The sequence below is a fragment of the Lepidochelys olivacea genome (genome assembly GCF_965140295.1).
Source record: "Lepidochelys olivacea isolate rLepOli2 genome assembly, chromosome: 4".
Classification (NCBI taxonomy): Eukaryota; Metazoa; Chordata; order Testudines; family Cheloniidae; genus Lepidochelys; species Lepidochelys olivacea.
The window spans coordinates 60,288,781-60,360,869 of record NC_140414.1 but is presented as its reverse complement, the minus strand read 5'-3'; the positions used below and the strand labels follow the sequence as shown (position 1 = coordinate 60,360,869).

The window sequence follows — 72,089 nt, the reverse complement described above, 5'->3', positions numbered from 1 at the left end:
CTTAGGGAACAGTGCAGAAAGCCTTAGCTTCTCTGTAGTGACTTCCGTAGGTGTCCCAATATCTGTTATTTCTGCTAAATACCACTGCTAGTTCCACAGTGGGGCAAACCCTGCTCTTCTAGCGGAATGATTCTGAGGAAACTCAGTGTAGATATCCATGAACGTTTGTAGCCAACTATGGGGAAAAAAAACTGTGTAAAGTCTTATGAAGGAGAGAGTGTAAAAGAGCACAGTTTGTATGACTCAATCTGTAATAGAAGCCATCTTAACCTGCCCCACTGGGAGTATTCTAGTGCAAAGGCAGTTGGCAGGGATGGGTGTGAGGGGCTCACTTTACTCTTAAAGATGTGGTACATAGAAATCCGTCTTACAATTACATAACTACATACAGTACAGTTTCAAAGTTGAATGGTTGACACTTTTCTCAGTAATAAATGTCTCATTACCAATCTGCCACTAGAGGTCATTCTCCAACTCCAAATCACATACAGTAACATAGGTGTAGCAATGCATGTGTGTTTTCCTTTGTATGCGTCCAAAAGGGGTTCACAGATCTGTCTGAACAATCTCATTTTGTTACAGAGCCAGGCAATCATTCTTCAGTTGTCATAAATTGCAATCACAAATTTTGCTAAAGGGGGCTAACTGGCTCACATGATTGATGATGTACTATTTTCTTCCCCCATTGTCACTGATGTATATCTAGTCCAGGTTGTTAGTGACTGAAAGTCTTTATATGATGACTGTTTGATGGAAATGATCTTGGAGGTGGCCCTCCACGGGTCACCTTTGAGGCAAGTTTTTGGAGCACCCTGGGGATACCTACCTGCTTTGTAGTTAAATAGACACATTTATTTTCAGGAGTTTGTTGCTAAGCAAAGGAGTTCCAGTATTAATCATTAATAGTAAATTCATTAACAAATTCAATAACAAATTCAGTTACTTATTGCACAGATTTCCCTTCACTATGGTCCAATTTCTGAAGATATTTCTTTCGAGTTAGAGAGGAGGAGGACTCAATTATTTGGTGTCTGCTTTATAACATCCTATTGTCCATACAATAACCACTGAACATTCAGCAGTATATCATATCCCACAACCTAAGGTACCCTGGCGGCACCACATCTCCCCAAACAAGATTACATTATATATTCATAGATTCCAAGGTCAAAAGAGACCATTGTGATCACCTAGTCAGACCTCCTGCATAATGCAGGCCAGAGAACTTCCCCCGAACAATTCCTAGAGCAGATCTTCTGGAAGAAGATCCAAACTCATAATTGTTTTCAGCTTTGTGAAATTGGCTCGATTAAAGTACCAGATATATATATTACTGGTCTGAACTTTATTCTGCTTGCATGTTATAAATGTGATCAAGATCATTTATACCTAAGCTACCATTTTTTTAGTTCAGTGATCAGTTCCTCTCTATCTGTTAGTACAGGACCTAATAAAGAATTCCCCTGTGTTGGCTGCAACACTTTTTTGAGTTAGGAAATTGTTATCTATAATGTTTAACAATTCCAAAAATGTTTTAGTACTGGCTGCATGAGACCTCTGAAGTTTTAGGAGCAAAGAAGGCTACTTGTAGGGACTGGGAACAAACCACACAGCAGGGACTGAATCCTATGGCCTAGGCTCCTTGTGGTTGGATGTTTTTCTTTGACTGGCTTGCACTGGCAGCTCAGGCTTCAGGGATGGACTCCTAGGATGAAATAGTGACATCATTGAAGTCCATAGCAAAATTCTTATTGATTTCAATACAGCCAGGTTTACACTCCTGGAGAGTGGGGCCTTTGACCTACTCCTCCGGCAACCAGTTTCCATCCAGTTCCCAGGCTCTGGATCTGGGCTTGTGGCCAAAATTACTTCTGAATCAAAACTAAGTTTAGGTCAGGTGATCTAAAAGCTACTGAGCTAGGCAGCTTTGTATTTACTTCTGGTTTGCAGTGTCTTAGGGTACGTCTCCACTATGAAATTAGGTCGAATTTATAGAAGTCAGTTTTTTAGAAACCAGTTTTATATATTCGAGTGTGTGTGTCCCCATAGAAAATGCTCTAAGTGCATTAAGTGAATTAACTCGGCGGAGCGCTTCCACAGTACCGAGCTAGAGTCGACTTCCGGAGTGCTGCACTGTGGGTAGCTATCCCACAGTTCCCGCAGTCTCCACCACCCATTGGAATTCTGGGTTGAGATCCCAATGCCTGATGGGGCTCTGGGTACATATCCTCAGGCCCCCGTTCCCTCCCTCCCTCCATGAAAGCAAGGGCAGACAATCATTTCGCGCCTTTTTTCCTGAGTTACCTGTGCAGACGCCATACCACGGCAAGTATGCAGCCCGCTCAGGTAACCGTCACTGTATGTCTCCTGGGTGCTGGCAGACGCGGTACTGCATTGCTACACAGTAGCAGCAACCCATTGCCTTGTGGCAGCAGATGGTGCAATAGGACTGGTAGCCGTCATCGTCATGTCCAAGGAGCTCCTGGCCGCGTCGGCCGGGAGCGCCTGGACAGACATGGGCACAGGGACTAAATTTGGAGTGACTTGATCAAGTCATTCTCTTTAGTCCTGCAGTCAGTCCTATTGAACCATCTTATGGTGAGCAGGCAGGCGATATGGATTGCTAGCAGTCGTATTGTACCATCTTCTGCCAGGCAGGCAAGAGATGAGGATGGCTAGCAGTCGTATTGTACCATCTTCTGCCAGGCAGGCAAGAGATGTGGATGGCATGCAGTCCTTCTGCACCATCTGCTGCCAGCCAAAGATGTAAAAGATAGATGGAGTGGATCAAAACAAGAAATAGACCAGATTTGTTTTGTACTCATTTGCTTCCCCCCCTTCCCCCATCTAGGGGACTCATTCCTCTAGGTCACACTGCAGTCACTCACAGGGAAGGTGCAGCGAGGTAAATCTAGCCACGTATCAATCAGAGGCCAGACTAACCTCCTTGTTCCAATAAGAACAATAACTTAGGTGCACCATTTCTTATTGGAACCCTCCGTGAAGTCCTGCCTGAAATACTCCTTGATGTAAAGCCACCTCCTTTGTTGATTTTAGCTCACTGAAGCCAACCCTGTAAGCCGTGTCGTCAGTCGCCCCTCCCTTCGTCAGAGCAACGGCAGACAATCGTTCCACGCCTTTTTTCTGAGCGGACGCCATACCAAGGCAAGCATGGAAGCCGCTCAGCTCACTTTGGCAATTAGGAGCACATTAAACACCACACGCATTATCCAGCAGTATATGCAGCACCAGAACCTGGCAGAGCGATACCGGGCAAGTAGGCGATGTCAGCGCGGTCACGTGAGTGATCAGGACATGAACACAGATTTCTCTGAAAGCATGGGCCCTGCCAGTGCATGCATCATGGTGCTAATGGGGCAGGTTCATGCTGTGGAACGCTGATTCTGGGCTCGGGAAACAAGCACAGACTGGTGGGACCGCATAGTGTTGCAGGTCTGGGACGATTCCCAGTGGCTGCAAAACTTTCGCATGCGTAAGGGCACTTTCATGGAACTTTGTGACTTGTTTTCCCCTGTCCTGAGGCGCATGAATACCAAGATGAGAGCAGTCCTCACAGTTGAGAAGTGAGTGGTGATAGCCCTGTGGAAGCTTGCAACGCCAGATAGCTACCGGTCAGTTGGGAATCAATTTGGAGTGGGCAAATCTACTGTGGGGGCTGCTGTGATGCAAGTAGCCCACGCAATCAAAGATCTGCTGATATCAAAGGTAGTGACCCTGGGAAATGTGCAGGTCATAGTGGATGGCTTTGCTGCAATGGGATTCCCTAACTCTGGTGGGGCCATAGACCGAACCCATATCCCTATCTTGGCACCAGAGCACCAAGCCAGCGAGTACATGAACCGCAAGGGGTACTTTTCAATAGTGCTGCAAGCTCTGGTGGATCACAAGGGACGTTTCACCAACATCAACGTGGGATGGCGGGGTACATGACGCTCGCATCTTCAGGAACTCTGGTCTGTTTCAAAAGCTGCAGGAAGGGACTTTATTCCCAGACCAGAAAATAACTGTTGGGGATTTTGAAATGCCTATAGTTATCCTTGGGGACCCAGCCCACCCCTTAATGCCATGGCTCATGAAGCCGTACACAGGCAGCCTGGACAGTAGTCAGGAGCTGTTCAACTACAGGCTGAGCAAGTGCAGAATGGTGGTAGAATGGTGCATTTGGACATTTAAAGGTGCGCTGGCGCAGTTTGCTGACTCGCTTAGACCTCAGCGAAACCAATATTCCCACTGTTATTACTGTTTGCTATGTGCTCCACAATATCTGTGAGAGTAAGGGGGAGACGTTTATGGCGGGATGGGAGGTTGAGGCAAATCGCCTGGCCGCTGGTTACATGCAGCCAGACACCAGGGCAGTTAGAAGAGCACAGGAGGACGTGGTACGCATCAGAGAAGCTTTGAAACCCAGTTTCATGACTGGCCAGGCTACGGTGTGAAAGTTCTCTTTGTTTCTCCTTGATGAAACCCCCCACCCCTTGGTTCACTCTACTTCCCTGTAAGCTAACCACCCTCCCCTCTTCCCTTCGATCACTGCTTGCAGAGGCAATAAAGTCATTGTTGCTTCACATTCATGCATTCTTTATTCATTCATCACACAAATAGGGGGATGACTACCAAGGTAGCCCAGGAGGGGTGGTGGAGGAGGAAAGGAAAATGCCACACAGCACTTTAAGCACAGCACTTTAAAAGTTTACAACTTTAAAATTTATTGAATGCCAGCCTTCTTTTTTTTGGGCAATCCTCTGTGGTGGAATGGCTGGTTGGCCGGTGGCCCCCCACCACGTTCTTGGGCGTCTGGGTGTGGAGGCTATGGAACTTGGGGAGGAGGGTGGTTGGTTACACAGGGGCTGTAGTGACAATCTGTGCTCCAGCTGCCTTTGCTGCAGCTCAGCCATACACTGGAGCATACTGGTTTGATCCTTCAGCAGCCTCAGCATTGAATCCTGCCTCCTCTCATCAAGCTGCCGCCACATTTGAGCTTCAGCCCTGTCTTCAGCCCGCCACTTACTCTCTTCAGCCTGCCACTTACTCTCTTCATCCCTCCACCTCTCCTCCCGGTCATTTTGTGCTTTCCTGCACTCTGACATTATTTGCGTCCACGCATTCGTCTGTGCTCTGTCAGTGTGGGAGGACAGCATGAGCTCAGAGAACATTTCATCACAAGTGCATTTTTTTTTCTTTCTAATCTTCACTAGCCTCTGGGAAGGAGAAGATCCTGTGATCATTGAAACACATGCAGCTGGTGGAGAAAAAAAAAGGGACAGCGGTATTTAAAAAGACACATTTTATAAAACAGTGGCTACAGTCTTTCAGGGTAAACCTTGCAATTAACATTACATACATAGCACATGTGCTTTCATTACAAGGTCGCATTTTGCCTCCCCCCACCGCGTGGCTACCCCCTCAAGTCTCCCCCCTCCCCGTGGCTAACAGCGGGGAACATTTCTGTTCAGCCGCAGGCAAACAGCCCAGCAGGAATGGGCTCCTCTGAGTGTCCCCTGAAGAAAAGCACCCTATTTCAACCAGGTGACCATGAATGATATCTCACTCTCCTGAGGATAACACAGAGAGATAAAGAACGGATGTTGTTTGAACGCCAGCAAACATACACTGCGATGCTTTGTTGTACAATGATTCCTGAGTATGTGTTACTGGCCTGGAGTGGTAAAGTGTCCTACCATGAAGGACGCAATAAGGCTGCCCTCTCCAGAAACCTTTTGCAAAGGCTTTGGGAGTACATCCAGGAGAGCCGCGAATGCCAGGGCAAAGTAATCCTTTCACATGATTGCTTTTAAACCATGTATAGTATTTTAAAAGGTACGCTCACCGGAAGTCCCTTCTCCGCCTGCCGGGTCCAGGAGGCAGCCTTGGGTGGGTTCGGGGGGTACTGGCTCCAGATCCAGGGTGAGAAACAGTTCCTGGCTGTCGGGAAAACCGGTTTCTCCGCTTGCTTGCTGTGAGCTATCTACAACCTCATCATCATCATCTTCTTCGTCCCCAAAACCTGCTTCCGTGTTCCCTCCATCTCCATTGAAGGAGTCAAACAACACGGCTGGGGTAGTGGTGGCTGAACCCCCTAAAATGGCATTGGTGTGCATTGTACACTTCAAATACGCGACTAGTATCACTGCAAGGGACTTTAAATATCAGTGAGAGATCCAACATAGAACTGGACTAGCTACTGCTGCTCTCGTGACATTCAGCCACATCTGGAGAAACAAAGGTATTACCATGTAGTGTAAACTGAAATTGCTGCAGTCTTTTGTTGTTAGCCTCTTGCTGTATGCATGGGAGACATGGAAGTTAAGCAAACAGGACATTAAGAGGCTTTCTGCCTTTGAATTGAAATGCTGCAGGCAATGCATGTTAGCTATATCTCCCACAGGACAAACGAAGAGATAATTGCCTGAATTTACAGCATAACTGGACACCTGACATCAAGATGATCAAACAAAGAAAACTTCAGTTTGTGGGACATGCGGGTTGAAGGAGCGGAGGAAGGTTGCCAAAGCAAGGGTTGTAGAGGCTGGTGCCAGCGGCAAGGGATACCTGAAGGGGGCACTCAGTGTGGCTGGATGTGGGATGGTGTGTTTCTCATAGCTGTGTGAAGTCTGCCAAACATGAAGGAAGACTTCTGGCCAGTGACTCTCACGTATTGTGTGTATTGCTCACTGCGATGTGAGTCTATGGTACTTTGCACTATGAGATAATGTGTTTGGATATGTGTTCCTTGAAGCAGGAGTGCTAGAAATACAGCAGTGTTCTATTCCTTTTAAATATATTGCTCCAAAATGGAGGAAAATTATGAGTAAACAAAACAAAATAAAAACCACTTTGTAAGAAAGGAGATGCAGAAGGGTCCTGCACATGTGGAGGAAGGTTTATACGTTAGCATCCCACGGCATAAGCACTAGCCCCACCCCTCTGTGGCTCCGACATGGAATCTGAGCTCCGCGGAACTAGGTGCTAGCTAAGTGGGTAGGGGGTGTAGTCACAAGACAGTTTCTATGGGTTTTTTCTGTTCTTGGGGCAGCTCCGAGCAGAGATAACACCATAGCTTGACAAACTATGCAGGAGGTATGGTGGGCAGCAGGTGAAAGAAAAACCAGTGGCAGCATGCCAGGGTAGACTGCTGTTCTATCTGTGTTGTAGGGGTAGTTTAGAGGAAACATATGCTGAGATCCACAAAAACTGAGATCCCCCTTTATTTTCCCTCATGGATCCTCAGCCTCTGCAAGAAGAGATGTCTATGCCCCTGTTGAGCATTCCATTCTGCCCCCAAACTTTCCTGGAGGGGATGATGTGACAAGCAATGACTCAAAAAAGACCATGCAGTGATATGGATCAGTGTTTCATTTCACGCAGGCCATCAGACCCACCAAGGAATCTGGCTCAAAAAAGGGAGCATATGTCCATTAATGTCTGCTCATGGCCATGGTGTCCAATTTTTGCGAGAAATTTTTGTTGTGGAACCGTGGGCATGAACATCTTACACTAGAGACTATCTCAACAAACAGGTTTGATCTTTGTGGATACCAGGGCTTTCGTAGCACTGTAACTGGGGATTCTATTGTATTTGAACTTGAGTGAACAGCCTACTTCTTTGTGTCTTCCTGCACTTTTTCTGTATTCCCCTGTGTTTGGATACCTATTTTATCCCTGTTTTTTCTTTCTTCATTTATATTTGGATGTTTTCTAAGTTCATAAAACAGAAATTGTTAAGATGTAATAAAGTTAAAAAACCCTAACTTGTTGAAGACTAATTAACTATACATTTAGTGCATACTGGAAATTTTCTGGATGATTTGCTTGCCATTTATTTTAATTATAGTAAAACCTTTTTAAGGGACCACTCAGGCAACAAGAAATAGCTTGTGGTGGTCTTCTAATAAAACCTGAGCAGCACGTATTCCATTATATCTGCAAACTCTTTGGAGCTGTCTCTTAAGACAGGAGGTTACCTAATAAGAGTGGTCTTGTGCACTGGCTTCCCAGTCATTATCTAGAATCAAGCATAAATAAATTATAAACTAAAATGAAAGTGGTTTCTAATTTATGTACTGAGTTATTTGTACATTCATGTCTTAGCTGTTGTCTTATGTCTAAACAGAAATTTTCAATGAAGGTATTTTAAAAATACTAACTAGATCCGTGTTATGTTAGCACTTAAAAATTTAACCTCAATATACTAAATTATGGCTGAAATTTTCAAACTTTGTTCCCAGTGTTACATTCCTTAGTCTGAAAAATCTGCTGCTGCTATTTAAAAGGAGATAATTACTTATAATGCTGTAGATGCAAGGACTCTGAAGGCAGGTAGTTGAGTTATTTTTTCCATTTTATTTTAAAAAATATAGACATGTGCCAGGATGTCTTACTGCAGAGTTGGTGTTCTGACCTGATAAAGAAGTGATCTTATCACAAAAAGAGCAGTTGAGCACCAATAGTTATTCTGGATGCTAGAGAAGCTTGTTCTCCCATTAAAAGGTTCTGATCATGTGTTAGTACTGGAATCACAAAGCCTTCTGGGATTCACAGACCTGCCCAGATTCATGTTACCTAGGTTTGTTCATGAACCAGAATTACACTGGAACAATGCAGACAAAGGTGACACTTTCCACTATTCAGTGGCATGGGTCCTTTGTGAGGAAAGAATAGGAATAAAGACATGAGGTGGATTTACGCATTAATGAACTCCTTATTTATCCCGTTTCTGCAAAGAGATTCATAGGAACACGGGGGTCTTTCCACATAGATTTCTTTTCAGGATCAGTGCCTGCTTTTAGCTTAGACAATACACTCATGTACAGGGGTCACGTGTTCTTTACATGGGACAACACTGGTGTCAGGATGAAGTCCACATTTCAGTCATGTGGTTTGCTTCCAGTTTTATGATTATTATAAACCAAGTCTCCTCCTGCTGAATCCCCTGCCCATCACAAATGCCCGGTGATGTCAGAGGGAGCTCTAAGGCCCTAAATTCTACAAATCACTTCAGCATGTGTTTAATTTTGGGCACACAGATCAATTTGTGACCCTGTTATTCCCACTGGTGAATATTTACTCTCATGAATAGTACCAGTGAAGACAATGGATGCTATTTGTGTGACTAACTTCTTACCAGTGGAAATAAGGGGCTTGCAGTCTGACCCATAATTAGCCCAGTTGATTACAATGGGACTGCTTATGTGCTTAAAGTTAAGCACATGCTCAAGTGCTTTACTGCATAGGGGCCTAAGTGTCAGGAATACAAGGTCAGACACACCCTCTAATTCATCTTGCACTGGTGACCAGTTATTTGCATAAGGATTTGTAACTGCTCAATAGAAGTTTATATATTTGAAAGTTTTATGAGTAAGAAATTTAATGAACATTAGCATTTTTTCACTGATTTTCCATATAACTCTGATACATGAATCTCTCATGAAATTGTAGATGTAAAGAATGAGATCCTGCAAAGTAATCTTGGGGAAGAGGAGACTCCTAGTTTGTGTTCTGACTTCAGCGGGACTTTGCACATTAGTAAGTGGTAATTATTACTTGAAGGCCCTTAAATAGTATCACATACTGTAGAGGTAGCATTTTATGAGACACCAAATAATCACTGAGACACAGTTGCTTTTCTATTCTGCATTTTGTAGCTGTTTGGTTTCATCCACTCTCACTTTATCAGTACAAAACAGGAGCTCACAAGTAAGAGTCTCCAGCACAGTTCACGTGCAATTTTCAGAAATGACGTGAAGGAACATTTCTTGGAACATCTAATCCTGCATCACACATTTTTACTCGTAGTTGTTCCTAATGGCACTGAATACTGGGAAGTTGCTCTTTTTTGTATCCTTTCCTCCAAGAGATCTTGGAGTTGTGGATAGTTCTGTGAAAACATCCACTCAATGTGCAGCAGCAGTGAAAAAGCGAACAGAATGCTGGGAATAATTAAGAAAGGGATAGATAATAGGACAGAAAATATCATGTTGCCTCTATATAAATCCATGGTACTCCCACATCTTGAACACTGTGTGCAGATGTGGTCGCCCCATCTCAAAAAAGATATATTGGAATTGGAAAAGGTTCAGAAAAGGGCAACAAAAATTATTAGAGGTATGGAACAGCTTCTGTATGAAGAGAGATTAATAAGACTGGACTTTTCAGCTTGGAAAAGAGACGGCTAAGGGGAGATATGATTGAGGTCTATAAGATCATGACTGGTGTAGAGAAAGTAGATAAGGAAGTGTTGTTTACTACTTCTCATAACACAAGAACTAGGGGTCACCAAATGAAATTAATAGGCAGCAGGTTTACAACAAATAAAAGGAAGTATTTCTTCACACAACACACAGTCAACCTGTGGAACTCCTTGCCAGAGGATGTTGTGAAGGCCAAGATCATAACAGAGTTCAAAAAAGAAGGAGATAAATTCATGAAGGATAAGTCCATCAATGGCTATTAGCCAGGATGGGCAGCAATGGTGTCCCTAGCCTCTGTTTGCCATAAGCTGGGAGTAAGCAACAGGCGATGGATCACTTGATGATTGCCCATTTTGTTCTCTCTGAGGCACCTGACACCAGCCACTATCGGAAGACAGGATACTGGGCTAGATGGATCTTTGGTCTGACCCAGTAGGGACATTCTTATGTTCTAATTCTAGTAAAATCATAGTGCTGTAAGTTTGGGTAGATGTGTGAACTCCCCCAGATGTTTTTTTCTGAACAACTATGTTGACTTGAACTATGTTCAATTCTGACATTTAAAAGATACAAACATAGAGCCCAGTGCAGTCCCAGAGCATGGCACTCCATGATGTGGCACTGCAGTCACCCCAATTCATTTGCTCCCATTCTTGGTTTCCTAGCCACCCATTCCTTCTCTTGTGGGCTGAATAATTGAGCCCTTACACAATAAATATAATTCCCCCAGCCTTCCCCTTCCCCTCCCCAACTTCAGTGCTTTCAATATACCCTGGCTTCAGGCTCTGGCTCTCTCTCAGCTCCCCGCTTCCTTCTGAGCAAGGGAGCTCTGATGGTCTCACTTGGAGAGGCCTACTCCTGGGATAATTCCTACCCCTTTCCCTGGGCTCAGACTGCTTCTCTTGGGACAAGGTCTCCACAGCCCTCCTTCTTGGGGCCGTGTTTGAATCCCAGCCATTGATCTTATCAGAAGAAGGCTTTTCTTCTGACTCTAGGTTTTCATTGACTGAGCTCAGAATACTTCTTTTTAATCCTTAATGGTAGTCAAATGATTCAGGCACCTGACCTTCCGCCCCATCCCATTTTAGTCAGGTGATCTTTACAAGATCTACATGTGCTTAAAGGGCACATGCTTTGGAATGGGACTGGTTTGTCCAATAGCCCATTACCCTTTTAGGATCTGTATATTTAATGGAGGTCATTGATGGTAGATTATTGTGAGATGCTGCTGGGAACAGTCCTCCAACAGAAGTATCCTGAATCATGAGAGATACTGTTCATCCCTTGAGTACCGGGATCAAATTTCCACACAAACAGTCATACAGCTGTGCACCAAGACAGCAGGATCTACATCTCCTGTACTGAGGTCTTGAGATTGCTCTTGCACGGCAAGCTCCCACCTTCGCCTACCTGGGCATGGCTGGTGAACATGTGGTGCATTTGAGCTCAAATTCAGAAGCAAGCAAGAGAAAGTGTGCTAATGGCCAAATTTCATATTCTCTGAATTTGCCTGCACTCCCCGATATGTACCCCAACTCACTGAAAATCAAATGGCATTCTGTACACGCAGCATATAGCTGGGCTAGAATTACTGCCTTGTCTTTGGGCCTATCATTAGTTTCTACAGCTACACTTTTTGGAAGAGGCAATTCCTGTTTTTCAAACATTTAGACCCTTCCAGTTTGTTCTGCACAGGATATCCATGCACCTAGGGAGTTCTACCTTGGGGGATATGAGTACACATGCATGTTTGCATTTTTTGAAAATTTAATCCCAAACATTTTTTGTTGTATTGTCAGCACATGCACACATCTCAATAAAAGGGTTTGCTTTACTCCCTGAGTTTATCGCAGTTTTATTTGAAGATACTGCATGGGCTGTTCTAACCCAGACTGAGTCCATGTCCCTAAATCAGCGCAGCTGGAAAACTGGGCCAAAATTCTGGGAGGCACTCAGGTCCCACCCACAGAAGGCCCTAGATAGTTAGATTAGAAAGATTAGTAATATCAACTGCTATACCTGAGCTGAACTTTCTAATGTGGATGCAGGAGGTATTTTTAAACCCTTTATAGATAAATATATTAATTATTTTCATGAAATGCAGAATATTTTGGAAGGGACTGTGGTCCAGTGATTAGCTCAAGGGACTGCAATTGTTTTGTTGTATGATCTTCAAAACATTTTACCTCCTTGGGCCCCAGTTTTCCCATCTGCAAAATGAGGCTAATGATACATATCCATAATTATAAAGTGCTTTGAGATCTATGGATAAACATCACTCAATAAGTGTTAAATATCATTATATGGTCCTTATAATTTAAGCATTACTAAATGACTACACAGATCAGAACCTGTTTTTACATGTGATTTTGCCATTCAGTCGGTAGTTTTATAACTTTCAAATGCTCTGCACAGTTCACTTTGAAATTCAGTGTATGAAATTGACTTCTGATAACACCTGAAGTTTCATATGCTGCATGATGTGTTAGCCATTTTCAGCAGATAATTTATTACTTGGCTTGCTTCTTATTGGCTGATTAGAACTTCAGGAAGACACAGGGGCAGAGAGATAGTGAGTTTAGTCTGTTGCCTGAGGGTATAGAAATCACACATAGCTTGCTGGTTGGAGGGAACAAAGCAAGGAGTTTTGGTTTGTTTTCTGGGTGTTTTTCTCTGTGGTTAGATATTACAGGAGAAATGAAGATGTGCAAAACTATACTTCCTTGTATTCTATTACTGTCCGGTGAGTGAACATTTTTGTTTGTTTTACTTCTTTTTTTGTCAGTTATAAATGGCTTTTGCTTCAACTCATCTCCTGATTTTATGTAGACATTCATCCGATGAAGTGAGCTGTAGCTCACGAAAGCTTATGCTCAAATAAATGGGTTAGTCTCTAAGGTGCCACAAGTCCTCCTTTCCTTTTTGCGAATACAGACTAACACGGCTGCTACTCTGAAACTAGATCCCTATTACATATGAGTTAAATATCAATAATATACTGATGTGTAACTGCTATGTATTAATATATTGTATTACTAGAACTATTGCTGCATTTATTACACCTCCATCATTATGGTTTTGTAATCCATATGATCCAACTCATGTAATGGCGTGGCAAAACAGACAGATATGTTGCAAATGTAATGTAAATGGCACCACTGTAGTTACTAATCTTAAAAATATATGTATATGGTCATGTTATTTAAAAAGAAATCTATTGAAGGTACAAGAGAACCAATCACCAACATCTTTTTGCAACTTTAAACATTTTATTTTCACTAGCATGTGTCAAAAGTAAATGTTTAACTGATTACTAAATTAAATCTTAATACGGTTAGCATTGTGATGACAAATATCAGCACTGTGTCGCAGAGCTACTACAAAACAGGAAGTAAGTGCAGGCTATTTAGATATGAAGCACTTGTCTTCATGTTCCAAGAGCTTTGTCCCCCACACCGGTATCCACTAAATTGTAAACCCCAAAGTACTGTTGATTGCAGTAGTGGGAGTTGTAGTCTCTTGCTGTGAGAAACCATGGTCTCTCCCTTTGTGAGCTTTCATGAGTTTTCCACCACCCTTACCACTGGTGTTATTAGGACTTGGTATTTGGGAGTTTGCAAGAAGTATTTGGTGGAGGAAGGAGGGGGGCAGTGGCCCTGCTCTAAGCCATGTCTAATGAAAGATTTTTAAATGTAGTGCTCGAAACGTGATTGCTTTTGGTGCAACTGAAAATTAATTACCCTTTATCCCCTGAATTTTGATCAAGTTTTTGCCTCCTTGATTACATAGGGCAAGATCCTTCCATATGCTGTATATGGTGTTGGTGCATATGAGGGGGAAAGGGAGCTTACTTTCCACCTCTTCCCTCACCCTACAAATGCAGTAGTATTGCAGGAACTCTACTTATCCCTCTGATGGGTGCTAGAAGGTGAGGGTGTCCGGACCATGCACCGGACTACCACATGGGAACATGGTCTCCTTTTTAGTGCACGTACTACACTCAAGCATGTGCTAGCTGAGAGTTCATGCTGTTCCTTTTCAAAGGAGTAAGCAGGTGTACCCAACTACATCTCCCTCAGGACTACCCCATGGAATTGTGCTCTGGCTAGCAGGATACTTGCGAAACAAGATGTGTGTGCCAGCACCCTTACCCTCCTTTGCAGCACTGACAGGACAAGATTTTGCTCTAACTACTGAACAACATCAACAGAGTGCAAATGGGTGCAGCATATTCTGAATCTGGAGATCCACAACTGTTATGTGATATCTCAGCTAGGGAGGTAGAGTCCTTGCATTACTTGAATTGCCTTCCCTTATTGCAATCTCACAGACATATCACTATGATCCCCTTTTGATTAACTCTGTGAGTTATGTGTGATATCTGAGGATCCTGAAATAGCCCAGGAAGAACTTTCAAATTGGAGGGCAAGGCAATAGAAGCTGATTAGCATGTACACTAGAGGATGCAATTTTTTTTACTTAGCTGTATATCCAAGAAACTTTGCTGCAAAACCTAGCCCCATAAGCCATTTCAGAATGTATAATTCATGTGTGGGACTTCACTCATTACCATAAAGCATGGTTTGGTTTGGTTTTAATATCATGACTTAAATATTTTTAAGATGCATCCACATAATGTTGCAGCAGTTTACAAAGTTCATTCCCTTCCATCACACTGGTATCCATTAAAAAGTCATATTAATGGGTTTGGGGCTTTTTGTTTTGTTTTTGTCATGACGTACTTATTGACAAAGGAGGACAGTTCTGAATGTAATAGTACATTTAAATAGTGCAGAAAGATTTGGGGTGTTGTACATTAACCAATGTTTCCTAATTATATTGTACGAATACTAACATAATTGTTCTCTATTCCACCAAATGGGTGAGAAATAAACTAAACTGTCTTCTGTGGCCCATGTATATTTCATCAGTCTCTTTATCTCAGAAGTTGAGTGCATTAATTGGAATCACTACCCTCTGTCAGATTCCCACACTGGAGTCAATGCTTCTGGTTTTGGAGGGTGACACTAAAATGGACACATTGACAAGATTTATGGAAAACCCCAGCACCACAAAAAGACTCTAATGTATTATCCAATAGGAATTTTTCCTTCTAGAAAACACTTCCATGTTGTTTTTCTTGTACATTTTCCCCAGTAGAGGTGAAAAGTATGTTACCTAACCTTATTCATGGAAATAACACTTTGGCTACACTCTAATAGTAATTTTGATGTCAGAATATTGAGAAGTAAACCTAAATGAGCCCACGATTTTATAAAAAAATGTATATTTGTTATTTCATTCTGTCACTGGCAGAGTTGCGTTCTGAACTTCTGCCACTGAATGACTTTGTTGCCTTGGACAAGTCATTTAAACGGTCTGTCTGGGCCTGATTATCAACTGCCTTACACCAGTTTAACTCCACTGACTCCAATGTAGATTTAAACTGGTGTAAATTAGAGAAAAATCAATCTCTCAGCTACCACAGTGATAAGCATGGCACATAGACCTTCTCCCTTAATTACACCATCATAAAATGGAGTAATGACGTTTGTCCAACTTTTTAAAAGTTCTAGCTAATCTGCTGTAACTGTCTCAAAGGTTTCTATAGTGCCTATGACTACAGTATTTAAGTAACTCTCCAGATGAAAAGTACTAGATGAATGTAAATTATTATTAAGTTGTGAGAAATATTTTGAGTACGTACTTAGCTTTAGAGTGACATGCACCAAAACAGGAATCTGATTGTGGTCTCTGAATTTCCCCAAACATGGCAATACTTTTCAATAGCTCCAATGTTTGCAATGTTTACAATAAAAGTGGAAAAGCATGTAATTTATTCTATAGAAAAAGTGGAAGTAAACTAAGTTAACTTGCAGTATCAACTTGTAATATCACCACAATGATGGCTAGATACCAGACACTGTTTTATCTTGTTGCTTAATTTTCCATTGGTTTGTAATAATGCACTGCACATATAATTCAGAGATATTGCCATGACTGAAGCATGCTAAAAGGTAACAAAGCTCTCCCCAATATTTAAAATCAATGCGATGCCAATATGTGATATACATCAATATATTTTAAATTACATCCAAAGAATTATATTAAAGGAGCATTAAAATTGTAAAGTCAAGCACTCAAAAATGAGGAAATACCAGAGTTCAGGTTACCTGCACAAGCTTAATTTGCCCCCTTATGTGTATGCATTGTGATATAGTCTTTAATTACATGATAACATTCTATTTTTCCCCTACCTCATTCAGTGAATGAGAAGTTACTGAATATTTCTTTTAATTGTCTTCATTGATTGTGTGGCCATTGTTTAAATTCACACCATCCAAACCCTGCACTGAGCACAAAATGAATTTCCTTAGGGACGTTTCTGTGGTACTCATCATTATAGTATCAGTGCTTCACAAACATTAATGAATTTATTTTCGCAACACCTCTGTGAGATTAATACCTCCATTTTACATAAGAACGGCCATACGGGGTCAGACCAAAGGTCCATCAAACCCAGTATCCTGTCCTCTGACTGTGGCCAATGGCAGGTGCCCCAAAGGGAATGAACAGACAGGTTTTCATCAAGTGATCCATGCCCTGTCATCCAATCCCAGCTTCTGGCAAACAGAGATTAGGGACACCATTGCTGCCCATCCTAGCTAATAGCCATTGATGGACCTATCCTTCAAGAATTTACCTTGCTCCCTTTTGAACCCCGTTACAGTATTGGCCTTCACAACACCCTCTGGCAAGGAGTTCCAGAGGTTGACAGTGCGTTGTGTGAAAAAATACTTTCTTGTGTTTGATTTAAACCTGCTACCTATTAATTTCATTTGGTGGCCTCTTGTTCTTGTATTATGAGAAGGAGTAAATAACACTTCCTTATTTACTTTCTCTATACCACTCATGATTTTATAGACCTCTATCATATCCCCCCTTAGTCGCCTCTTTTCCAAGCTGAAAAGTCCCAGTCTTATTAATCTCTCCTCATATGGAACCCCTAATAATTTTTGTTGCCCTTATCTGAACCTTTTCCAATTCCAATATATCTTTTTTGAGATGGGGCGACCACATCTGCACCCAGTATTCAAGGTGTGGGCATGCCATGGATTTATATAGAGGCAATATGATATTTTCTATCTTATTATCTATCCCTTTCTTGATGATTCCCAAAATTCTGTTTGCTTTTTTGACTGCCGCTGCACGTTGAATGGATGATTTCAGAGAACTATCCACAATGACTCCAAGATCTCTTTCCTGAGTGGTGATAGCTAATTTAGAACCCATCATTGTATATGTATAGTTAGGATTATGTTTTCCAATGTGCATTACTTTGCATTTATCAACATTACATTTCATCTGCCATTTTGTTGCCCAGTAACCCAGTTTTCTGAGATCCTTTTGTAATTCTTCGCAGTCTACCCGGGACTTAACTATCTTGAGTAGTTTTGTATCATCTGCAAATTTTGCCACCTCACTGTTTACCCCTTTTTCCAGATTGTTTATGAATATGTTAAATAGGACTGGGCCCAGTACAGATCCCTGGGGGACACCATTATTTACCTCTCTCTATTCTGAAAACTGACCATTTATTCCTACCCTTTGTATCCTATCTTTTAACCAGTTACCAATCCATGAGAGAACCTTCCCTCTTATCCCATGACTGCTTATTTTGCTTAAGAGCCTTTGGTGAGGGACCTTGTCAAAGACTTTCTGAAAATCTAAATACACTATATCCACCGGATCTCCTTTGTCTGCAGGCTTGTTGACCCCCTCAAAGAATTCTAGTAGATTGGTAAGGCATGATTTCCCTTTACAAAAACCATGTTGACTATTTCCCAACAAATGATGTTCATCTACGTGTCTGACAATTTTGTTCTTTACGATAGTTTCAACAATTTGCCCGGTACTGAAGTGAGGCTTACTGGACTGTAGTTGCCAGGGTCACCTCTGGAGCCCTTTTTAAAAATTGGCATCACATTAGCTATCCTCCAGTCATTTGGTACAGAAGCTGATTTAAATGATAGGTTACAGATGACAGTTAGTAGTCCTGCAATTTCACATTTGAGTTTCTTCAGAACTCTTGGGTGAATACCATCTGGTCCTGGAGACTTGTTACTGTTTACACACGGGGAACTGAGCGATTAAGGCCAAAATTGTCAAGTTCTCTCTAATTTTGAGTCCCCAGCTTGAGATAACTAGGACTTGATTTTTCAAAGACTTAGCATTAGATAGCACTTTATATGTTCTAAGCACAGCTCCCATTGACTTCAGCTGTAGTCATAAGTGCTCAGCACTTCTGCAAATCACACCCCATGAGTCACATTGGGCACCCAGAAAATGAGGAACACGCTATTAGTGACCACCTGTGAAAAATGTAGTTTATATGACTTCTCCAGCATCACATAGGAAGATAGGGATAGAATCCAATCATCTCGGGTGGTATTCAGATTCCTTAGCTATGAGACCATCTTTTCTCTTCTGGTAATCCCCTGCCTTATTCACCTTCCCAATTCTGCAACAAGAGGCCAAGGTCTTACAGACAACAGCTTCATTCACTATACAGCTCTGATTCATCATCTGCTCCCCTCCCAGCTCCTTCTCCCTTCCCCTCTCTGCTCCTATCTGACCCCCCTAGTCCTGACCCCCTCCCTCTTGGTGCATATATGCCCCTCCAGATCCATTCCCTCTCCTCCTGTCTACCCTCATCAGCTCCTGACCACCTGCTCCTCTTCTTCTTCCCACCTATGGCCCCTGCATCCTGCTTTTCAGACCCCACAGCATTCCTCACCCTTCTTCATTATTCCAGTCAAGTCCATCTCCTCCTCTTCCACTCTGCTTGCTTACCATCAGGGGAAGCATTAATGCTGTGCTTTCATTAGGAAAAAAGATGTGTTCTTAACTTGAGCTCACTAACTTCAGATAAAATTCTAGGGAAGACACAAGTGTTTGCTGTTTTTACACATGTTAGCAGGTCGAGCTAACGACTAGAACCTCACCTAGTAATCATAACTTCTCCTGGATATATAGCATAACTTTTAGGAAGGGATCTAGTCTTCATTTAAAGGAAAGGGATAGAAAATAAGACAGAAAATATAACACCACTATATAAATCCATCTCAAAAAGGACATAGCAGAACTGAGAAAGGTTCAGAGAAGGGCAACAAAGATGACTGAAAGTATGGAATAGCTTAAGAGGAGAAACTAGAAAAATTAGGGCCGTTCAGCTTAGAAAAGAGACGACTAACGCAGGATATGGCAGAGGTCTATAAAATCATGAATGGTGTGGAAAAAGTGAAAAGAGAAGTGTCATTTACCCTTTCCCACAATACAAAAACCAGGGGTCACCTGATGAAATTAATAAGCAGGTTTAATACAAACAAGAGGAAGTACTTTTTCACATAACACACAATTAACCTGTGGAACCCATTACCATGTGTTGTTGAGATGGCCAAAAGTATAACTGGCTTCAAAAAAGAACTAGATAAGTTCATAGAAATAGATCCATCAATAGCTATAGGTCAAGATGGTCAAGGATGCAACCCCAGGCTTGGGAAGAACTTGGGAAGTGCTTCTGCAAGTTTCTTGAGCATTTGGTTGTTAAATTCGTTGGAACAGATTTCCACAGGAAACAAGCTTCTTCCAAAAGCTGCAAAGGCAATTAAATTGTAGATGGGGACACCTGGGTTCAGTCTGGGTTTTGTCTGAGAGAATCCATGTTAAAACAAGACAGCACAACAAAAACTAAATGACAACTGAAGCCAGTGAAACAGTTTGATATCCTCCAGGGGAGGAATGCAACCAGAAACTAGCACTGTAACATCAAAGACTAGAAATGAGGATTTTAAAAAATAGTGGAGAAACTAATTAAAAAAACTCTAAAGTCTAAAATTAAACTAAAATCTGTAGACTCAGCATGGATGCCACTAAACATACTATAACAAAGTCACAGAGGACATGCCCACTCCTAAACAATGAAAAAAGGAAGGCAAGGAAAAAGCCCAGTATGTTTAAGCTATCAATCTATGGTATTTGTATGACACTTATTCCCATAGTATCTGAGCACCTCAGAATCTATTGGTTTTTTCTCACAATATTCCTGTGAGGTAGGGAAGTGCCATTACCCAGGGAGGTCAGGTAACTCCAGTGTCTGTCTTTAGGAAATACAGTAAATGCTTGCTCTTTGAAAAAGCCTTTCCACCATAAGAAAGTGCTTGATCATAGTATATAAGTACATATGTGGGGAACAAATACTTGCTAATGGGATCTTCAATGTAGCAGACAAAGGTATAATAAAATCTAATAACTGGAAGCCGAAGCTAGAAAAATTCAGACTGGAATAAGGTGTACATTTTTAGCAGTGAGTGTAATTTACCATTGGAAAAATTTTGCAAAGGCTGTGGAGGATTCTCCAACACTGGCGATTTTTAAAATTAAGACAGGATGTTTTTTAAAAGTTATGTTTTAGTTCAAAAGGATTTTTGGTGGGAGCGGGGGGGATTTCTATGGCCTGTGTTACACAGGAGATCAGACTAGATCAGTGGTTCTCAAACTATTGTACTGGTGACCCCTTTCACATAGCAAGCCTCTGAGTGAGACCCACCCCCTTATAAATTAAAAACACTTCTTTAAATATTAAACACCATTATAAATGCTGGAGCCAAAGCGGAGTTCGTGGTGGAGGCTGACAGCTCATGACCCCCCATGTAATAACCTCACGACCCCCTGAGGGGTCCTGACCCCGCAGTTTGAGAACCCCTGGACTAGATGATCACAGTGGTCCCTTCTGGCCTTAGAATCTATGAATAAGAATGCTCACGACACTAATCCCCTTATGTACTCTTAATCTGTCCCAAGCAGTTTTGACCCCAAAAGCGAGAAGTGTCAATGACTCCATGAAATCTACAGGGGCTTTGTTATGGCGATTGATTTCACGTGGTAGGCACTTAGCTTTTATACTGCTGCCTATCACCATAGTATCTAAGATAAAAAGTTCCCCAGTTCAGGGATGGGGATCTGATCCCAGAGGTCCAGATCAAAGGTCTTTAGGCACTGATCTGCCTCTTTAGGTGCCTAAGTCATGTAAGCACCGTAGCATATAGCACTAGGGCACAATGCTCCTTGGAGACAGTAAGGCAGATTGGTTCCAGCTACAGCCTTCGAAAGGGGCCAGTCTGCGCTTCTGCCTTTATCAATGCAGATCTGCTGGTAGTGGCAGAAGGTGGAGGAAGACATTGCCAAATACATTTTTTTCATATTTATAAGTAAAATACATGGGGACAGTTGAAGATAATCAATGACAAAACTCCTGTTGACTTTACTAGGGGCAGGATTTTACCCAAGGTAGACATTTAACTATTTCAAACATAGATTGATTTAATTTTTCATGCAGTGATGCCAGGTGAATCTTTCTCATCGCATTACTCACTATAGACAACGCTATAGATAAAATTGTATTTGATGTACATTATATATGAATTGTTTTACTTGTCTTCCTGTACAGTATCATTTATATTTGACTGCCATTTCAATAATAAAATATAATAATTTACCATGACATTCTTTTTCTACTTCTTTTCCCTCATTACATTTTGGGTTCTGTCTCTGTCTCTCTCTCTTTCAGTGTAATCCAGTGTTTGTTGTCCCTCTGGTTAACTTTTCCTTCCTTCTACTTATCTAAATTTCTCTCTTCTTTCATCCCCTTTCCGTTCTTCATAAAGAGGAGCCCCCTTGTGCATACACTGAATGAGGCAGAGGTCTTGTGGAAATAGTAATGTGTGATTAAAGTGTGTATAATGCTGCTTACATACAAGAAAGATGAATTCAACCTGACTTCTGGTATTTCCTAACTTTTACAAGCTTGACTTTGCACCTTTAACATTCTTTTAACATAGATTTTTGTAGGTACTTTCCTATACTTTTAAAAGCACAAACAAACCTCAGCAAAACTAACATGTGGAACAATACTGACCCTCCTATTTGTCATTAGCAGGATTGTAACCTTTAGGGCCACAGCATAGAACTCTAAAATACGAACTAATGGGATAACTGCTAGCAGTAATAGGTTGTTATCTGCTATGTGAACCAGCCGCTAGATGGGATCAGACATGCACTTTGCCAGTGGGTTTTGCAGTTATTTGCTAGACAGCGATGGAATGATGACATAAGGAAATCCTGGGTTGCAGTCCAGGTTCTGGAAGGGAGTGTGCTGCAGTGGTTACAGGCCTTTCTGCAGTTCTGTCTGTCCCTGTCCTTTAGCATGTATCCCACAGTTTGTCTCCTCCCCACCCTCATCTTATTCCCTACCCCTTCCCACAGCCCATCTCTGCTCCTCTGTTCTGACTTCTTCCCAGCCAAGCTCTGGCCCTTCAGGATTTGAGTCAGGCAGCTTTCACCTTTCCTGGGGGCCAGCAGGGGGAGTAGTGCCAGCACTGAGTAATTGCAGACAGTCTCTCTGCTCTTAGTTTTGGCGTCAGGCACCACAGCAGCTCTCAGTGGGCAGGAGGAGCAAGTGCAGCGCAAATCCTGCTCAGTTCCTGTAGCCCTGGGCATTCAGTGCACGCTGCTGAATGTGTGCAAACTGAGATTTTTCAGAGGTTTATAACTTGGCCAGATTTAGGCAGATTTTCACAGCGAGGGCAAAAGGCACAATCCCAGTACCAGTGTGACTCTATTCGAATATCAAGTCTTTGCTCCAAAGCATAGGGGGCTAGCCCATGTAGGAGAAAAGGATGTAAGAATATTTTTCACAGGGGTAAAATGTTGCTTAAATGGGCAAACCACTTTAGCTGAAACTTTCCAAAAAGCTCAGCCTGAATCATTAAAGTTGGGCAAAGTTATAAGCAGCTGAAACCAGAGTCTTCTAAGGAAAGTGTCTGATAGAGTTAATAAAAGGCACTGCTATCAGCCCCACCAGTGATAATTTTTTTTCTTTTAATATTATGAATGCACAAAATTTAGTAGTTATGATGGCAGTGGCAGAGAACATCACTGCGGCGACCGTCCCAGACACGACGGGGGAGACGACAGTGGCGCCCGTCACGGAGACGACCGTCCCAGACACGATGGGGGAGACGACGGTGGCGCCCGTCACAGAGTCGACTGTCCCAGACACGAGGGGGGAGACGACGGTGGCGCCCGTCATGGAGTCGACCGTCCCAGACACGAGGGGGGAGACGACGGTGGCGCCCGTCATGGAGTCGACCGTCCCAGACACGAGGGGGGAGACGACGGTGGCGCCCGTCATGGAGTCGACCGTCCCAGACACGAGGGGGGAGACGACGGTGGCGCCCGTCACGGAGGCGACCGTCCCAGACACGACGGGGGAGACGACGGTGGCCATAGTGCATAAGGACAACAATTTAGTCAACCTGCCTTTGGGGCCAGGTCTGTTTTTTTTAACTCATTATTTCCTTACAATGTTGAATCCGTTCTCCCCTCACTATGCACACTCTAGTCCTGTTAAGTCACTATTTTCTGCTCTTCCTGCCACTCCTGCAGTGATGGACTCTTGCAAATTTCCCCCTCAAATCAGATTTCTTCCTCAAAGTCACATTGCTTAGACAGAAAAGAACTAAGGGTTTTCTTTGCCCATTCATCCTTCCTAGTGCAATGAGATGGTACAAGGCTCCTTTTCTTAACTGCTGTTCATAGAATCATAGAATCATAGAATCATAGAATATCAGGGTTGGAAGGGACCTCAGGAGGTCATCTAGTCCAACCCCCTGCTCAAAAGCAGGACCCATACCCAATTAAATCATCCCAGCCAGGGCTTTGTCAAGCCTGACCTTAAAAACTTCTAAGGAAGGAGATTCCACCACCTCCCTAGGCAACGCATTCCAGTGTTTCACCACCCTCCTAGTGAAAAAGTTTTTCCTAATATCCAACCTAAACCTCCCCAACTGCAACTTGAGACCATTACTCCTTGTCCTGTCCTCTTCCACTACTGAGAATAGTCTAGAACCATCCTCTCTGGAACTACCTCTCAGGTAGTTGAAAGCAGCTATCAAATCCCCCCTCATTCTTCTCTTCTGTTAAGACCTGCTGCTTAAATCACCATTCAAGAAGGTGCCGTGAAGGTGCCCTTAAAATGCCTGCACTACAGTCTTAGAGATTCAGCAAAGATCTTGCTATCCCCACTTTCAGAAAGTGCAGGGCTCAGTCCAGGTTTAAGCTAAGCAGTCCTTTGCGGCCTGATGCAGCTTCTGTTATATCAAGGTAATTTTGGCCAGAGTGTACTTGCTGGCCAAAGAGCTAATAATGCCTCAGTGATTTGATTTGAGGAAGTAACTGCAGTATTATAAACCTCATTGAGACATTGATTATACTCTTGTCACATCTTCAAGCTTTTCTTTGCAATCATCAATTTTAAAAATAAAAATGTAGACTCTAAGACAACACAGGATTTTAGTAATGAGCCCTCAGCCTGTGCCTCTTGTGTCTAGCCCTTAATCTGGCTCACAGAAGGCAGGAGGTAGCAGCAGAACCCAACTGTCAGGGTAGGTGGAGGAGACAGGGGAGCTATGGAAAGCAGCTGGAGCTATTTGTGAGGAACAGATGGGTTACTGAGGGGAACTAAGGAGAGGAAGCAGGAGCTGTTGAGAGGGAGCAGGAATGATGGGGAGCAGAAACCATTGAGGACAGGAGATATGAAGTGAGCTCAGAGGGGATATGAGCTGCGGGAGGAGTAGGAGTTGCTGTGTGGGAAATGACCTAACGGGAGAACAGAATATGGGGGAATGGGGCTAATGTCACTGTGTCGTTACCCCCTCTCCCCCAGCTTCACTCCAATAACTCACAGACTCCATCCTTCCAATGAACTGTGATCCCTTGGTTATCCTTGGCTCTCCACAAAGCTGTTTCTGAGGTCCCCACAAGACCTCCCCCGTCTTCTGAGTGATGTAAGAAATAAAGTCCTGCCTCCCCAAACCTGCTCCTGCTGCTTTAGAGGGAATCTTGTAAGGGAAATCTGGTGTCAAACCAATGCCTTTCACAAGCACTAATGCCACAATTTGTATGGAAGTTTGTGCCTGTATGCAAACTATGTATATCTATGCAAATTAACTTAAGTAACAATTTACCTAAAATCACAGAGCTTCACGAAGCTTGAGAGCTATGCTCTTGTCATGGTAGGGCCTCAAAGCCAGAGTTAGATGGGTTTTTTGAGGTGTATTATTCTCCTCCAGCAGCTATTAGAGCTGTTCTGCTTGCCCTGCAGATGGCTGCTGGATTTCCTTCCCCCATCCCAGCTGTCTGCTCTGTGCTTCTCACTGCACCATACCTGAGGCAGAGAGTGGAGTAACCAGAAGAAAGTCAGGAAGGAGAAGTGACATCAGGCCGCACCCTCGTGCTCCTCTCCACCTGAACCCACACTGTCAGGATCCACCTTACCTCATTAGTAACAGAGTATTATTAATAGTTTTTTGTATTACAGTGGAGCTGAAGGCTACTGTCAGGATTGGGGCCTCATTGCACTAAGTGCTGTATGAACATGTAAGGAGAAACAGTCCCTGCCCCAGAGAGCTTATAGTCTAGACAAAAGAAAGATGTAGGGAGGGTGAAATGGGATGCAGCATACAAGCAAAATGCTCAGCGTGAATATAAGCACGCAGTAATTAATAGCTGGAAGGGAACTTACTAACTGTGACAGAGAAGTTGCATGTTATTATTTGTTTCTGGTAGCACCCACATCATGCTAGATGCTGTACAAGCACAAAAGAAAGCGAGGCCCCTGCCTCCAAAGAGCCTATTTTTCCCCTCAAAATTAAATTTGTTGTTTTTTTTGTTTTTTTTCCATAGAGAAAGAACAGCAATTATCTGGACTAGGTATGTCAACAACTTTAATATGTATATTTCGACTTTCCAGTAGGCTTCCCATGTCTTTCTCACTGCTGGGTTTCTTTTACCATTGCAAGTTTTGAAGAACAGACATTAAGACTGGATGTTTTTTAAAAGTTATGTTTTAGTTCAAAAGGATTTTTGGCGGGAGCGGGGAGGATTTCTATGGCCTGTGTTACACAGGAGATCAGACTAGATCAGTGGTTCTCAAACTATTGTACTGGTGACCCCTTTTCACATAGCAAGCCTCTGAGTGAGACCCACCCCCTTATAAATTAAAAACACTTCTTTATATTTTAAACACCATTATAAATGCTGGAGCCAAAGCGGAGTTCGTGGTGGAGGCTGACAGCTCATGACCCCCCATGTAATAACCTCACGACCCCCTGAGGGGTCCTGACCCCGCAGTTTGAGAACCCCTGGACTAGATGTTCACAGTGGTCCCTTCTGGCCTTAGAATCTATGAATAAGAATGCTCACGACACTAATCCCCTTATGTACTCTTAATCTGTCCCAAGCAGTTTTGACCCCAAAAGCGAGAAGTGTCAATGACTCCATGAAATCTATAGGGGCTTTGTTACGGCGATTGATTTCACATGGTAGGCACTTAGTTTTTATACTGCTGCCTATCACCATAGTATCTAAGATAAAAAGTTCCCCAGTTCAGGGATGGGGATCTGATCCCAGAGGTCCAGATCAAAGGTCTTTAGGCACTGATCTGCCTCTTTAGGTGCCTAAGTCATGTAGGCACCATAGCATATAGCTGGGTCTAGCAGCACTGGGGCACAATGCTCCTTGGAGACAGTAAGGCAGATTGGTTCCAGCTACAGCCTTCGAAAGGGGCTAGCATGTGCTTCTGCCTTTATCAATGCAGATCTGCTGGTTGTGGCAGAAGGTGGAAGAAGACATTGCCAAATACATTTTTTTCATATTTATAAGTAAAATACATGGGGACAGTTGAAGATAATCAATGACAAAACTCCTGTTGACTTTACTAGGGGCAGGATTTTACCCAAGGTAGACATTTAACTATTTCAAACATAGATTGATTTAATTTTTCATGCAGTGATGCCAGGTGAATCTTTCTCATCGCATTACTCACTATAGACAACGCTATAGATAAAATTGTATTTGATGTACATTATATATGAATTGTTTTACTTGTCTTCCTGTACAGTATCATTTATATTTGACTGCCATTTCAATAATAAAATATAATAATTTACCATGACATTCTTTTTCTACTTCTTTTCCCTCATTACATTTTGGGTTCTGTCTCTGTCTCTCTCTCTTTCAGTGTAATCCAGTGTTTGTTGTCCCTCTGGTTAACTTTTCCTTCCTTCTACTTATCTAAATTTCTCTCTTCTTTCATCCCCTTTCCGTTCTTCATAAAGAGGAGCCCCCTTGTGCATACACTGAATGAGGCAGAGGTCTTGTGGAAATAGTAATGTGTGATTAAAGTGTGTATAATGCTGCTTACATGCAAGAAAGATGAATTCAACCTGACTTCTGGTATTTCCTAACTTTTACAAGCTAGACTTTGCACCTTTAACATTCTTTTAACATAGATTTTTGTAGGTACTTTCCTATACTTTTAAAAGCACAAACAAACCTCAACAAAACTATCATGTGGAACAATACTGACCCTCCTATTTGTCATTAGCAGGATTGTAACCTTTAGGGCCACAGCATAGAACTCTAAAATACGAACTAATGGGATAACTGCTAGCAGTAATAGGTTGTTATCTGCTATGTGAACCAGCCACTAGATGGGATCAGACATGCACTTTGCCAGTGGGTTTTGCAGTTATTTGCTAGACAGCGATGGAATGATGACATAAGGAAATCCTGGGTTGCAGTCCAGGTTCTGGAAGGGAGTGTGCTGCAGTGGTTACAGGCCTTTCTGCAGTTCTGTCTGTCCCTGTCCTTTAGCATGTATCCCACAGTTTGTCTCCTCCCCACCCTCATCTTATTCCCTACCCCTTCCCACAGCCCATCTCTGCTCCTCTGTTCTGACTTCTTCCCAGCCCAGCTCTGGCCCTTCAGGATTTGAGTCAGGCAGCTTTCACCTTTCCTGGGGGCCAGCAGGGGGAGTAGTGCCAGCACTGAGTAATTGCAGACAGTCTCTCTGCTCTTAGTTTTGGCATCAGGCACCACAGCAGCTCTCAGTGGGCAGGAGGAGCAAGTGCAGCGCAAATCCTGCTCAGTTCCTATATCCCTGGGCATTCAGTGCACGCTGCTGAATGTGTGCAAACTGAGATTTTTCAGAGGTTTATAACTTAGCCAGATTTAGGCAGATTTTCACAGCGAGGGCAAAAGGCACAATCCCAGTACCAGTGTGACTCTATTCAAATATCAAGTCTTTGCTCCAAAGCATAGGGGGCTAGCCCATGTAGAAGAAAAGGATGTAAGAATATTTTTCACAGGGGTAAAATGTTGCTTAAATGGGCAAACCACTTTAGCTGAAACTTTCCAAAAAGCTCAGCCTGAATCATTAAAGTTGGGCAAAGTTATAAGCAGCTGAAACCAGAGTCTTCTAAGGAAAGTGTCTGATAGAGTTAATAAAAGGCACTGCTATCAGCCCCACCAGTGATAATTTTTTTCCTTTAATATTATGTGTGCACAAGATTTAGGAGATGTGATGGCAGTGGAAGAGAACATCATTGAGGCGACCGTCCCAGACACGACGGGGAAGACGACGGTAGCGCCCGTCATGGAGGTGACCGTCCCAGACACGACGGGGGAAACGACGGTGGCCATAGTGCATAAGGACAACAATTTAGTCAACCTGCCTTTGGGGCCAGGTCTGTTTTTTTTAACTCATTATTTCCTTACAATGTTGAATCCGTTCTCCCCTCACTATGCACACTCTAGTCCTGTTAAGTCACTATTTTCTGCTCTTCCTGCCACTCCTGCAGTGATGGACTCTTTCAAATTTCCCCCTCAAATCAGATTTCTTCCTCAAAGTCACATTGCTTAGACAGAAAAGAACTAAGGGTTTTCTTTGCCCATTCATCCTTCCTAGTGCAATGAGATGCTATAAGGCTCCTTTTCTTAACTGCTGTTAAGACCTGCTGCTTAAATCACCATTCAAGAAGGTGCCGTGAAGGTGCCCTTAAAATGCCTGCACTACAGTCTTAGAGATTCAGCAAAGATCTTGCTATCCCCACTTTCAGAAAGTGCAGGGCTCAGTCCAGGTTTAAGCTAAGCAGTCCTTTGCGGCCTGATGCAGCTTCTGTTATATCAAGGTAATTTTGGCCAGAGTGTACTTGCTGGCCAAAGAGCTAATAATGCCTCAGTGATTTGATTTGAGGAAGTAACTGCAGTATTATAAACCTCATTGAGACATTGATTATACTCTTGTCACATCTTCAAGCTTTTCTTTGCAATCATCAATTTTAAAAATAAAAATGTAGACTCTAAGACAACACAGGATTTTAGTAATGAGCCCTCAGCCTGTGCCTCTTGTGTCTAGCCCTTAATCTGGCTCACAGAAGGCAGGAGGTAGCAGCAGAACCCAACTGTCAGGGTAGGTGGAGGAGACAGGGGAGCTATGGAAAGCAGCTGGAGCTATTTGTGAGGAACAGATGGGTTACTGAGGGGAACTAAGGAGAGGAAGCAGGAGCTGTTGAGAGGGAGCAGGAATGATGGGGAGCAGAAACCATTGAGGACAGGAGATATGAAGTGAGCTCAGAGGGGATATGAGCTGCGGGAGGAGTAGGAGTTGCTGTGTGGGAAATGACCTAACGGGAGAACAGAATATGGGGGAATGGGGCTAATGTCACTGTGTCGTTACCCCCTCTCCCCCAGCTTCACTCCAATAACTCACAGACTCCATCCTTCCAATGAACTGTGATCCCTTGGTTATCCTTGGCTCTCCACAAAGCTGTTTCTGAGGTCCCCACAAGACCTCCCCCGTCTTCTGAGTGATGTAAGAAATAAAGTCCTGCCTCCCCAAACCTGCTCCTGCTGCTTTAGAGGGAATCTTGTAAGGGAAATCTGGTGTCAAACCAATGCCTTTCACAAGCACTAATGCCACAATTTGTATGGAAGTTTGTGCCTGTATGCAAACTATGTATATCTATGCAAATTAACTTAAGTAACAATTTACCTAAAATCACAGAGCTTCACGAAGCTTGAGAGCTATGCTCTTGTCATGGTAGGGCCTCAAAGCCAGAGTTAGATGGGTTTTTTGAGGTGTATTATTCTCCTCCAGCAGCTATTAGAGCTGTTCTGCTTGCCCTGCAGATGGCTGCTGGATTTCCTTCCCCCATCCCAGCTGTCTGCTCTGTGCTTCTCACTGCACCATACCTGAGGCAGAGAGTGGAGTAACCAGAAGAAAGTCAGGAAGGAGAAGTGACATCAGGCCGCACCCTCGTGCTCCTCTCCACCTGAACCCACACTGTCAGGATCCACCTTACCTCATTAGTAACAGAGTATTATTAATAGTTTTTTGTATTACAGTGGAGCTGAAGGCTACTGTCAGGATTGGGGCCTCATTGCGCTAAGTGCTGTATGAACATGTAAGGAGAAACAGTCCCTGCCCCAGAGAGCTTATAGTCTAGACAAAAGAAAGATGTAGGGAGGGTGAAATGGGATGCAGCATACAAGCAAAATGCTCAGCGTGAATATAAGCACGCAGTAATTAATAGCTGGAAGGGAATTTACTAACTGTGACAGAGAAGTTGCATGTTATTATTTGTTTCTGGTAGCACCCACATCATGCTAGATGCTGTACAAGCACAAAAGAAAGCGAGGCCCCTGCCTCCAAAGAGCCTATTTTTCCCCTCAAAATTAAATTTGTTGTTTTTTTTGTTTTTTTTCCATAGAGAAAGAACAGCAATTATCTGGACTAGGTATGTCAACAACTTTAATATATATATTTCGACTTTCCAATAGGCTTCCCATGTCTTTCTCACTGCTGGGTTTCTTTTACCATTGCAAGTTTTGAAGAACAGACATTAAGACTGGATGTTTTTTAAAAGTTATGTTTTAGTTCAAAAGGATTTTTGGCGGGAGCGTGGAGGATTTCTATGGCCTGTGTTACACAGGAGATCAGACTAGATCAGTGGTTCTCAAACTATTGTACTGGTGACCCCTTTTCACATAGCAAGCCTCTGAGTGAGACCCACCCCCTTATAAATTAAAAACACTTCTTTATATTTTAAACACCATTATAAATGCTGGAGCCAAAGCGGAGTTCGTGGTGGAGGCTGACAGCTCATGACCCCCCATGTAATAACCTCACGACCCCCTGAGGGGTCCTGACCCTGCAGTTTGAGAACCCCTGGACTAGATGTTCACAGTGGTCCCTTCTGGCCTTAGAATCTATGAATAAGAATGCTCACGACACTAATCCCCTTATGTACTCTTAATCTGTCCCAAGCAGTTTTGACCCCAAAAGCGAGAAGTGTCAATGACTCCATGAAATCTACAGGGGCTTTGTTACGGCGATTGATTTCACGTGGTAGGCACTTAGCTTTTATACTGCTGCCTATCACCATAGTATCTAAGATAAAAAGTTCCCCAGTTCAGGGATGGGGATCTGATCCCAGAGGTCCAGATCAAAGGTCTTTAGGCACTGATCTGCCTCTTTAGGTGCCTAAGTCATGTAGGCACCATAGCATATAGCTGGGTCTAGCAGCACTGGGGCACAATGCTCCTTGGAGACAGTAAGGCAGATTGGTTCCAGCTACAGCCTTCGAAAGGGGCTAGCATGTGCTTCTGCCTTTATCAATGCAGATCTGCTGGTTGTGGCAGAAGGTGGAAGAAGACATTGCCAAATACATTTTTTTCATATTTATAAGTAAAATACATGGGGACAGTTGAAGATAATCAATGACAAAACTCCTGTTGACTTTACTAGGGGCAGGATTTTACCCAAGGTAGACATTTAACTATTTCAAACATAGATTGATTTAATTTTTCATGCAGTGATGCCAGGTGAATCTTTCTCATCGCATTACTCACTATAGACAACGCTATAGATAAAATTGTATTTGATGTACATTATATATGAATTGTTTTACTTGTCTTCCTGTACAGTATCATTTATATTTGACTGCCATTTCAATAATAAAATATAATAATTTACCATGACATTCTTTTTCTACTTCTTTTCCCTCATTACATTTTGGGTTCTGTCTCTGTCTCTCTCTCTTTCAGTGTAATCCAGTGTTTGTTGTCCCTCTGGTTAACTTTTCCTTCCTTCTACTTATCTAAATTTCTCTCTTCTTTCATCCCCTTTCCGTTCTTCATAAAGAGGAGCCCCCTTGTGCATACACTGAATGAGGCAGAGGTCTTGTGGAAATAGTAATGTGTGATTAAAGTGTGTATAATGCTGCTTACATGCAAGAAAGATGAATTCAACCTGACTTCTGGTATTTCCTAACTTTTACAAGCTAGACTTTGCACCTTTAACATTCTTTTAACATAGATTTTTGTAGGTACTTTCCTATACTTTTAAAAGCACAAACAAACCTCAACAAAACTATCATGTGGAACAATACTGACCCTCCTATTTGTCATTAGCAGGATTGTAACCTTTAGGGCCACAGCATAGAACTCTAAAATACGAACTAATGGGATAACTGCTAGCAGTAATAGGTTGTTATCTGCTATGTGAACCAGCCACTAGATGGGATCAGACATGCACTTTGCCAGTGGGTTTTGCAGTTATTTGCTAGACAGCGATGGAATGATGACATAAGGAAATCCTGGGTTGCAGTCCAGGTTCTGGAAGGGAGTGTGCTGCAGTGGTTACAGGCCTTTCTGCAGTTCTGTCTGTCCCTGTCCTTTAGCATGTATCCCACAGTTTGTCTCCTCCCCACCCTCATCTTATTCCCTACCCCTTCCCACAGCCCATCTCTGCTCCTCTGTTCTGACTTCTTCCCAGCCCAGCTCTGGCCCTTCAGGATTTGAGTCAGGCAGCTTTCACCTTTCCTGGGGGCCAGCAGGGGGAGTAGTGCCAGCACTGAGTAATTGCAGACAGTCTCTCTGCTCTTAGTTTTGGCATCAGGCACCACAGCAGCTCTCAGTGGGCAGGAGGAGCAAGTGCAGCGCAAATCCTGCTCAGTTCCTATATCCCTGGGCATTCAGTGCACGCTGCTGAATGTGTGCAAACTGAGATTTTTCAGAGGTTTATAACTTAGCCAGATTTAGGCAGATTTTCACAGCGAGGGCAAAAGGCACAATCCCAGTACCAGTGTGACTCTATTCAAATATCAAGTCTTTGCTCCAAAGCATAGGGGGCTAGCCCATGTAGAAGAAAAGGATGTAAGAATATTTTTCACAGGGGTAAAATGTTGCTTAAATGGGCAAACCACTTTAGCTGAAACTTTCCAAAAAGCTCAGCCTGAATCATTAAAGTTGGGCAAAGTTATAAGCAGCTGAAACCAGAGTCTTCTAAGGAAAGTGTCTGATAGAGTTAATAAAAGGCACTGCTATCAGCCCCACCAGTGATAATTTTTTTCCTTTAATATTATGTGTGCACAAGATTTAGGAGATGTGATGGCAGTGGAAGAGAACATCATTGAGGCGACCGTCCCAGACACGACGGGGAAGACGACGGTAGCGCCCGTCATGGAGGTGACCGTCCCAGACACGACGGGGGAAACGACGGTGGCCATAGTGCATAAGGACAACAATTTAGTCAACCTGCCTTTGGGGCCAGGTCTGTTTTTTTTAACTCATTATTTCCTTACAATGTTGAATCCGTTCTCCCCTCACTATGCACACTCTAGTCCTGTTAAGTCACTATTTTCTGCTCTTCCTGCCACTCCTGCAGTGATGGACTCTTTCAAATTTCCCCCTCAAATCAGATTTCTTCCTCAAAGTCACATTGCTTAGACAGAAAAGAACTAAGGGTTTTCTTTGCCCATTCATCCTTCCTAGTGCAATGAGATGCTATAAGGCTCCTTTTCTTAACTGCTGTTAAGACCTGCTGCTTAAATCACCATTCAAGAAGGTGCCGTGAAGGTGCCCTTAAAATGCCTGCACTACAGTCTTAGAGATTCAGCAAAGATCTTGCTATCCCCACTTTCAGAAAGTGCAGGGCTCAGTCCAGGTTTAAGCTAAGCAGTCCTTTGCGGCCTGATGCAGCTTCTGTTATATCAAGGTAATTTTGGCCAGAGTGTACTTGCTGGCCAAAGAGCTAATAATGCCTCAGTGATTTGATTTGAGGAAGTAACTGCAGTATTATAAACCTCATTGAGACATTGATTATACTCTTGTCACATCTTCAAGCTTTTCTTTGCAATCATCAATTTTAAAAATAAAAATGTAGACTCTAAGACAACACAGGATTTTAGTAATGAGCCCTCAGCCTGTGCCTCTTGTGTCTAGCCCTTAATCTGGCTCACAGAAGGCAGGAGGTAGCAGCAGAACCCAACTGTCAGGGTAGGTGGAGGAGACAGGGGAGCTATGGAAAGCAGCTGGAGCTATTTGTGAGGAACAGATGGGTTACTGAGGGGAACTAAGGAGAGGAAGCAGGAGCTGTTGAGAGGGAGCAGGAATGATGGGGAGCAGAAACCATTGAGGACAGGAGATATGAAGTGAGCTCAGAGGGGATATGAGCTGCGGGAGGAGTAGGAGTTGCTGTGTGGGAAATGACCTAACGGGAGAACAGAATATGGGGGAATGGGGCTAATGTCACTGTGTCGTTACCCCCTCTCCCCCAGCTTCACTCCAATAACTCACAGACTCCATCCTTCCAATGAACTGTGATCCCTTGGTTATCCTTGGCTCTCCACAAAGCTGTTTCTGAGGTCCCCACAAGACCTCCCCCGTCTTCTGAGTGATGTAAGAAATAAAGTCCTGCCTCCCCAAACCTGCTCCTGCTGCTTTAGAGGGAATCTTGTAAGGGAAATCTGGTGTCAAACCAATGCCTTTCACAAGCACTAATGCCACAATTTGTATGGAAGTTTGTGCCTGTATGCAAACTATGTATATCTATGCAAATTAACTTAAGTAACAATTTACCTAAAATCACAGAGCTTCACGAAGCTTGAGAGCTATGCTCTTGTCATGGTAGGGCCTCAAAGCCAGAGTTAGATGGGTTTTTTGAGGTGTATTATTCTCCTCCAGCAGCTATTAGAGCTGTTCTGCTTGCCCTGCAGATGGCTGCTGGATTTCCTTCCCCCATCCCAGCTGTCTGCTCTGTGCTTCTCACTGCACCATACCTGAGGCAGAGAGTGGAGTAACCAGAAGAAAGTCAGGAAGGAGAAGTGACATCAGGCCGCACCCTCGTGCTCCTCTCCACCTGAACCCACACTGTCAGGATCCACCTTACCTCATTAGTAACAGAGTATTATTAATAGTTTTTTGTATTACAGTGGAGCTGAAGGCTACTGTCAGGATTGGGGCCTCATTGCGCTAAGTGCTGTATGAACATGTAAGGAGAAACAGTCCCTGCCCCAGAGAGCTTATAGTCTAGACAAAAGAAAGATGTAGGGAGGGTGAAATGGGATGCAGCATACAAGCAAAATGCTCAGCGTGAATATAAGCACGCAGTAATTAATAGCTGGAAGGGAATTTACTAACTGTGACAGAGAAGTTGCATGTTATTATTTGTTTCTGGTAGCACCCACATCATGCTAGATGCTGTACAAGCACAAAAGAAAGCGAGGCCCCTGCCTCCAAAGAGCCTATTTTTCCCCTCAAAATTAAATTTGTTGTTTTTTTTGTTTTTTTTCCATAGAGAAAGAACAGCAATTATCTGGACTAGGTATGTCAACAACTTTAATATATATATTTCGACTTTCCAATAGGCTTCCCATGTCTTTCTCACTGCTGGGTTTCTTTTACCATTGCAAGTTTTGAAGAACAGACATTAAGACTGGATGTTTTTTAAAAGTTATGTTTTAGTTCAAAAGGATTTTTGGCGGGAGCGTGGAGGATTTCTATGGCCTGTGTTACACAGGAGATCAGACTAGATCAGTGGTTCTCAAACTATTGTACTGGTGACCCCTTTTCACATAGCAAGCCTCTGAGTGAGACCCACCCCCTTATAAATTAAAAACACTTCTTTATATTTTAAACACCATTATAAATGCTGGAGCCAAAGCGGAGTTCGTGGTGGAGGCTGACAGCTCATGACCCCCCATGTAATAACCTCACGACCCCCTGAGGGGTCCTGACCCTGCAGTTTGAGAACCCCTGGACTAGATGTTCACAGTGGTCCCTTCTGGCCTTAGAATCTATGAATAAGAATGCTCACGACACTAATCCCCTTATGTACTCTTAATCTGTCCCAAGCAGTTTTGACCCCAAAAGCGAGAAGTGTCAATGACTCCATGAAATCTACAGGGGCTTTGTTACGGCGATTGATTTCACGTGGTAGGCACTTAGCTTTTATACTGCTGCCTATCACCATAGTATCTAAGATAAAAAGTTCCCCAGTTCAGGGATGGGGATCTGATCCCAGAGGTCCAGATCAAAGGTCTTTAGGCACTGATCTGCCTCTTTAGGTGCCTAAGTCATGTAGGCACCATAGCATATAGCTGGGTCTAGCAGCACTGGGGCACAATGCTCCTTGGAGACAGTAAGGCAGATTGGCTCCAGCTACAGCCTTCGAAAGGGGCTAGCATGTGCTTCTGCCTTTATCAATGCAGATCTGCTGGTTGTGGCAGAAGGTGGAAGAAGACATTGCCAAATACATTTTTTTCATATTTATAAGTAAAATACATGGGGACAGTTGAAGATAATCAATGACAAAACTCCTGTTGACTTTACTAGGGGCAGGATTTTACCCAAGGTAGACATTTAACTATTTCAAACATAGATTGATTTAATTTTTCATGCAGTGATGCCAGGTGAATCTTTCTCATCGCATTACTCACTATAGACAACGCTATAGATAAAATTGTATTTGATGTACATTATATATGAATTGTTTTACTTGTCTTCCTGTACAGTATCATTTATATTTGACTGCCATTTCAATAATAAAATATAATAATTTACCATGACATTCTTTTTCTACTTCTTTTCCCTCATTACATTTTGGGTTCTGTCTCTGTCTCTCTCTCTTTCAGTGTAATCCAGTGTTTGTTGTCCCTCTGGTTAACTTTTCCTTCCTTCTACTTATCTAAATTTCTCTCTTCTTTCATCCCCTTTCCGTTCTTCATAAAGAGGAGCCCCCTTGTGCATACACTGAATGAGGCAGAGGTCTTGTGGAAATAGTAATGTGTGATTAAAGTGTGTATAATGCTGCTTACATGCAAGAAAGATGAATTCAACCTGACTTCTGGTATTTCCTAACTTTTACAAGCTAGACTTTGCACCTTTAACATTCTTTTAACATAGATTTTTGTAGGTACTTTCCTATACTTTTAAAAGCACAAACAAACCTCAACAAAACTATCATGTGGAACAATACTGACCCTCCTATTTGTCATTAGCAGGATTGTAACCTTTAGGGCCACAGCATAGAACTCTAAAATACGAACTAATGGGATAACTGCTAGCAGTAATAGGTTGTTATCTGCTATGTGAACCAGCCACTAGATGGGATCAGACATGCACTTTGCCAGTGGGTTTTGCAGTTATTTGCTAGACAGCGATGGAATGACGACATAAGGAAATCCTGGGTTGCAGTCCAGGTTCTGGAAGGGAGTGTGCTGCAGTGGTTACAGGCCTTTCTGCAGTTCTGTCTGTCCCTGTCCTTTAGCATGTATCCCACAGTTTGTCTCCTCCCCACCCTCATCTTATTCCCTACCCCTTCCCACAGCCCATCTCTGCTCCTCTGTTCTGACTTCTTCCCAGCCCAGCTCTGGCCCTTCAGGATTTGAGTCAGGCAGCTTTCACCTTTCCTGGGGGCCAGCAGGGGGAGTAGTGCCAGCACTGAGTAATTGCAGACAGTCTCTCTGCTCTTAGTTTTGGCGTCAGGCACCACAGCAGCTCTCAGTGGGCAGGAGGAGCAAGTGCAGCGCAAATCCTGCTCAGTTCCTATATCCCTGGGCATTCAGTGCACGCTGCTGAATGTGTGCAAACTGAGATTTTTCAGAGGTTTATAACTTAGCCAGATTTAGGCAGATTTTCACAGCGAGGGCAAAAGGCACAATCCCAGTACCAGTGTGACTCTATTCAAATATCAAGTCTTTGCTCCAAAGCATAGGGGGCTAGCCCATGTAGAAGAAAAGGATGTAAGAATATTTTTCACAGGGGTAAAATGTTGCTTAAATGGGCAAACCACTTTAGCTGAAACTTTCCAAAAAGCTCAGCCTGAATCATTAAAGTTGGGCAAAGTTATAAGCAGCTGAAACCAGAGTCTTCTAAGGAAAGTGTCTGATAGAGTTAATAAAAGGCACTGCTATCAGCCCCACCAGTGATAATTTTTTTCCTTTAATATTATGTGTGCACAAGATTTAGGAGATGTGATGGCAGTGGAAGAGAACATCATTGAGGCGACCGTCCCAGACACGACGGGGAAGACGACGGTAGCGCCCGTCATGGAGGTGACCGTCCCAGACACGACGGGGGAAACAACGGTGGCCATAGTGCATAAGGACAACAATTTAGTCAACCTGCCTTTGGGGCCAGGTCTGTTTTTTTTAACTCATTATTTCCTTACAATGTTGAATCCGTTCTCCCCTCACTATGCACACTCTAGTCCTGTTAAGTCACTATTTTCTGCTCTTCCTGCCACTCCTGCAGTGATGGACTCTTTCAAATTTCCCCCTCAAATCAGATTTCTTCCTCAAAGTCACATTGCTTAGACAGAAAAGAACTAAGGGTTTTCTTTGCCCATTCATCCTTCCTAGTGCAATGAGATGCTATAAGGCTCCTTTTCTTAACTGCTGTTAAGACCTGCTGCTTAAATCACCATTCAAGAAGGTGCCGTGAAGGTGCCCTTAAAATGCCTGCACTACAGTCTTAGAGATTCAGCAAAGATCTTGCTATCCCCACTTTCAGAAAGTGCAGGGCTCAGTCCAGGTTTAAGCTAAGCAGTCCTTTGCGGCCTGATGCAGCTTCTGTTATATCAAGGTAATTTTGGCCAGAGTGTACTTGCTGGCCAAAGAGCTAATAATGCCTCAGTGATTTGATTTGAGGAAGTAACTGCAGTATTATAAACCTCATTGAGACATTGATTATACTCTTGTCACATCTTCAAGCTTTTCTTTGCAATCATCAATTTTAAAAATAAAAATGTAGACTCTAAGACAACACAGGATTTTAGTAATGAGCCCTCAGCCTGTGCCTCTTGTGTCTAGCCCTTAATCTGGCTCACAGAAGGCAGGAGGTAGCAGCAGAACCCAACTGTCAGGGTAGGTGGAGGAGACAGGGGAGCTATGGAAAGCAGCTGGAGCTATTTGTGAGGAACAGATGGGTTACTGAGGGGAACTAAGGAGAGGAAGCAGGAGCTGTTGAGAGGGAGCAGGAATGATGGGGAGCAGAAACCATTGAGGACAGGAGATATGAAGTGAGCTCAGAGGGGATATGAGCTGCGGGAGGAGTAGGAGTTGCTGTGTGGGAAATGACCTAACGGGAGAACAGAATATGGGGGAATGGGGCTAATGTCACTGTGTCGTTACCCCCTCTCCCCCAGCTTCACTCCAATAACTCACAGACTCCATCCTTCCAATGAACTGTGATCCCTTGGTTATCCTTGGCTCTCCACAAAGCTGTTTCTGAGGTCCCCACAAGACCTCCCCCGTCTTCTGAGTGATGTAAGAAATAAAGTCCTGCCTCCCCAAACCTGCTCCTGCTGCTTTAGAGGGAATCTTGTAAGGGAAATCTGGTGTCAAACCAATGCCTTTCACAAGCACTAATGCCACAATTTGTATGGAAGTTTGTGCCTGTATGCAAACTATGTATATCTATGCAAATTAACTTAAGTAACAATTTACCTAAAATCACAGAGCTTCACGAAGCTTGAGAGCTATGCTCTCGTCATGGTAGGGCCTCAAAGCCAGAGTTAGATGGGTTTTTTGAGGTGTATTATTCTCCTCCAGCAGCTATTAGAGCTGTTCTGCTTGCCCTGCAGATGGCTGCTGGATTTCCTTCCCCCATCCCAGCTGTCTGCTCTGTGCTTCTCACTGCACCATACCTGAGGCAGAGAGTGGAATAACCAGAAGAAAGTCAGGAAGGAGAAGTGACATCAGGCCGCACCCTCATGCTCCTCTCCACCTGAACCCCCATTGTCAGGATCCACCTTACCTCATTAGTAACAGAGTATTATTAATAGTTTTTTGTATTACAGTGGAGCTGAAGGCTACTGTCAGGATTGGGGCCTCATTGCACTAAGTGCTGTATGAACATGTAAGGAGAAACAGTCCCTGCCCCAGAGAGCTTATAGTCTAGACAAAAGAAAGATGTAGGGAGGGTGAAATGGGATGCAGCATACAAGCAAAATGCTCAGCGTGAATATAAGCACGCAGTAATTAATAGCTGGAAGGGAACTTACTAACTGTGACAGAGAAGTTGCATGTTATTATTTGTTTCTGGTAGCACCCACATCATGCTAGATGCTGTACAAGCACAAAAGAAAGCGAGGCCCCTGCCTCCAAAGAGCCTATTTTTCCCCTCAAAATTAAATTTGTTGTTTTTTTTGTTTTTTTTCCATAGAGAAAGAACAGCAATTATCTGGACTAGGTATGTCAACAACTTTAATATGTATATTTCGACTTTCCAGTAGGCTTCCCATGTCTTTCTCACTGCTGGGTTTCTGTTACCATTGCAAGTTTTGAAGAACAGACATTAAGACTGGATGTTTTTTAAAAGTTATGTTTTAGTTCAAAAGTATTTTTGGCGGGAACGGGGAGGATTTCTATGGCCTGTGTTACACAGGAGATCAGACTAGATCAGTGGTTCTCAAACTATTGTACTGGTGACCCCTTTCACATAGCAAGCCTCTGAGTGAGACCCACCCCCTTATAAATTAAAAACACTTCTTTATATTTTCAACACCATTATAAATGCTGGAGCCAAAGCGGAGTTCATGGTGGAGGCTGACAGCTCATGACCCCCCATGTAATAACCTCACGACCCCCTGAGGGGTCCTGACCCCGCAGTTTGAGAACCCCTGGACTAGATGTTCACAGTGGTCCCTTCTGGCCTTAGAATCTATGAATAAGAATGCTCACGACACTAATCCCCTTATGTACTCTTAATCTGTCCCAAGCAGTTTTGACCCCAAAAGCGAGAAGTGTCAATGACTCCATGAAATCTATAGGGGCTTTGTTACGGCGATTGATTTCACATGGTAGGCACTTAGTTTTTATACTGCTGCCTATCACCATAGTATCTAAGATAAAAAGTTCCCCAGTTCAGGGATGGGGATCTGATCCCAGAGGTCCAGATCAAAGGTCTTTAGGCACTGATCTGCCTCTTTAGGTGCCTAAGTCATTTACCATTGCAAGTTTTGAAGAATAGACATTATATTGCATGCCCAGAATAGCCTGAAAAGAACTGCATCTATAAAGGAAATTTTAGAGGACTTTTTCTTTAAGTGCAAACCTTAATATTATTGTTGTATATTCATCTGACTAATAATAATGCATTGTGCTATATTAGTAGTTAGTATCCACTGAAGTACTATTGATTTATTTTTATTTTAATAATAACTTCAGTATCTTTTTTTTCTCACTGACTACCCTAATTCCAATTACTCCTTGTATGCCAAGGCTGGGGTTCAGTATGGGAGAGTGTGGTGAGTGGCTAGGAGAGACAAAACAAAGGAAAATGTTACTATTACTTTTCAAACATACTTTTTGGTTTTGTGACTAGCTATAGTTATTAGTGTAAAAAGAAAAGGAGGTCTTGTGGCACCTTAGAGACTAACCAATTTATCTGAGCATAAGCTTTCGTGAGCTACAGCTCGCTTCATTGGATGGCTCACGAAAGCTTATGCTCAAATAAATTGGTTAGTCTCTAAGGTGCCACAAGTACTACTTTCCTTTTTGCGAATACAAACTAACACGGCTGCTCCTCAGAAACCACTTATTAGTGTGTTTTTCCCCTACTATGTGATGTTTTCTCATTTAACTCCTTAAACAGAACTTTTTGCTGAGGTTTTACAGTACTCAGATGCCTTAAGCAAAGGTTCATAAGCTTTTTTCATAGTGTGGACCACCTTTTAACAGAGGAATTGTTTCATGGAACCTCTCCCCTCCACAATTACATAACATCTCTGTGGCTACTACAGCAGTTGCTTCTACAGAAATTAAACAAGGGTTTTATGTATTGTAGTTGTCTTATCATAGAATCATAGAATATCAGGGTTAGAAAGGACCTCAGGAGGTCATATAGTCCAACCCCCTGCTCAAAGCAGGGCCAATCCCCAACTAAATCATCCCAGCCAGGGCTTTGTCAAGCCTGACCTTAAAAACTCCTAAGGAAGGAGATTCCACCACCTCCCTGGGTAACACATTCCAGTGCTTCACCACCCTCCTAGTGAAAAAGTTTTTCCTAATATCCAACCTAAACCTCCCTCACTGCAACTTGAGACCATTACTCCTCGTTCTGTCATCCGCTACCATTGAGAACAGTCTAGTTCCATCTTCTTTGGAACCCTCTTTCAGGTAGTTGAAAGCAGCTATCAAATCCCCCCTCATTCTTCTCTTCCTCAGACTAAACAATCCCAGTTCCCTCAGCCTCTTCTCATAAGTCATGTATTCCAGTCCCCTAATTATTTTTGTTGCCCTCCGCTGGATGTTTTCCAATTTTTCCACATCCTTCTTGTAGTGTGGGGCCCAAAACTGAACACAGTACTCCAATGAGGCCTCACCAGTGTCGAATAGAGGGGAACGATCACGTCCCTCGATCTGCTGGCAATGCCCCTACTTATACAGCCCAAAGTGCCGTTAGCCTTCTTGGCAACAGGGGCACACTGTTGACTCATATTCAGCTTCTCGTCCACTGTAACCCCTAGGTCCTTTTTTGCAGAACTGCTGCCTAGCCATTCGGTCCCTAGTCTGTAGCGGTGCATGGGATTCTTCCATCCTAAGTGCAGGACTCTGGCTGAAGCGAGGAAGAGGAGCCAACAATATGAGACTAGCCAGCTCTCTCTATGGTCCAAGAGTAGGGAATCTCTGCCTTGAATTGTAAACCTTCTGTAAGTGGTTACATTCAGGAATTTATTGAAAAGACAAACACTCAGTCAAAATTATACCATTTAATTACAGGACCTGAATTATTGGCTTTTAAAGAAACATCTATTCTGATGGATTTGGGGGGGTCAGATCCCATGAGGTGGTACTAAGCACCTTCCACTCCCAGCACTTCACAAGGGGGATAAATACCGTGAGGGAGTTATTTAAGTTAAGGGCCAATGTTGACACAAAAACAAATGGCTATAAACTGGCCATCAATAAGTTTAAGTTTGAAATTAGATGAAGGTTTCTAACGATCAGAGGAGTGAAGTTCTGGAACAGCCTTCCAAGGGGAGCAGTGGGGGAGAAAAACCTAACTGGCTTCGAGACTGCGTTTGATAAATTTGTAGAGGGGATCCTGTGATGAGACTGCCTACAATGGTATGTAGCCTGTCTATGACTGCTAGCAGCAAATATACCCAACGGCTGATGACGAGGCACTAGATTGGGAGGGATCTAAGTTACTACAGAGAATTCTTTCCCAGGTGTCTGGCCACTGGGTCTTGCCAAAATGCTCAGGGTCCAACTGACCAGCATATCAGGGGTTGGGAAGAAATTTTCCCTTGGGTCAGATTGGCAGAAACCCTGTTTTGTTTTGTTTGCTTTTGGGTTTTGTTATTTTTTGCCATCTTCTGCAGCATGGGGCATGGGCCACTTGCAGATTTAAACTAGTGTAAGTGATGGCGTCTCTGTAACTTTAAGTCTTTAAGTGACATTCTAGCTGTCACCTACAACCCCCAACTAAAACCTCTCCAGCGCATCATCAAGGATCTACATCATATCCTGAAGGATGATCCCTCACTCTCACAGACCTTGGGGGACAGGCCAGTCCTCGCTTACAGACAGCCCACCACCCTGAAGCAAATACTCACCAGCAACTACACACCACACCACAAAAAAACCAACACAGGAACCAAACCCTGCAACAAACCCCGGTGCCAACTCTATCCAAATATCTATTCAAGGGACACCATCATAGGACCTAACCACATCAGCCACACCATCAGGGGCTTGTTCACCTGCACATCTACCAATGTGATATGTGCCAACAATGCCCCTCTGCAATGTACATTGCCCAAACCAGACAGTCTCTATGCAAAAGAATAAATGGACACAAATCTGACATCAGGAATCATAACATTCAAAAACCAGTAGGAGAACACTTCAATCTCCCTGGTCACTCAATAACAGACCTAAAAGTGGCAATTCTTCAACAACAAAACTTCAAAAACAGACTCCAACGTAAAAACTGGAATTGCAGAACTGGAATTAATTTGCAAACTAGATACCATCAGATTAGGCCTGAATAAAGACTGAGAGTGATTGGGTCATTATAAAACCTAAACCTAATTTCCCCAATACTAATTTTCCCCTACTGTTATTCACACCTTCTTGTCAACTGTCTGAAATGGGCCACTCTCATTACCACTTCAAAAGTTATTTTTCTTCCCTTGGTATTCTGCTGTCAATTGAATTGTCTCATTAGACTAACCTCACACTTGGTAAGGCAATTCACATCTTTTCATGTATTTATACTTGCTGCTGTATTTTCCACTGTATGCATCTGATGAAGTGGGTTCTAGTCCACGAAAGCTTATGCCCAAATAAATTTGTTAGTCTCTGAGGTGCCACAAGGACTCCTCGTTGTTTTTGCTGACAGACTAACACGGCTACCACTCTGAAACCTTTATTTTTAACCAGTTCACCTCAACTTTATGACACCCTGTTTTTTCTATGGATGGAAGAGCCACGCTGTGGCTACTAAATGGCTTCACCTTGGGTCATGTATCTCATCTATCTTCTGAAAACAATGTGAAAATGAAAGTAAATCTGAAAGAAAAAATGGAATGAAACAAATTGCAGGAAGTTAATGCTTGAAATCCTGCAAAAGGCATGTACTGGTAAGGCTACCTTGCTCTAAAATGGGGTGGGCAATCTATGGCACATGTGCCAAACATGGCACGCAAGCCAATTTTTAATGGCACGCTTCTGTCTGCTGGACCTGGGCAGACAGCAGCATGCCACTAAAAATCTTGCCCGGCCCGGCCTGCTTTTTTCCGCCTCCCGCCCACCGCTCTCTCCTTGCAGGGCAGGCAAGCTTCCCCCTCCCCCCACCTCTTCCCCCAGTGTGCTGGGTTCCTGCCCCTCCTTCTCTCCCTCCCTGGGGCCGATCAGCTGATGGCCCTTGCTATGGAGGGGGAGAGGTAAAAGCGGGGCAGAGGTAAAAGTGGAGCCGCAGTGTGCTCTCTGCTCCAGGGACCTTGGGGAAAGGGGTGGAATCAGGGCATATCCCCTCCAGCCCCCTGCCATGAACTGCTCAGGGCAGGAGGCTGGGAGCACCCCTACGACCCCAGCCCTCTGCCCTGACCCCTTCACCCTCCTCACACACACCCAGCCCTCTGCCCTGACCCTTGAACCCTCCTCACACACACACAGCCCTCTGCCTTCACCCCTGCACCCCCCCACACCCCAACCCTGTGCCCTGACACCTGCACCCCCCCACAACCCCAGCCCTGATTCCGGCACCCCACACACATACCCAGCCCCCACACACCTCATGCCCTGACTCTTGCACCCCCCACCACCCCACCCCCACCCTGAGCACCAAACGGGAGCTCCTGCCCACACACACACCCTCATTCCCACCTGCACCCCTTGCACCAAATGGGAGCTACCCAAACTTCCTGCCCCAACCCTGAGCCCCCTCCCTCATTCTAGCTCCTGGCCAGACCCTGCACCCCAACTCCCAGCCCGCTCCTTCACCCCCAGCCCTGTTCTCAGCACACTCCCACCCTCATCTCAGTGCAGAGAGAGGAAGAGAATGGCTAGAACTAGGGAGAAGTTAGGTACCTACTCTGTGTGGACAGGGCTGGGACCCCAAACCAGCAGTGGGCTGAGCGGGGCTGGCAGCCAGGACCCTGGCTGGCAGGAGCCAGCAAACAGAACTCCAGACTGACACTGCCAGTCTGGGATCCCGGCCACCGCCCCCACTCAGCCCACTGCCGGTCTGGGGTTCTGGCTGCCTGCCTGCCTGCCCCTTGCCAGCTGGGGTCCGGGCTGCGGGCCCTGCCCAGCCCGCTGCTGGCCTAGGTGAACGGAACCCCAGGCCGGCAACGGGCTGAGTGGGCCGGCAGCGTAAGATCAGCATTTTAATTTAATTTTAAATGAAGCTTCTTAAACATTTTGAAAACCTTGTTTACATACAACAGTAGTTTAGTATATAATATATAGACTTATAGAGAGAGGCCTTCTAAAAAATGTTAAAATGTATTATTGGCATGCAAAACCTTAAATTAGAGTGAATAAATGAAGACTCGGCACACCACTTCTAAAAGACCCCTGCTCTAAAAGGAGTCTAGCCATGTCACAAGATTGGGTTCATAGACTTCTAATAAAACTGCACAAATCATTTGTATTCCAAACATTTTCCAAGGGCAGGTCAAAAAGTTTGGATCCCATTGAGTGTCTTCATATAAAACATAGACCTATTGTTTGGGAAAATGTTTCTAAACTTAGTGCTGTCCTTCATGAAGTTCAACAGACACTTAGGGGAGGTTAGGGGTTAGTTCTCCTGAGCTGATTTGCTAAGGTTTAGGTTATGTCACATTGTCCAGAAAAAGGCAGTCATAGCCACCATGTATGGTTCATTTTTGTGCTCATCAAGATTTTTTTTTTAATTTTTAAGTTTCATTTTTGAAGATCGAGATTTCACTGTAATATATAACTGTTATCTCTTGTGCCATTATATCCTGCCAAAGGATGTACTTGTTTGTTCCCTTTATTGATGACTCACAGTAACTAATGCTATTTGTTTGCTTATTCAGTGATAGGACTCAGCATTTCCTTTGGGATCCTCCTTATTTGTGGTGTCATTATTTATTGCTGTATATGGAAAAAGTCAAGAGTAAGTGTAAACTTTTTTATATTTATTATTCTTATATTTTTGTAATTATATTATTATTTTTAAATTTCTTCAGTGATCTCTCAGATTTGCACTGATCGTTTAATGAGGTTTCACCCACTGTTAGATCTCCCCGTGAGATTCTGCCAGTGGACGACATCCTTAATCCTTTTAGGATATACATATTTTCCTGATACCTGGATTATACTCCAGTCCTGGCCAATGCCAGCCACTTCTGGAGTAATGATGGTCCCTGGTTTGCAATGCAATCTCTTTCTGAGATACTTTTCTGTCACCAGGAGGTTCAGCACCAGCAGATGACAGTCCATCTGAAAATGTCACTGACCCTAAGAGAACATAGCCTATCCAGTTTAGATTGTGCTCTTTAGTTCTCTGAGGACTATAGGCAAGATGCATGGAAAGTTAATAATATGTTGGCACATTAACATTTCAAGCCATCTATCTGTAACCTTAATATTAAAAAATAAATTAATGCTTATGAAATGTTAAAGAATGAACAATTTTAACATGCAATGATATGATTGAAACTGATCGGTATGAGGAAAATAGATTACAGAGATTAAAAATAAGACCAGCAGATCTTTTATTATTATTTATTATTATAATATTTCCATTTGGTTTCTACAGCTTGAATGTGTACAGCAGTGATGTTAACATATTTCTATTTCCTGTACAGAAAACCTCATTTGACTTGAACTCAGTAGAAGTAACTATTCCCTTAAATCCCATTGAAACAAAAGAACCAAGCTAAGGTAGAGTGTCCTTGGTTTTGTTCTGTTCTTTTGAATGGCCATTAAAATGGAGGGTGTAGGAGAGTACTCTTTATGATTGAGCATATATAATCTACTTGCGGCTTTACTCGGATTCTGTGAACCTACACACTAGAGCTGTGTGCTTCACAGGAATCCATGCCAACGTTTTCTTCAGTTTCAACCAATATATAGTTTCACACCCCAAAAGTATCATTATGAAAAAAACCCTCAATCTCCAAACAAGACTCATGCAAAGCCATTTGCTACAGCATTAAAACCATGCAATACCATGGCCTGTGGGACTCAGCTTCACTTCTGAACCATGATTTCTGGTCCTTATTTTGTATTTGACTATATTATACACTATAGTGGGGTGTGTTAACCATCTTATTCTTAATTCATGTGAATTTTTACTGTTTCCTGTTTTTCTTTGTATCATTTTCAGGTGGGCAGAAGAAATGAAAGCACTCTCACTTAATAGCCATTCAAGAACATCTCACAAAGAGAACTAATATGGCTGAATATTCAGAGAGATTAAAATGGATTGGAAAAATTCAAAGAAATCTACTTAATCACAGAAAATGGCACTCTCAGTAGTGTAAACTTCTTTTTAAATGGCACATTTTGGTGTGTTCCTGAATCTAGTCACAGTAATAAGCAGATGTTCATTGGTGCTGGCTGCTACAAATCTTTATTCATTGCCTGTTCCTTTTTGGTTGTGGAAAAAAGCTCACCTTACTTTAATATAGTTCTCTAAGGGCCAAATTCCATCATTTAGGTACAAATCTGCACCAGCATATGAGGAACGGGGGGAGGCATAATCCCTCTCCCAGTTCTCTAGCATGCAGAAGAAGCATGCCATGACCCTTCTCTTCCTGCCCCTGCCTGCTTCCTTTAGGGGATTCGTGGCCCTAAGGGTGCACAGCAGGAGGGAGACACAGAGGGGGGCAGTCCTTGTGCTTCCCTGAGTATAGGAACTGGGGTCTTTCTGGGCCCTTATGTGGAGCCCCTAAGGAGTGCGGAGAAAACTCCTTACGCCCCCTGCTCCCACCGATTCATCTGCCCAAAAGCCTCTGACAATCTAGTCCCTAATTATTTGTACATAGCTTGTTTTTTAATAAATGACCTAAGTAAAAGTGAGTCTCAGCACAATGTATTGCTATTAAATGCAAAAATGATGCTAATGTACTGCTAAGATTGAAATGTTATGCTCACTAAAATCAGAAAATGTAAAGTTAAGGGACCAGAGCCTCAGCTGGTGCAAACTGACATAGCTTCCTTGGCTTCATTGGAGCCATACTGATTAACACCAGCTGAAGATCTGGCCCCAGGTTTCCAGAGACACTTTTGCACAATAGGGATTTTTATCATCTAATCATAACACTTATATATGCAATAACACAAAACATTATATTTGTTCATCAAGTGTTATAAAATAATGTGTAGTTTTAACATGGAAGCCTACGATCCTGTATACCATGTTTACAGTTTTACAAACACAATGTAAGAAAACAATGCAGCTTATTTCCGTGGTATGAAGTTATTTGCTAACTAGTGTTACTGCAATCAGGGTTGTATGATCCTAGACGGAAAAACCCTTTTGTAATATATAGGCCTGTCTGCTTTTCCTCTCACACCAATATAAATCAAGATTTTCTTCACCAGAGCTAATGAAGATACACCTGTGCAAAAACTAGTATAAATGCATAATCAGACCACTAAATGTGCAAGCTTTAAATTGGAGACTCTTTAGAGTAGAAATTGTGGTTTTCTTTTATCTCATTCAGCCCCTGTGCTTAACAATAACTATAATCAATAAAAAGGTGACAGTTAAGGTTGGGAATCTTGCATTTCCTGAATTTCATAGTACAGTCTAAGGGCCCTGTTCCACTACTCTACTCTGAGTGGGTAGCACTTATTTACTTACTGATATCAATGGAACAACTCATGTGAGTAAGTACTATGCAATGTGAGTGCAGAATCCAGCACTTAGTAGTCGCATACTTAAGTCTCAGTATACTATGTAAAGTTGGCATATTAATAAAGTGGCAAGGTGAGGCAGCATGACCCAGTGGGTATGGTACTAACCCAGCATTTGGGAGACCTGGATTCAATTCCTTGTTCTACCACAGACTTCCTGTGTGGCCTATAGTCAAGCTATAGTTTAATCTCTCTAGGCCTCAGTTCCCGGTATGTAAAACAGGAGTAATAGCAATTCCTTACCTTACAAGGATGTTGTGAGGATAAATACATTAAAGATTGAGGTGCTCAGGTAACAGGTGCTTTTGCAAGTACCTTATCCAGAAAATCTAATCATAGGTTTTGGCCTGTTTCCAAATCTGCTCAGGCATGATATCTTCCTTCTTAATAATAATACGGAATTGAGTTATATTAGCCTTCAACCAGTAATCAACATTCTATGAGGATGCAAAATCTTAAGTATAGAAGTTCCTTGCATGAGGGGAAGAGAAGATGAAAGCTAGTTCAGCACCATTAAGGGAAAAGGGAATTTGCCATTGACTTCAGTGGATCCGGATAAGACTGATCACACAGAAAGGTAATTGAAAATGCTGGCCACTTTTTTTCCTATGTGCTTAACAAATGAGAGCTAAAATCTTGCTTTTGTGTACACATGATCTGAGTTAAAGATGAGCTCATTACAAGAATTCTGTTTCATTCCAGTCTTGCTAAAAACTGCAATTATAATTATATTTTCATTTCCACAAAAAGAATAATAAACTCTGAATTTTGGAAGAGCAATCTATAATTTTGTTTTGCTTGATATAGACATAGTCTGCAGATTTCAGGGTATTTTGTTAAAGAAATGTCATAGTTAATTTGGATTAATTGAAAGTTAAGCATATGCTTAAATGCTTTACTACATTTTATTGCCCTGTATGGTTCTATAGTGCTGGTTGAATGTTGCAGAAGCAGGCTCAAAGATATTTGTTCATGCGCCAGCAGTTCAGGTCAGCCATATTTATGTCCTTTTTTTATTTGCTGTTCATTAATACTTGTAAAAAGAAAAGGAGTACTTGTGGCACCTTAGAGACTAACCAATTTATTTGAGCATGAGCTTTCATGAGCTACAGCTCACTTCATCGGATGCATGCCGTGGAAACTGCAGCAGACTTTATTTATACACAGAGAATATGAAAAAATACCTCCTCCCACCCCACTGTCCTGCTGGTAATAGCTTATCTAAAGTGATCATCAGGTGGGCCATTTCCAGCACAAATCCAGGTTTTCTCACCCTCCGCCCCCCCCCCCCACACAAATTCACTCTCCTGCTGGTGATAACCCATCCAAAGTGACAACTCTTTACACAATGTGCATGATAATAAAGTTGGGCCATTTCCTGCACAAATCCAGGTTCTCTCAGCCCCTCTCCCTCCTCCCAAAAACCACACACACAAACTATGAAATTTTTTCATATTCTCTGTGTATAAATAAAGTCTGCTGCAGTTTCCACGGCATGCATCCGATGAAGTGAGCTGTAGCTCACGAAAGCTCATGCTCAAATAAATTGGTTAGTCTCTAAGGTGCCACAAGTACTCCTTTTCTTTTTGCGAATACAGACTAACACGGCTGTTACTCTGAAACCTGTCATTAATACTTGTGTGAGTGGTATTTTCCTTTTGCAAATGTTTGTGGAATGGCTGTATTTGTGTGAACAATATTATTTGTGTTCTAACAGGAGTATTTGTTATTCAATATTTGGTGTCCACCATTTGTTACTGTCCTATTTAAAATGTTTGTCAGCCAATGAGCAATCAGAAACAATACTATGTGACTTATGTGATCAATTCCACACTATGAGTAATGAATACCAAATAGTGAACAACTCAGAAGTCGAAAATGGTTTGTCCTACCTATCTTGTTCATGTTTACATTCCAGTATAACATGTACATTAGGAGAAATCTATATCAGTGAATGTGGATTTAGTGGTGTATTGTGCTATGGCTGCACTGTCAAAAAGGTACAAAGCACTTTCCCTATACCTTTTAATCAGAGTAGCAATCTATGATAGGCCTGTCTCAGCAGTGTCAAGGAATATTTTCATTATCTCCTTACAGTCAATGGACAAATATTGCACATTTATGTTTGTTTTTTATTCTAATCAAAATCTCACTATACTTTAATGCTGCATTTGAAAGAAAATATTAGACAATGCTGTAGTTTGCTAATAACCTGTATAAGTATAGTTCAAATCTGCATTCTGAAAAAAGCCTCTGGCCCAAACATCCTATGTCAGATACTGAATATGGTCCAGATGTCTATTCATGCATATTAACTAATATTACTAATCACATATGTCTGTTAAGAAAAGTGAAGAAATGTTTTTAAAACTTCTTTTTGCTGGTGCAATATGACTTAAGGAATGAAAAGTTATCCAAGAAGGTAGTGTGAGAAATATATATACTACATAAGTAATAATGCTAGGGATTTTACATTTGTAATTATATTTCACATGATTTAAAAATTGTACTATACTCAGCTATGATGCTATAGAAATTATAAATAATAATTTAAAATAGCTGTATTAAAGCACTCCTCTATATTAGTTAAAAATGCATTGGGGGGAAGAAACTAAAACAATTATACATCTTACAGTGATATCACTATAAATCAACAATGTATACATCTTACAGTCATATCACTATAAATGCCTTTTAACAGAATTTGATGTCAATAGAACTACTGTGCATTATGGTACTTCCACTGACAGGCTAAGAAGATCAGTGGGTCCCTTGGACACATTGATAATGTCAGGGAATCACAACATTGTTATGGGGTGAAATCCTGGCCCCACTGAAATCAATAGACATTTTGCCATTGGCTTCAATGGGCCAGAATACCACCCTTGCGCCCCTTTGCAATATCTGTGTACAGCAAAATTCTTTGGCATGACTGCCCTCATATAACTGGCTTCACTAAAGTTGAGGTGGTGTTGAGTGCAACAAAGACACATCAAAAGGAAAACAAAAGAAAATAACAGGGACTGAATCTTGGTAAAGTATGGGGTCGGCTCAGACAATGGACTGGTACATAGCCATCATTTTTTTTGAGCGCACAGTGTAGCAGGTACTTCTCTTTGTGTAGGAGTATATCACAGTACACTGTACTGTGCTTTGAGGGAGCAATGCTTTTTTATGCAAAGTCATCCTCCAGTCTGGTAACGTTCACGTTATCAGGTTTCCCTTCACAGCCTCTTGAACATGCCAGCTGCAGACTCACCACTGCCCAACTGTCTAAAGCTGCCTAACACTATGGAAAAAAAGAGTCTTGTGGATGGGAAGTGGTGAGGAAGGGGGTGAAGGGGAATTGCCGTGCTCAGAGGATTAGTAATTGCAGATGTTAGTTTATTTGTTTAGACTGGCAGTGGGTGAAAATCTCTGCCACACTATCACAAGACCATTCAGGCCTATATGAAATGAGTTTCTCTTCCTCCAGTTCCTAGTGGATGATTGTCATAAAACACCAATAGAACTGGAATTGCTTGGCTGTCCCTGCAGGTAGGGGTGCAGGAACAACTTGTATAGTGGGGGTGTTGAGAGCCATTTAACCAAATTGTAAATCCTGTATGTAACGGAAACCACTTCAAGCTGGGGGCTGAGGCAGCACCCCTGGGTCCAGCACCTATGCCTGCAGAGAGGCTGACTATCAAATAAGCATGGAAATTACAATATCTTCTTGCCTCATTGAGGTCCCTCTTCGAAAGAGTTAACACACAACAGTCGGACAGTGTGAGACAAATTTGACATACTTTTTTGCTAGAAGCCATCTGCAATCAAGGAGTTCACATGTTCTTTTGATACATAATTTCATCAATGGGCATTGATAAGAGAATGTTGTACATGTTCTATTGAGGGAAGATTTCAGTACCTTAGGATTTCAGTCCAGTTACCTTTCAAGTGCACTGAACTCACTTCCAGCCAAATTCTGTTCTCAGCTTCCCCAGTTTAAATAGGAAGTTACCCCTATTGAAGTCAGTGGCCTTGATTAACCACTCTTTCCAAGAAGCATGCGACTGCAGTGACAAGGGGAGGCTACAGGGAGCTGATTGTGGCTCTCAGATACAGTCCTCCTAGCCCGAGCACAAGAGCAAGAAGTGTCCTACTTTAACTTAGCCTGCTGGTGTAACGTCCCCATGCAGAGCTCATGCCCACTCCTTTCCCTCAGCCCTCCCGCTTATGCTGGTGTGGGAAAGGTGTCTTGCATGGGAGGCAGCACAGCTCTATGCCAGCAGCGATTCTCCTTCACACTGGAATTCCACTGGAAACTCTGACTGGTTTAAGATAATTTTGCATAGCAGCAAAGTGACCTTAGTGGACCAGGTAATTTGGGCCAACTTCAGTGGAAATCACTCCAGATTTACACCAGATGTGCCAGAGAGCAGAGTTTAGTGCTTGAAACAAAACAGAAAAATTAGTATGAGATTCCTCCATTAAATTCTTCATCAGGCTCAGCCTGGGGTTTTGGGGCTACCATCAGCAGATGAACTGAAACGTCTGTAATACAGCTGGAGTAGGTGGATGTACAGATGCTGTCTCAATGCGGGGGGGAAAAAACCTTTTAATTTCACATACTTTGATGGGGATTTCCACAATCATATGAGTGATTACACTAATTTATTGAGAAGGTGGCTCTGTGACCAACTATCTCAATTCCTACTGGTTGTATTGAGGTCCATGTGTTTTGTGCTGTCTTGACCAGGGCCTGTATGCGCTGTGGCAAGCTGCCCCACCATGGGAATCATGCTGTGTCAGGGACAGGCCTCTGCAGCAAAATCTGCTTTCAGACCTCCACAACAAATACCACATTGGCTCTGGAATGCTGCTTTCCCTACGTTCCCTTCAGAGATTGTCATTAGTGAAGATGTAATATGAGAAGAATACTGGAGTCCAGAATACTGGAGTCAAACACTGGCAAATAATGGGTTCTCAGGAAAGTCAGCAGTGGGCATGAGATCTATAACTTAACAAAATGTTTCTTGTGGTGGTGCTTTAGGGAGGCATGCCATTCATTTCAGGAATATTACAGGATTTTATCCTGCAGCTGACATGAAGTTTAATAGTAGCTCTAGTGGCATGCTCCTTCAGAAATTCCCAACTAGGTTAGAGTCCTGTGCAACATAAGTAAGAGGAAGTTACCACCCACCCCCCGCCCTCACACACATACAAACACACATTGGTCATCACTGCTTCACATTTCTTTTCCTGTATAAATATTTCTCTCTGAATTAAAATTTTGATTAGTGGTGTAGATGAGATGAAGCATAGTAGAAAGAAAGGGCTCCCTGGGTTGAAATAACTCACTGTATGTGTGTTTAGCCACAATTTTGTGAACATCTGGAACAGTTTGATTTTGCTGAGCAGGCAGGTACAGTGGCTGAGATGAGGACGGACCCTCCATCATAACAGAATTAGCAGGTTGAATTTTCAACAATGTCTCCTTTAGCTATTGTCATAAATATAAAGGGAAGAGTAAACACCTTTAAAATCCCTCCTGGCCAGAGGAAAAACCCTTTCACCTGTAAAGGGTTAAGAAGCTAGGATAACCTCGCTGGCATCTGACCAAAATGACCAATGAGGAGACAAGATACTTTCAAAGCTGGAGTGGGGGAGAAACAAAGGTTCTCTCTGTCTGTGTGATGCTTTTGCCAGGAACAGAAAAGGAATGGCATCTTAGAACTTAGTAAGTAATCTAGCTAGATATGCGTTAGATTCTGTTTTGTTTAAATGGCTGAGAAAATAAGCTGTGCTGAATGGAATGTATATTCCTGTTTTTGTGTCTTTTTGTAACTTAAGGTTTTGCCTAGAGGGATTCTCTATGTTTTGAATCAGATTACCCTGTAAGGTATTTACCATCCTGATTTTACAGAGCTGATTCTTTTACTTTTTCTTCTATTAAAATTCTTCTTTTAAGAACCTGATTGCTTTTTTCATTGTTCTTAAGATCCAAGGGTTTGGGTCTGTGTTCACCTATGCAAATTGGTGAGGATTTTTATCAAGCCTTCCCCAGGAAAGGGGGTGTAGGGTTTGGGGAAGATTTGGGGGGGAAAGACGTTTCCAAGCGGGCTCTTTCCCTGTTATATATCTGTTAGACGCTTGATGGTGGCAGCAAAAAAGTCCAAGGGCAAAAGGTAAAATAGTTTGTACCTTGGGGAAGTTTTAACCTAAGCTGGTAAAAATAAGCTTAAGGGGTTTTCATGCAGGTTCCCACATCTGTACCCTAGAGTTCAGAGTGGGGAAGGAACCTTGACAGCTATATTGTAAGTGAAGCAGATTTAGACCTGGTCATTACACAGATGTGAGACCTCCAAGAACCATCCAGGTGCTGTAAGAAGTTAGATCAACAGGATTTCTCTAAGGCAGAGATTGTGGTTTAGGCACAGCTGTGAGCAAGGGGGAGTGAGGAAGAGTAGCCCCCCAGAGTAGCCCTAGGAAGCACTGTGCCTCAGATATTCCCCTCCAAGTCACTCAATTTCCTCCCTGCTTCTCCCTTGCTCTGATGAGGAAGTAGTAATTTGCTGCTGGCCTATACCAATGACACCCACCATCCTGGCACAGCTGCACTAGCCAGTGCATTGTGGCAGAGCCAAGCCTCCAGCCACTCCCTGCAACTCCCTGCCCACCTGCTCCAGGGACAAGTGGGCACACTTCGTCCATTCACTATTGCACATCTAGACTCAAGGGGTGGAAGAAGTGGTGTATAGTCCAGAAGGAAATTTTACCCCAAGTCCCTATCTGGCGTTTATAATGTAAAGTCTCTGGGGCAAGGACCTTGAGTTCTTACCTGCCTGTAAAACACCAGAGCACTGCAGAGGTAGTAAAACTATCACATTTCAATATCTCTTTTGTGTCTCCTGGTAAATCAAGAGTGCCACTTCATTAATTTTTAAATAAATAAGAGCATGTTTCTAATCCGCCAAAAGGAACAGCATACATTCATTCTATAGTGTATATTCCATGTTTTCTTAAAAAGGAAATTCGACAAGGGTTAAAAAGTAAGTGCATTTCAAACATTTCTTGATTCTGTGTTTTTTGGGAATGTTTATTTCAATATTCATAACACACAGTGTGAGTCAGATTCATGAATGTCTTCTGGCAACAAAAGAAAGCTTGATGTGCATATGTGAATATACTCAGTTGTGATTGTCCAATGGCAAGAAAAAGATACAGAATAGGCTTAAGTTATAGAATTAAGTTCCTAATTTATTCTAATTATAGTAGCTGTAGTAGTGGCAGGAGAGTCCCCTCTTATACTATGTTCTTCCCCGCTGAATATTGCCATTTGATAATTATCACTGCAAGAAAAGTAAACATTGAGCCCTACATGCTTCTTAAGAACAACATGTGTCTCTGCAGCACATTCTGAACAGTTATGATTTTCATTTCATTATAAATAATTATATTTCAGATTTCCACAGGTCTTTCTTTTCCTTTCCTTTGCTACACTTTGCATTAATTTTCTTAGTTTGCAATAACTTTGTGTCGTTCTTCAAGCCTCATTTCCATTTGTAGACCATTGCTTGAACTGACAAGTTGAAAAAAAATCCTGATTATCCTATTATTTCATTCCTTCTACATGTTTTATGAATGAAATCATTATTCATGATGATTAAGCCTAATCCCCTGGACATCCAATATTCATAATCAGGTGCTGTGATGGTTTCTGTAAATACTGCATAATTAATCATTTATAGGATCAGACCATGAAGGAAGAGTCCTGTATTATTGTTGCTCATTTTTTAGTTGCTGGTGCAAGGCATCTGAGGATTGACCACTTATCTCTTGACTTCATATAATACAGCGTTAATCCTCTCTATCATATGCGTCAGGTCTTCTTTCATGATGACTTTCATAAAGAGAAGCTTATTATATGTGTAGATCTCAGCTCTCATTAGCAGCTTTAAAACCAGAGATTCAGATGAAAGTTAACAAAGTGACTGCGCTATCATGGATGACAAGATGCTTAAAGAAGTTCCGTAACAAGCAATTGGTCAGCCATGGATTAGAGGAAATGGAATGTTAACTTGATGGGTTTTGTGAAAGATGGAATGTTAGCATGCTATCACAGACAGCACCGGTCTTCCCTTCTGTGTGACATATTGAGTGATGTATAAAACCATAGCCTTCCCTTCACATGCCACGTCTGTTGTAGGAAATGGTGAGCATTCTCACCATTTACCATGGATATTAGAGAACTATTTCTTTCTAGCCAGCTTTTGACAGACATATCAAAGCAAGTTCTAATCCAGGGGTGGCCAACCTGTGGCTCCGGAGCCACATGCGGCTCTTCAGAAGTTAATATGCGGCTCCTTGTATCGGCACCGACTCCGGGGCTGGAGCTACAGGCACCAACTTTCCAATGTGCCGGGGGGGTGCTCACTGCTCAACCCCTGGCTCTGCCCTAGGGTGACCAGATGTCCCGATTTTATAGAGACAGTCCCGATTTTGGGGTCTTTTTCTTATATAGGCTCCTATTACCCCCCACCCCCGTCCCGATTTTTCACACTTGCTGTCTGGTCACCCTACTCTGCCCCCACTCCACCCCCTCCCCTGAGCCTGCCATGTCCTTACTCCTCCCCCTCCGCCTCCGAGCCTCCTGCATGCCATGAAACAGCTGATCGGGAGGTGCAGCAAGGGATGGGGAGGCGCTGATCGGTGGGTCTGCCAGTGGGCGGGAGGCGCTGGGAGCAGGAGGGAGCTGATGGGGGGCTGCTGACGTATTTCTGTGGTTCTTTTGCAATGTACATTGGTAAATTCTGGCTCCTTCTCAGGCTCAGGTTGGCCACCCCGTTCTAATCTGTGCAAATCTAAGATTCACTTTCCTTCCTAGGGTTAATTAGATACTCAGGAGTAGACCAAGGGGCAGAAGCTAAGATGATAAGTGATTTGCCCTTCAGATGAACTTTTTACTTCACAGTTTACAAATCTAAATTAAAATCCATGTCTGTATTTCAGTGATGGGTCAAGTGATCCCTCCCTCTGTGTGTGTATACATATGATGTACAGTATTCCCTAATCGCCTTGGCACCTATGTATATCAGGAAAAACTCCGCTGAACTTAAGGGAGTTCCACAAGTGTGCAGTGAATGTACGTGAGAGGCGAATCACGTCTTGTGTGTGTACTGCCTAAAAGTCCCTACTCTAAATGCAAAGTTCAACTCAGCCTTATCGATGGAGCTATTGATTGGTGGTGAGCAGCTGCATCTCCCATTAAACTCAATAGGAAATGGGATTGCTCACCACCTTTCAAGATCCCACCAAAGTATTTTGATATTTCTGCAGCAGGAATACCCAGGATCTGTAAAATATTTTTGCTAGCTTTAATTTAATGGCTGAGTTGAAATAAAATAAGATGGAAAAAGAAATATATGTGCCTGGAATTTAAAGGATATTGGTCTTAGGTATTTCAAATAAGATTAAAATTACAATTTAATCTACTAAGACCTAGGTTCTCCGACAGACAAACAAGATCTTGACTTAATGTATTTGGAAAATAATTGAAATCTACCTCTCAAAAGATGCATGCACAGTATTTTTAAATCTTTTTATTAAAGCCATACAAACCCTTGTAAACTCTGTGCAAAATGGATTTGTGACATTTTGTTTAAGAAACTGAATCAGTTTGTATGGATTCGCAGGCCACTAATTTCCAAAAAGCTTGGGTTTGGAGAAGCCAGGGTGTCATGTGGCTGAATTTCATTGCAGATTCCTTGTTAAGGCTCAGATTCATGCATGATCACAGTTCACTGGGTTGCTAGAATGGAATGTGGGACTAGTGTTTGTATTAGAAAAATCATTGATGGGTTTATTTAGCAATTGGTGGGAGGAGTTTTTAGAGAGAGCCAAGAACAAATGTTAAATACAACATCACATATATATTTAAAATACTTATGTCTAAGAGAGGCAATGAGTGTGGAGGAGGGAGAGATAGACAGGTGGAGGGACACTCTCAGGGGCAGGTCTCATCCTTTTTTGGTCACCAAAGCAGAGAAGTTTGGTTGCAGGATGAAGCATGCTATCTCCACTGAAAAGAAATGAGCTATGGTTGAAGGAAGTGTAGAGAGGACTACAAATGTGTGACAGCATTTCAGAAAATATCTGGAGAGATTAAAGGGAAGGCGAGCGTGGTTTCAATAGTAGTTTTGTTGTGACAGTACAATGCTGCTGTCATAAAATGTTGTGAAGGGTGCAGGTCTCCACTGCATCTGGGTAGAAACTTCGCCTGAGTGGTAAAGGATATGGTAGCACTGGTTGAGTCAGAATTGTGCATCAAGAAACATGTGTTTTGTAAAACTAACATAGGATTCAATCCTGCAAGGGGCTGAGCCCCTCCTGTGAGCACCTTCGGCTCCCATTGGATGCTGTACGTGTAAGAATAGGCCCCTAATGTGAGGCTAAGGGAAGGAAATTAAAGTGGTGTGCCAGTTTCAGAGACTGACAGGCGTACGCTGACACTGGACTTCAGCTATGGCGCAGCAGGACTCTGACATCAGGGGGTATATTCAGCTATGGAATAAGTATAAAATAGTGCAGTTCCCTTTAGCAGAGGGGATAAAGACTGTTTTAAGTACTAGACCATTGCCTACCAGAGTCAGACAGACATAGGCTCTGAGCATACCAGAATTATTATTATTTTATTTTTAATTTATCCTGCCTCGGAGGCCACAAGAAATGCAGCTTCTGTCTCTGGAAACCAAATTAAAATGACTTCTCATGATCCTCAATGTCATATGGGGTGGGCTCAGTACAGGAGTAACGATGCATAATGTGCTGTTTTCCAGCACAACCCCTTGAAGTGAATCTGCAAACGGGCTTCAGAGTAGCCCCAGATATCCATGTAGAGCAAAACATTTACAACAAGTTTCAGTGAAAGGTTTAAGATACAAATACTTTTCCAACACACCCCTCCTTGTATACTGATGCATGCTGGATTTGAACCCAGGTTTATTTTGAGTGCTGCTAAGGCTGGAGCTGGACATTTCACTCAGCTTTTCCTTTTCACTACTAGAAACTATAATTTCTTCTGATTGGATTTTATTTTTAACTACTACGTGCTTCTTGGCAGTGATCCTGGAAAGAGTTGCAAGAAAGCAAATTAGCTTCCATTTTTGAGTGAACTGTGGTCAGAAAAGAAAATGTTTTTCATTATTTTGTGTGCGCGCGCGTGTGCAGGGAGAGAGTTGTTTACATATGGTTTGCAGCAAACTGCCAACATAAACTTAGTCCATCTAGAGAGAGATCCTCCCCTTTACTTTGAGTGACCCCTGTACACTGCCCTGGGCCATAAAAATGCTGCAACCAGATGGCAAAGAACTTCTTTGGTGCAGGCCCTGTGTAGGGCTTCCGTACACATCCCTAGACTGAGACCCTGGAGCAGGAGGCATGCTAGGGGTGAGGCTGGAGGCATGAGACAGCATGTCAAGGGAGTCCCTGTACACTGAGCACTATGGAGAGCACTTGGGCTGCTACTATGGATGCATCCGATGAAGTGAGCTGTAGCTCACGAAAGCTTATGCTCAAATAAATTGGTTAGTCTCTAAGGTGCCACAAGTCCTCCTTTTCTTTTTATGGAGATTCTGTGCTACTTCAAGCTGTTGTGCAGCCTCTGCTGCTCTAGTACACCAGGAAATTCACTAACTCCTTCGACAGCCCCAAACTGGGAGGGCCATGTGACTTAAAGCCACCATTGTCCTCCAGGTAGGTTATCAGTTCTGATGCAGTACAGACTCTTCCCCCAATCTTTACAGTCACATTGCTGAGCATTTTTGTTAAATTGTGTTTGTACACCACCATTTCTTATTTGGCCCCATTCCTGAAGTTGATATTTAGACAAAACTCTCCTTGATGTTTATGGTTTTAGGCCTGAGTAAGGACTGTAGGACAGGCAGTGGTAGTGAGAGCTTGCCCAGCAGTGAGTCTGAACCTTTCACTGGAAAGACTTCCTCAAGGGATGAGTCTGAGAGGATAAGTTTGTATTAACAACTCGTAGACTTTAAAGCCAGATGGGACCGTCATGATCATCTAGTCTGACACATTGCAGGCCACAGAACCTCACCCATGCACTTCTGTAATAAACCCATAACCTGTGACTGAGTTACTGAAGTCTCAAATCACGATTTAAAGACTTTGAGTTACAAAGAATCCTCCATTTACCCTAGTTTAAATTTGCAAGTGACATGTGCCCCAGGCTGGAGAGGAAGGTGAAAAACACTCAGGGTCTCTGCCAATCTTTCCCATGGCAAAAGTCCTTCCTGACTCCAAATATGGTGATTAGTTAGACCCTGATCATTTTGGCAAGACCCAACAGCTAGACTGAAGTACAGCGAGGCTCTAAGTCACTCTGCAGTAACTTAGAGCTCTCTGCATCTACTGTCCCGTCACCAGCCATTGGGGATATTTGCTACTAGCAATCACATTACACATCTCATTGCATTTACTATTCATTGCATCACACATTTTTGAATTGGCTCAGTTACTTTGCAGGAATCAATCCCTGTGCAGCATGCATAGTCCATGGTTTGACTTCCTCTGTACCTCATCTTTACATTCCTAACTTATTTTATCCTTTGTTATCTAGTTCATAGTAAATAGTTCCCTGGGTGTTCTCCCTCTTATCTTAGTTGGCTCAGACATTCTGTCTACTGAGCTACTAACTTATCTTATTTAGCACACATATTCTGTTTTCAACCTGATGATTCATTTACGTCCTAATTCTATCTTCCAAAAAATGAGGCTTCCCTCCGTGTGTTAATTACTCACGTAAGGCCAGGCCTCAGCCACAAGGCAGATTTACTGACATAACAGATTCAGGAGCAGAATGATTCCAGGGATTGTGTAAATGGGAGGTTTGAGTCAAAAATGGAAATAGAAGAGATTGACAAAGAATTATTGGGAGTCTCCAAAGGGTGCTGCTAAAAACAGTGTTGAAAGTTCTGTTACTTGGGCTGCTATTTCTTGAACAAATGCCTTTTTTCAGTTGAGGCACAGCTTTCTATAGATGGTGAGAATGTCATTAATAAAGTCCTCTCTTTCCCTAGTCTCTTTTCTCTCTCTGATTAACAGACATTCTTAAATGTAGCTGTTGTCTGTATACCCCTGCAAGCAGGCAAAATGGTACATGATGCCAATACTATTTAGATGAGTCAGTATAAGGACACTAATCTCCTACAAGAGAAGAACTTTTGTCTTTGAGATATTGTGCTGAGAAAACTGGGATGAAGCAGCAAGTTTATTTGGTCAGGACAGGCATGGGGTATAAAAGCAGTGTGAGGAGGTGTTCACTTCGCACTCGCCTAGGAATAGAGTAACCATATTTCAGAAAGGGAAAATAGGACACCTTGCAGGGCTAGGCCAAGCCACTCACCCATGCTCTGCCACCACCCCGCACACTGGGCTGACCCAAGTTAATGGCCCAAGCCCGGCCCCTGCCATGTGCAGGGCTCTTGTCCAAGTCCAGCTTGTCCCCCATGTGACTGGAAGCACTGCTCACCCGAACCCTGCCTCTCTCCCATTTGCTGGCTGTTGCTGCTCACCTAAAATCTGTTTCCCCTCCCCCTCAGGGCTGGCATTGCCACTTTTCCCCATCCCCCACATGTTCCTTTGCGCCCCGCTAGGGGTGCGTGCCCCAATTTTTTGACAAATGCCCACTGTTGCCAAAACAGGATGTATGGTCACCCTACACAGGAAGGGTTAATGAGGCTGAGAACGGGCCAATTAATCGGATAGGCCACACCTGAGGGTGGCCCTGATTGATTTGATAGAGTACAGCTGAGAAGGAACAGGTAGTGCTAGTTTGAAGCCAGGAAGTTGGCAGGAGAAAATAGGAGCAGTGTGGGAGCCTGTAGACACTCTGGCTGTTAGAGAGGGAGAGGGAGAGGAAGAGGAAGAGGAATGAAACCCGGGGGAGAGTAGAAGGCTGGTGGAGCAAAAGCCTGAGAGAGCAGGGAAAGGAAAGGAAAATGACCAGCTGCTGATTAGAGGGTCCCTTAGCTGGAACCCAGAGTAGAGGGAGGCTACCAGCCACTGAGGAAGTCGCACAGTCTGGGCAGTGAGGGAGAAGACTGCCATTTTGGACGGAAAGACTTTGATAACCCCTGGAAGGGGAAAACATACAGTGAGCTGACCAGGGGGCCAAGCCACAAAGAGAGAGTGCTGCGTTGCTGAGAGAGAAGCAGCAGGGCACACAAACAAGCGACAGAAGGGGGCGTCCAACCTGGGAGGAGCTAATACCCAGAGCAGCCAGGAGGAGCCATCCTAGCTGTAAGTGTACGCTGTGATAAGCAGTGGTGAAGTAGTAGGTAAATTTAAAAGCCCAGATGAAAATGACACAGAGAAAAAGCAGATAATAAAGAACAGTGGGCCAAGAAATGAGAACTCCACAGAGGAAGCGTCATAGTTCAGGGAAGGAATAACAACCAGAGAAGAGAGAACATTTTGACTGATAGAAGCTGATCCAACATATTTCATAGTGTGAAAGGTTACACTGAGATCACGGGGAATAAGGAGAAAGGGGAAGAAGGAATATTCATCTCGAGCCAAGCAAAAGTTTTTGGCTAATAGTTTGTTCACCAAAAAATACAACTTTGGGTGCCTGAAACTGTTCACAAATTTGGGTTGAATACAGCCAATAGTTCTGGCTGGGGAAAAAATGAAAGAAAAAGTCTACAAAAAACCAGAACACTTTATTTCAATATTTTCTAAATGGAACATTTCAATTTTTCATTTCAAATTGTAGATAGATTTTTTTTAACCACAAAAAAGGGGATTAAAAACACAACCAAAGCCAAAATGAAATTAAACATTTTGTTTTGGTCAAACAATAAATTTCAGTAAGGAAAAACTGTGTCCACCTGAAAGAAGATTTGCAGGTTTACTCAGTTATTCACCTAGTTCTACCTTCATTCTGAGTGAGAGAGAGATTATTAGCCACATGGAAGAGAGCAACTCAGAGTAAAAACCACCAAGGAGATTGCTAGCTGATTAGTCATTACTGAGGAGACCACAAGCTGCTGCTTTTTTTTTTTTTTTTTTTAAGAAAATTAAATTGGAAGACTAGTGAGAGAGCAATAATATGAGTGTCAAGGCCATTCAATCAGAGCATCTGGAGGAAGCTGTTATTGGAATATAGCAGGAAGGAGAGAGGACAAATATGAAAAAATCAACTCCCCCACTAGAAAGAAAATAGACTTGCTGAGGTAATGGAAATTCTGCCACAAAAATGTTGTGGCTTAACCATGAAAACGGCAGGTTTTAAACAGAAAAGAAATTATTTAAACAATAACTGCACCTAGCTTTGATAAGTAGCTATCCTAGCATCCACAGCAATCTTTCATTTCTTAGCTGAGAAGTAAAGTTGAGCCTGAACCAAAACCATGACTGTGGATACCCAAAACTTTGTGAGGTTCAGAATAATAACTGGCAATCAGATCTAATTTTTGCTAGCAACCACTATCTTTATAATGAGTCACACCAAAATCTCAGCTCTATACACTCCTGAAATTTGGTGTGTTCAAAATTTGGATCCAAATTCTGTGATTTGAAACCACTTCTGCTGAGAAGTTCTTCTTTCAGGAAATCTAGACTTGCTTTAGCTAGGAATTCACTCCCTTTATCCTTAAGCTCTTTCCTTTCATCGCTGGTTTTAAAGATGCCTTACTATCGAGGGAATTAATCATGTTTGTAACATGTACATTGTCTCTTTAAGAACTTTTCTAGGGCTGCTATTAGGTACATGCCTTAATTAACTACCAGTCTGCATACAGGTACCAACTGCTGCCTATCTCTATTAGGGCTTTGATTTTTTTCCCCTTCTAAGGCAGTGTAGTTCACAAACAATAAGTTTTCATAGAACACCAGTTTCACTTTGGTTTATTTCTGGTGCTCAGGGAACACTCCCCCTCCCCAATAACTCTGAATATAAAGAGAATGAGACTGGTCACAAAGAACATCACTCATTTGTTCACATGCAGGAAGTTGAACTTTTAGGAACAGTTGTTCTCAAATCCAAATGACTTGTTTATTTCCAGCCTAACCTGAAGTAATCTTAGGTTAATAAAATAGTTTTCTTTCCAAGTTTTTCTGTTCTGAGAGGTGGTAGAAGCTTTTATTCTCCAAGTAGTTCCTTGAGACATTATGATCAATCTTGATATCTGTAGTCAAGCTTGGGGAGCTTTAAAAGCAATGAAAGCTTTGTCTAAATAGGATTGGGGCTGTAATTAGCAGGTAGAGGCAGGGTCAAACAAAGGGAGAGAGAGAAGGGGAGAGAGCTGGGATTGAGATATGAAGAAATTATAGGTAATTATGATCTTTTTTAGAGATGTATTGGGCATTCCAGAGACAACAAGATGGAGGGGAAGGAGGAGGGTGGGCATATGGTTATAAATGAAGGCATGAGAAAGGGGAAGTGGGGGTGGGGATGTGTGTGAGAGGTGGAGAGCGTGGGGATTGAAGGAGGGCCACAGTTGAGATAAATGTCACCACAGGTGAGGAAGGGGGGATGTAAGCTCTGGATTTGTGCTGATGAGCAGAGAGAGGAGATTGGGATGGAGGGGGAGAGGAGCTGGTGAGAACTGTAGAGAGGTGAGGGTAAAATGGAGCCAGTGGTGGGGGGATGGGAGAGGGATGGAGGAAGAGGATGGATGCTGAAAGGCTGAAGAGGGGTGCGGTAAGTGCCATGGGGGAATGGCCGATGGACAAAAGGGGGAAAAATGAAAAATATTGTGAAAGTAACATAAGCGTAGCTGTTCCTGAGGTAGCTGTACTGTGTTGCCTTTCCCTGCTTTTTACTGCAATAGCCTGTGCCATGGCCCTGAACCTACAATCAGATTTGTGTGGGAAGGCCTTTGTCCCTGAGAGAACACCTCAGGATGCCAAAAACCCAAACATGGTAATTTAGTTTCCACATTGTAATTTAAGATAATAACATAACAATCCACACTATACAGTGCTTAATTTGTGCCAGGGCTGAGGCCCAGCACCTCTAGGCTTGGCAATTCAGGTGGAGCAAGCCGCAGCACCTCTGGGCTTCATAGAATATCAGGGTTGGAAGGGACCTCAGGAGGTCATCTAGTCCAACCCCCTCCTCAAAGCAGGACCAATTCTCAATTTTTGCCCCAGATCCCTAAATGGCCCCCTCAAGGATTAAGCTCACAACCCTGGGTTTAGCAGGCCAGTGCTGAAACCACTGAACTATCCCTCCCCACTGAGGCTTGCTGCATCAGTTATGAAAGTAAAAAAATTGCTTGAGCCCTAGCATCTTTTATTACAAATTAAGCACTGACACCATATAATTGTCTGAGAGGTCATTCCCATCACCATCCCTTCTCCATGAAGAGTCTTTCCACAAGGTTTTTTCTTTGTCAGAACCAAGTTTCTGCTTCATTGATCATTTCTAGGTCAGCCTATTGAGTAAAAAAACCTCTTCATGAAAGGAGGTCTCTTATTCTTAACAAAGGTCTAAAAGCATAGGGTGTTCTAAGCAGACCTATCTTATACTGTATTTCTGAAAATCACTTCTTCAGTTTTACGGACACAGGCCTTGTAAAAGTTTACCACAGTTCCAATATTTCTGTGATATAATCAAGCACTTTGAATTAAAAAAAAATTAATAGACTTTGCTCCTTAACAGCTGGAAATGCCTTGATAGAAGAATCTGATTCCTGGCACATATTAAGATGGACACTGATCCCACAGTGAAATACATCTCGATATACTGTTGCATCTGCACAGGATGCCATTGCAGTAACTGGAGGATCAAAACCTTTTTCAGCTACTCCTAAATGTGTATGTCATATCTGTATATCACCATGAACATTTCTGTTCACAGAACCAAAATGAAACTGACAGGCACTTAAAATTAGATCTTTGTTAAATCTCATTGTGTGAAATAATATCCTTGTTTGTTTATACACAGCCATTAAAGGTTTTTAGTGTGTCACCTCAGCTAACCTGCAGATGGAAGGAAGTGGTCAGATGAGGATTACAGAAAAGCCTAAAGAAAAGGAGGACTTGTGGCACCTTAGAGACTAACAAATTTATTTGAGCATAAGCTTTCATGAGCTAAAAGCCTAACTAATTCTCTGAGTGGAAATCTCATAAAAAGTTTCCTTTTCTTTGTCTCTAGCTGTTCTTCTGGTCAATCAACCACAGACATGACTGACAACTTTTAGTGGCTGACAAATATCACACTTCTGATGTACCGCCATGAAATCGCAAATACATACTCAAACCACAGGTAAATAAATATGCAACCAGCTGGTTATGGGTATATCGGATACACAACCTCTCAGGGGAGAGGTGGAAATCCAGATAGCTGCTGTACTCCTCTTTTTTGTGACTTAAGGAGGTGACATCTACTAGAAGTCAGGATGATAGTCCATTTACAAGGATGTGACACATGAGATCAGGAAAATAGCTGTGACCAGCACGCAACAGACCCTATCCTGTTCATACACACACAGAACACACATACGCAATTGTTTATGTAACAACATTTCGGCAGGACAATTTCATTAAAAATTAAAAACTACCATACGTATCACCTTTTAGGTGCTGTTCACACTTTCATGCTTTTTTTTTTTAATATATATCTTGCTGGTTTACTTTCCTCGGTCTTAAATTAAAGTGTCTTGCCCTCTATTTGTTCTATCCACCCTTTCCCCTATAGTCCCCTCACTACCAAATGTTCCTTTTATTTCCCCTCTCCCGCCCAACAAGTTGCTTTCAGACAAGTAGTATAGTGGCAGTGTGAGGAGTGTGGGAAACTGTACCTTTGAGGAGGCTCTGGTGAAAGCTAGTTGAAATTGATTGTTATGCAAAGGGTCACATCATGCCATGCTGCTCAGTTAGAACTCAGACCCTGAATGAAGCAGATCCTTGTCAGACTGACTCCTTTGCTCCCAGTGATCAGTGAATACCACCAGGGGGATAGGAGATGGAGGGAGATTAAGTAGGGTAATCCCCAATGGGTGAAGATAGTGATGTTGTGGGAGGGAGAAATCCAAGTGAAAGGGTAGGTGCGGGAGACTCAAATGTGGTGGAGGCAGATAAACAGCTGCAGTAAAAACCGCTCCCTCCCTCAGTGACATTAGAGCACGAAGTCCTTGTGCCTGCTTCACCTCTGTCTGCTGCAGCTGAGTCATAGGAGTAGAGAGTTTCCCTGTCTAGTGAGGGCAAAGGCAGCCAAGTGGGCTGACAGGTACTTTCAGCCCGAGCAGCAGGCTAAGACAGGGAGCAGCCATTCTTAGCTGAGCGAGGATGGATGAAGACTAATAAAAGAATGAAGGAAGAAGGCCTTCTTTTCTTCAGCTTTCTGGTACCTTCCTTTCTCTTTCCCCCAGCTCTGCATAGTTTATTCCTGAGCCTACAATTCGGGGGGGTTGGGGGGGAAATAGGCTTGACCTATCCCATTTGCCATGTCAGCCACTTTTATCATATTTTATGTCAAAGTTAATGTGGAACCCCAATGAACTGACCCTATGTGTATGTGAATAAAAAATGTGTTTAAAAAAACATGATGTACAGAGACTTCCTTACAGCTGAAGATCTTAATTCTACAAGTCCTCATGCAGTATACAGCAGGAAGTGCAAGGTTTTTGCGCTTCCACCCAAGTGTGTGCTGAAGCTACATTTGGGTACAAATGTGGTTAATCACTTAGCATAGTTATGCACGCTGAGTTGAGGAAAGTCTCAAGCCCATTTGTGCCTGCTCTAGACTGAACTTGCTTTGCTTTAAGAACTAGTAAACTCTTCAATTTTGCTGCTCCAGACCAAAGAGCAGTGTCTCAGCAGCATCTCTTACCAGCCGTACCATTCACTTGCAACTAGAAGCCATGGCTTCCAGCACAACCCCTGCCTCCTGAGCCAACTAGCTGCAGCCAGAATGAACCAGTCAGACCAAGGTTAATGTGGTTTTCTACCCACAGAGAGCATGTGAAGAGATAGGAGTGTCTGCCAGCACTAACGAGGAAACATGTCCACTGCAGTCTCTTCTGGCATAGCATCCTGTTCTCTGACCACTCTGGGGTAACAATAAAAAATAATAATAAATAGGAGGTGAAAACTATCATTATTCCCATTTTACAGATGGGGAAACTGAGGCTTGGGATGGTAAAGTGACTTAACCAAGTCACCAACAAGCTAGACCTAGAACGTAGGTCTCCTGAGTACTAGTCCAGTGCTACAGCCACTTAGGCTACCTTGCCTCCTATATGCCTCTTTTCTTCTCTGTCTCAGAGTGACTCAAGCAAGAACCCAGGGACTTGTACACAAAAAAAGCAGATGCCTAAATTACCTGAGTAGTTACAGGACAAAAGCTTGGATATTTGCAGATCCAAATAGCCAGTTAGGTATCTTAGCATTCAGCTATTTGTGAAAATACCTAATTTGAACATGTAATAGCACAAATGCCCCTCAGTTTCCAATATTTTCAGTCTGTCAGTGTCTTTTCAGAGTTTTACCATCAGATGTCAGCTTTTGCTTTAGTCAACTAAAATAAGTTATCAGCAATGGATATTTTCAGTGTTGTCCTAGGCAGCTACTGTATTTTGGGATTTTTCCTATTTTGCTTTAGGCAGCCATTGTAAATATAACCATCTATTCCTAAAGTTCACAGTTGCCAGTGTTTTGCCTGCTAAAATGTCAAGCTCCTAATATGTGACCAGTTTCTATTATTCCATAATAGAATAATAATCAGACTATTAGTAAGGCAAACAGTAGGTTGCCAGCTTTATTGTCCTCAGAACTTATTTTGAAATATCAAATTGGGTTTCCATGGGTTGAAGCAGAACTTGTTTTTAAAAGAGTGATGGTGAGTATTTCACAAGGAAAGGTACTAAAAAGTTTTCCACTTGTATTAAATCATGGACTGTCCTTGGTAGCTTTGCCCATGTTTTCTAACCATTGCAAAATAATGATTAAAACCTGACTTAGAAAGCTGCTTAGCACTGATGTGCTACTCATATATTCATGAGTGGCTCCCATAAAAAACACTCCCCACCTAGCCTGTGATACACACCATGAAGGTTGCAGAGTGTAGGGTCAGGCAGCAGCCAGGACCTAGAGAACCCAAGAAAAGAGACTGAAATAGGGACCCTCCATGCATCTATTGCCTTAGCTGTCCCATAGTGTTGTGGCCACCTGCATCTATTGTAGGGACCCATCTCATCGTTTCTGGTTTCTCTTCAAGTCTTACCTAATATCTTGCTCTTTTTTCTTTCTCTTCTGGATTTTCTCCATTATTATTATATAATCTTATATTTTTTCCTCTTAATAGCTTTCAGGTCTGCTTGTGTCACCCATGTCTGCTTGGTGTGGTGCTCTGTTCCCCCTTAGTGGCAGCTAAACCAGCTAGAGCTTGATAAGTCTGCTACTGCATTGTCTAAGCAAGATGTCTCCTACCTCAAGTAGAACGCTCATGCAGTAAGCTCCCAAAGTCCAAGGTTTGATTCCCAGCTGCCGACAACCAGGATTTGTTGGCGTTAGGCTTGTTTTCCATTATCTCTTTCCACCAAGGGCTCTCTATCCCCCACATTCATTTATTCTCTCCCACTACCACCTTCAGCCACCCATTCACTCACTCTCACATAGGGGAGACTGTGGTCTCCTGGCCAGAGCACTAGACTGGATCTCAAGAGACCACTGCCCTGCTGGGTGATCTTGGGCAAGTCACTGCATCTCACTGTGCCTCAGTGTCCCCATCTGTAAAATGGGTATAATGAGATTTACCTCCTTTGTAAAGTGCTTTGAGTTCTAAAGATGAAAAGTGCTAATAAGCGCTAGGTATTATTATTATTTTCTATCCTTTCCTTCTCATCTACCCCATACTCTCTCCTCCACTCCCTCCTATATACATTTGACTGCCTATGGCGGGGGGAAGGGCCAAAGGAAGGAGCTGTCTGCATGGAGTAAGGGGTCCCAAAACTCTGAGGCTACTCTGGAGTGGGGGGAGCTTAGGTGGCGCTATCTCTCTTGAGGTGGGTAATTAGGCAGGAGAGGAAGAGGAAAAGGAGGTTGAGTCCCAGGGGATACCACCCTCATAAATGTCTCAGAGGGAGTGTGGGGCTGAAGATAAGGATACACAGTCATGGGGGTGGGAAGAGTCCGTGAAGAGGAGCTGCTGCAGCAGCAACTGAACTAACAAAGAGGCAGAAACATGAGCAACTCCTAAGGATGGCCAATGGGGACGGATGCTGTGCAATAGCTCAGCACAATAGTGCCCTGAGGAGAGGAAATCAGCAGGCTAACTAAGCAGAGGAGATTG

At 42.8% G+C, this 72,089-nt stretch overlaps 1 protein-coding gene across 2 annotated transcripts; it reads left to right on the top strand.

Moving 5' to 3' along the window:
• The first annotated feature begins 12,822 nt into the window (after nt 1-12,822).
• On the top strand, nt 12,823-50,533 carry LOC311520199 (uncharacterized protein). 2 transcript variants are annotated; one of them, XM_084627497.1, is made up of 12 exons: nt 12,823-12,951; nt 23,175-23,600; nt 26,013-26,039; nt 28,679-28,855; nt 30,881-30,907; nt 33,547-33,723; nt 35,749-35,775; nt 38,415-38,591; nt 40,617-40,643; nt 46,966-47,045; nt 47,740-47,815; nt 48,261-50,533. In XM_084627497.1, exons 1-11 carry the CDS (start codon nt 12,906-12,908, stop codon nt 47,812-47,814), a joined length of 1,266 nt encoding a protein of 421 aa, XP_084483623.1. In that variant the 5' UTR covers nt 12,823-12,905; the 3' UTR covers nt 47,815; nt 48,261-50,533. The 2 variants fall into 2 exon arrangements, with proteins under 2 accessions (XP_084483623.1, XP_084483624.1); XM_084627498.1 differs by lacking the exon at nt 47,740-47,815.
• Nucleotides 50,534-72,089: the final 21,556 nt, after the last annotated feature.

Excerpts from the sequence above, each read along its gene's own strand:
- LOC311520199 (XM_084627497.1), top strand. The coding sequence starts at position 12,906 with ATGAAGATGTGCAAAACTATACTTCCTTGTATTCTATTACTGTCCG. Across the intron at positions 23,601-26,012 it reads CAACCTGCCTTTGGGGCCAG|AGAAAGAACAGCAATTATCT; the intron begins GTCTGTTTTTTT and ends TTTTTTCCATAG. Across the intron at positions 26,040-28,678 it reads ACAGCAATTATCTGGACTAG|ATTTAGGAGATGTGATGGCA; the intron begins GTATGTCAACAA and ends TGTGTGCACAAG.